General features: G+C 37.9%; 1 protein-coding gene across 3 annotated transcripts; it reads right to left on the reverse strand.

Annotated features, from left to right (window-relative positions):
- Positions 1-4960: 4960 nt before the first annotated feature.
- Positions 4961-32500, reverse strand: LOC122315003 (importin beta-like SAD2). 3 transcript variants are annotated; one of them, XR_006243926.1, is made up of 23 exons: positions 32155-32500; positions 31783-31918; positions 31613-31700; positions 31129-31278; positions 29589-29751; positions 28861-29045; positions 28590-28763; positions 27057-27202; positions 26850-26973; positions 26327-26507; positions 25828-25987; positions 25676-25717; positions 25416-25534; positions 25140-25338; positions 15354-15485; positions 13681-13784; positions 13327-13506; positions 7440-7579; positions 7136-7275; positions 6881-7041; positions 5975-6101; positions 5421-5848; positions 4961-5305 (listed from the first exon to the last, which is right to left on the reverse strand). XR_006243926.1 is itself a non-coding variant. In XM_043130693.1 (22 exons), the coding sequence occupies exons 1-22, from the start codon at positions 32242-32244 to the stop codon at positions 5688-5690; spliced, it is 3099 nt and encodes a 1032-aa protein (XP_042986627.1). In that variant the 5' UTR covers positions 32245-32500; the 3' UTR covers positions 4961-5687. The 3 variants fall into 3 exon arrangements, 2 of the variants coding, with proteins under 2 accessions (XP_042986627.1, XP_042986615.1); XM_043130693.1 differs by having other exon boundaries at positions 4961-5848; positions 6881-7038; XM_043130681.1 differs by having other exon boundaries at positions 4961-5848.
- Between the last annotated feature and the right edge of the window lie 39589 nt (positions 32501-72089).

A 72089-nucleotide genomic window follows, 5' to 3' on the forward strand; every position in this document is an offset into this window, starting at 1 on the left:
CGAGGAGTATGCACATCATAGGGCTTCATCCCATGACAGGCACGACAGGCATTATCCCATGCCATAAATACGGGGAGACCAATGGGCATACATTAAATGGCTAACTGCCCAAGATTCTCACAAATTCGCAAACGAGGCATCGGCCACTGAACCATCATCATGGGAAAACTAAAAGACATTGTAAAACGAACCAGAGAGGAAAAATACGAAGCACCTCCCCTCATCCTCATGAAAGGGAAAAACTCTGTGGCAGGAAGACAGATAGGCAGTATAAAAAGGGAAGCAAAAGTATTTGGAGATTATCAGAGCACAAAGAGAATATATTAGTACATCCAATCTACATACAAGGATAAAAAGGTGCGTGGCACCCACAATCTCTACGGGCAGAAACCAAGAGAAATATATATATATATATATATAAAAGAAAAGAAAAAGGCCACAAGACCAAGCGAAATCAAGGCCGGGAAGCTCTTTGGCCCTCCTCAAGATCAAAGGGGCCTGCCTTTGGAGAACTTGGCTCCTACCTGGAATCGGCGGGGTGGACCCTAGCCTCTTCAAAGCTCCCTGCACCTAAACCGACATCATCCTCAAGAGGGAGATCGAGAGGATCGTCATCCTCCAAAGGAAGGCATCTGGAATCATTGCCCACCCAATATCGCCGGCGTGGTTAAGGGAGACCAGGTCAGGCTCAAGGTCTTTAAATTTGATCACCTGCAAATGCGTCTCTAATGCCCCGAAACTTTCTTGGGGATTAAGGATGGCATAATCACGTATCCTCTCAAGGCCCTCCAAATACCCGTGAGACCAGGCTTTATTGTGGACGAAGAGAGCCTTCCCCAGCTGATGGCTTGACTGAGCAGTGGCCTCTCACACCTGCTACAAGTCATTCTGCAGATCCCAGATGACCTCATCCTGGTTGACTATCCTTTCGTGGGCCACTCCTAATTTGGCTAGAACCTTCTCTTCACAGATTCTGGCTGTAGACAGCAAGACCTCTCGATCCTTTAAAATGGCCGACAGGGCTGAGCGCTCCTCTTCCAACATCTTGATTTGCATGGCATCGAAGTCTTTGAGGCCCCTCAACTCTTCATTCTCTGCTTGAAGTGAGTCCTGCGACTCCTAAAGCTTACTTAGAGACTATTGAGCTGTCACGGCCCATTCTCTAGCCATGGCTAGCTCCGCCTCCATGCAGCTCCTCTCCTCCCTCTCCTAGTCGGTGTAATGGAGTGTCATCTTCACCATGGACTGGAGATCCGGGTTCTCCCTCTCTACCACCCCCCAACCACCAACTATGTGTTTGACCAACCTTCTAACCCCCTACAGACCCTAAAGTTAGAAAAAAGAAGGGAGTAAACCTCCGCTAAAGAAAAAGGGCATGGAATAGAGAAAGACTTCAAAGAAAAGTTTTTGCAGCAGCTTATACCCCTGCTCCAGAGCCTCATCCCGCCAAGTCTTACCCTCCAACTGAGGAGAAACAGGAATGGCTTCACCCGCAACCTAAATGCAATTCTACCCTCATTGACTCATCTTAGACTTCCTCGTAGGGCCCATGGGTAGAAGAGGCAAGAGTGCCCTCCTTCATCAGTAGGGCAGTGAGGGCGACAAAGGGCAACCCATCCTCGCCCCCATGGCTACGCCGGTCTCGCTCCTTGGGACTCTCCACTACCACCGTAGCCTTCCCTGGGCTCAACAGGGTAAGAGCAAAAGGATCGATCACCAAGGCCCCTCCAGGACTTGGTGAGGTGGGAACACCAAGCTCAGCCACTAATTGATCAATTTCGGTTGCACCAACGTTTGCAGTCGCCATCAGCCCAGTAGCAACAACAACAGACAAAGCGTCGCCCCTAGTGACCTCATCACAAAGGGATTTCTGAGCAGAGGTACCCTCATCAGTAGACTCCAAGCCCACTGCGAGATGGCTCGAGACTTCCTCGTACTCAGAGACATCGGCCAGGGATCTGGCTGTAGATGCCGAGGAAGGAGACATCGCCACATTAAGCCCCAGGAGCTGTTCCACCACCTGGGTTTGATGAAGCGCCCTTTCCAGAAGAGTGCCCGCGAGGGCTCCTATCCCCCTTGGATCGGGCTCCACAACTAGGTCTACAGGAGAAAGGGCGCAGCAGACACGAAGTTGAGGACTCCCCATCTCCTCGATGCTGAATTGGCATTGGCCTAGACCCGGGCCGCCCAGCACTAACGACCAAGGAGACCAGGAATGACATAACATCCCCACCAAGTTCCAAATAGACTCTCTTCCCTTTGCCTACAGGAGGAAGATCCAAGGCTCGTTTCCTTAAAGAACCCAATGACGGGCGAACGATAATACTACGAGCGGAAGGAATGATGTGACCTATCGAGGAAAGAAAAGCATCCAGGCTATCCTCCCCCAAGAGAACCTCTAAGTGGACTAAGAGGGGGTGTTGGGCAACCTAGTCCCACACGATGGTGATGCGGCATAGCTCACTGTGGCAATGGGAAGCACAGTTGTGTCGCTCGACACGACCCCCCTAGGAAGCCTTAACCAAGAACTCAACCCGGCCAATCTACCCCACGGGAAACTCCCATCCACGACCAGATAGGAAGAAGAATTTTCCTGTCCAATTTGATACCTTGCGATACCTCAGCTCCAGTACTACCAGGACGTGCATTCCCCTAAAACTACAAATCTCCCTGGCACCCATCTTCACGTCGTGAGTCAAGAGGAACTCATAGTAGGTAAGATCAACATGTTCCGGGTCATACCTCAGCAAAGCCCAATGCCACAGAATGCAATAGCAGATTAGGATCCACCAAGCATTTGGATGAAACTGAGCGAGAGCCAATCCTAAACGATGTAGTATTTCGCAAACTGGATGAGGGAAATGTAATTTTAGCCCACAAGAAAACATACTGGGGAATAGGGTGACACGGGTTGCCAAGCCATCGGCACCTACGGCCCTCTCACGCGGCACTGGGACTTCAAGAACCACCAAATCTGAAACGTGGTACGTCAAGGACAGCGACTGGAGAAAGTCAGAAGTGATCTCGGAATGCCAGGAGTAGCCAGTATATCCTGGCTTCGACAAACTGGCCTTAAGGCAGTGCTCAGAACTCGCAGGGTTGGAAGATTTCTAAGTAGTCATCTAGGCAATAAGAATCAAACCGAACAAAGGAAGCAAAAATGAATAAGAGTAAAGAGAAGGAAAGAAAATTAGAGCAACAAGAATGTGACAGAAGCTATCAGTTCTCAGCACGCTACGAGTGCAGTAGGAAGAAAGGATTTAAAGGCCCCTTGCGGCTACGCAATCGCAAAGAAGAGTGTTTGACAATCATCATTATGGAAAAGATGGAACGACGCCCACAAAGTGTCTATTACAACTCTAGGAACAACAAGGGAGAAACCAAAATCGGACACGTGGAATCATCGACCCTCTAACATTTTCACTTGGCGGCAAAAGGAACAATTGGCAATATTGAAAAGGGGCAAAAGAAATTCTCATCGGTCTAAACTAATAAGAATTGGCGGGATAATTGTTGGGGTATTTTTGTCGGAGGCTTGAGGCCAACGGGGCCCCAAGCCCAACATTAGACAGGTTTCCCATACTCCAGATAACTCGAGAAAGCCCGGCCCAAACCCGCATGAGGTTCCCAACGGCTCGGAAAAAACCCGTAACCCATGTAAATCGGATATAATTATCTAGGCCAAGATAGGACGTTACAGGGGAATCACGAGAAGCCAAGCTGGAGGAAGGAGAAGGAAGCACACAAAGAGGAAGGGACTAGACTCAAAGCAGTACTATAAAATCACGTTGCATTAAATAAGTTCACCAAAAAATCACACCGCATTAATGACTAATCCCAGAGGGTCACGCCGCATTAAAGATAATATGGTGAAGAGAGCTCCTAGAAGACTTCCATTCCCCCTTAGGCCGCAAGGTATGGTCATCTGACCCTCTGGGCTAGGTATATAAGTTCTCTCAACCTTTAGGTAAAATGATTGGTTTTCTCTCTAATAAAATCTTCCACTAAAACTCCACATTCACTCTTACCTCTTTTACTCCTTATAATCTATTACTAACTTAGATATTGGAAGTTACCAAGGCCACTCTAGGGCCACCCCTCCTAATTCCCTCTTCCTTGTTGCAGGCATGTAAGCAGAAAATCTGGATCGTTAAGAGCTTGGTCCAAAGGTGTGCAAAATACATCATTAACAATTACAGTTGTTAAAATTGGTCATTTTGTTTAGCAAATAAATGAAAGGTCTAGCATCCTCAGCAATGAAATAGACGATGCAATTGTTGAGCAAAAGATGCAAGAGTCCTACACAAAACCTACATATACACCTCTCATTCAATAAGAAAAACCCTTCGGCACTGTTTTTGTTTCTTGAAAATTATTCTAGCCATAAAGAAATCCTACAAAAGTAAATAAATGTAGTACATTAGATTGTTAAAACTATTTTTATTGTAAAATAAATATAACATATATCATATGAAACCATATTAATTTATAAGTTTACTTTTTATAGGACCTATGTGGCTAAAACAATTCCATTGTTTCTTTTGCTTTGTTTTTCTTCCTGTGTATATTCAAAACAAATATGAAGTACGAAAGAAACAAGAAAAGATATGTAAAATCAGTTAATGCATTCAATTAAACTGGTTTGTCTCCATTGTTGGAGCCAACTTGGATACAATACTTCGTTTATTGTCTACCTCCAATCTCCTCGAGAAATCTTCAAGCTTCCTTGTTTTGTTAACCGCTTGAGCAATTACATTCTCAAAGAAACTTTAATGTGACTTTTGCCTTTCCATGTGTTGAATTAATCTTTGAGGTAAATCAATCAATAAAGCTTTATACAATCTCTACATTACATTACTCTTATAAATTTGGTGCTGTAGTCTTTTCAAGAAACTCAGATTTTTAAATAAAACACCAACTATGAAAGAAAAATCATTCCGAACGAAGTATATACACAACATTGGATCAAAATGGACTGCTCCTCATTAATAATCTACATCATATAAAGAATAAAAGTAACTGTTTTACAATCGGCAGCAGGCAACCCTTGGAAGCCCCCCTGCAATCAACTCAAAACTCCCAAACCCAAATAAACCAATATCCCTAGACTGTATATATACCTAATAAAAGGGGAGGGGAAAATTTTGTTGGTGACGACCCAGCAGCAAAAATTATCAGCCATGAACCAGCCGTATGAAACGAAAACAAATGCTACAAGACCTGTATGCGTGAAACCCCAACTGCTATCAAGCCAAGAAAGCAGGTCCTAGGGTTTCCAAATCAATAAATCCTGGAAAGCGGAATGCTACACCCAGAGAAACCGTGGACTAATGAACATAAAAAGAAAGTAGGAAAAGAGGAAAAGACAGCGCGGACAGTTCAAAACAGGCTTACTCCTACCATAGAATAGCCATACTCACCAGAAAACGACCATAACTCTGAACGCCAGAATAGAAGAAAGAACTAGCTCCAGGGTTCACTAATCCCACTGTATATCAGTGGGGACTTGGACAAGCAAAGCTTCCAAGAACTTTGAACACGAGAAATCGTTGGGGCTCACTGACCCATGATCATTAAAACAACCAAATGCTCTGACGTGGTGACTGGCAACAATGCTGTATGCAAACCATTACGGATCAGATGCAATATGCGAAGCAAAATTTTAGCCGCAGCATGTCATCAATAGTTTAAGCAGCAGCAGTAGCTGTTGCCTTTTCCATTCTTTCCTTTTCAATCTCTGCCCTCCTCTGTTCAGCATGCTGGGCAACACCATTGGCGAGGGCTTGATAATGGAAGTCAAGTGTCTGTGTAAGGTTCTGGAATCTCAATGGATCTGATGCTTGCAAGACTGGATTTCAAAGAAAGTGGGGCAAAGCCAAAAAAAAAAAAAAAAGTGAGGCCGCTACCAATCAGAATAGTAACATTATTAGAAGAGTTCAAGCAAAACAGGATTGAAGAGAGAGCTCCCACTTACCTTTGACTGTATCCACAAAGAAAACAAAAGGGTCAACCTCATCAATTGGTGATTGCAACTCTTCATCATCACTATAGTCATCGTCTGAGTCATCATCTGAGTCATCATTTGGGCGAAAAGCCTTAGCCTGCTCATTACAGAATGTCAAGTTATGATAATTCAATGTATTAAAAAAAAGCAACAAATTGAGAACAAATAAAACCACCATGAAAAACATTTCTTATGACGTGGGATCTCACCAAGATGGGGGGGGCCCTCCAAACCCACCCTTGGGGAGTGAATCCCAAATACGCAACCCCCCACCTCCACACCCACCAGAACCGTTGTATCTGGTAATCCAGGGGTACTCCAATGTGGAATCGAACCCAGGATATCTAATCTTACAGCTCATCCAAGTCCGCCCTTTGACCGGTAGGTTGTAACCCAATGGGTGGGACATAGCATGACAAACTAATAATATGTTCCGACACAAACATGACTCATACATCTCCGGCATTGAACCAATAAACTCACCCTGCAGCCCTTGTTTATGGGGTGAGTGTCATTTGGTCCAAGCATCATTGTAAAAAACCAACAGAACAATAACATGATGTCATACTGCTTTAGCACAAATGGAACTTCTTCCCCACTTTTAAGGAGAGGAGCGTGAGATCATGGATTCAAAACTTACTACGTGCATGTCATGTAACTTGCAATACAATGTCAACAGCCCAAAAAAATTGTGCGCATTTTTTGCCAATTAGTGTCTCTTCTGAATGCACTACAGATAATTAGGCATGCCTCATAGGACACTTCTAAATCAATGTGAAAAAACTGGGGGTTCTTTTCAAATTACCTGTACCCATCATGCCATTATTTCAAAAAGTGCTCAAACAATTCATTTTAACAGCTGATTAAAATCCACACCTGTTCAGCCAACTTTTGAAGTCTAATGCTGTCAGCTTCATCCCCATCTTCAGTATCAACTCCCATTTCCTTGTCAGATACATCGCCATCATCTTCTTCTTCATCAGTTTGAAATCCATCCATATCATCATCGTCTTCAGCTTCTTCTTCCTTTGCAGCTTCTGCCCATTAAGCACACAAGTTTAGAATTATCAATACAAATATGTTAAAAGGAGAGAGAGAGAGAGAGAGAGAGAGAGAGAGAGAGAGAGAGACCAGCGACTTGATCCTTGTAAGCAACTAGGAGATCAAGGGTTGCCCTGAAAACACGTCCCAAAGCTTCACCTGGCAACTGATCAGCAGGGAGTGATAGGAGTGATGTCAATCCCAAGCAGCATACTTTCTTATCATGTTCCCTGTAACATAAAATTTATGACATGCCAAACCTTCTCAAAGGGCCAAGCAGCAAGTATCAAACAAAGGCTGTGGTGGTAAAAGAGGGGTTTTTTTTTTCTCATTTTCCGGGGAAGGAGAAGAGAGAGGAGGATGCTAAGAATGGGAAACAAGATTGACTGTTCACCTTTTAAAATTAACACGTACACCACTCTTTCTAACTTGTTGCAGCATCTGGAACCAAAGGTTAAAGATTTCGGTTGCAACACCAAGCTTTTGCAAAATGCCGAGTGTCATAGCTGCATTGTAGTAAAGAGCATCTGCTATCTGCAATGATTTTCTTTTTTAAGAACAATTTCACCTCAAAAGAAGCTTCGGTATAAGTAATTTGAAGCACATACCTTTTAACAAAAAATTCATTTTATGCAAGCCAGAGAGGAAATATAACGGTGATATTCTAGATTCAACATACCAGTTATTAGTTTAGAGAGACATGGCATAAAATCCATCCTTTGTGGTTCTCTGAATGTTCTTATCAATTAGCAAGGCTCTGATGGTTTCCTTAATTAGCTTAAGTAAAATAAATACCACCATTAACAAGGACATGGTGGTCTATTTAATCGTTCATGTCTAATACAACCTCTAAGGGATTATTGAATCCATCGGTCTTAAGTATCTTAACAAGTAAATAACAAAGGGCAATCAGGTAAAATTAAAAAAATTAATAATAATAAACAGACCCAGTCAGAGATAAAGTAGTTTTAGCCCGTGACAAGTGACAATGTCACACCCACGATTTTATTGAAGGGTCTAAAATAGAAATATGTAATTGTGTTTCTTTGTTGTTGTTGTTGTTCTAATTACTATTATCATAATAACTTCCATAGATCTATTTCATAGGCTTTAAAGAAGTATTGGAAAAGTTGTTTAGTGCCTAGATTAGAGATGTAATGTAACACCCAGACCCAAATTTTATAGGCTTGGATAAAGATTTTATAAGCTTGGACCCCAGTTTTGCTAAGGCTAGAAGGAAGATTACTTTATTGGGCCCATTAACTCTACCTAGTATTTGAGGATCTAGTATTGAGGAGATAGGATTGGATTTAAACTTATGGACCCAAATTCCAAATGGTAGGTTCAGCCAATTAGGCCCAATAAGAGGCCCGGCCCATTAAGCCCATATATGGATGGACAAGCCCAAGTATTTTCAAACCAAAGACCGTTTGGTTTTTGGCCGTTAAATTCGTGATAATTGGAAACCAACCCTTTAGGATAAGTTAGAACCTGACTGCATGCCAAGAAACTTTCTAGATGAAGGCTATCCACAATAAAGTTGTTTTAGAAGAATTCTTGCACAACAGGAGTCCGTTACAGCCTGCTTTAGGACTCTTTTGAGATAGGATTTGAGCTGTTCCAGATTTTGGAAAGTAGAAATCAGACCCACTTATGACTCCTTAATGGATCCAAAGGATAGAAGCATATTTTCCCTATAACTCCTAGACATTAAGATTCTTAGAACCCTTTTCTAAACAAATTGTGAGTTAATTTCGTACAGCCCCATTATTAGATTTTTCATGCTCACAAGGACTATCTGTCCTGAAAACCAGAAAAATAAAGGCTGCCATGAGTCTAGAAAGTTTTTATAGCAATCCAATGTGATGTTATTCAAGCAAACCAATCCCTAACCCTAGATAAACTGCTGCCAATACCAAGGAAGATGTCGGACTTGTTTTCTTGAGGTCCTTGCTTTATTTTTTTTAATGAAAGCTCTAGAAAATTTGCTGCAATTTCCGGAGATTGAAAAACCAGCATTGGCCCATAAAGTCCAACCCTTTTTCAGCAACTTCAAGTATGTGAGTATGGTAAAGGATGTTTTATAGTATTATGTATGTACAGCCCTTTATTGAAAGCCCCTTTTTACGTAACAAGTTATGATGAAAGTGATTTTTGAATGTCATGTTATATATGTCTTGCATGAATCATGATATGTTTTCATTTATGATTATGAGCAGTTGTGTTATTATGTGTTTTACATGCATCAATAATGAAGATAAAAGAAAAGTTATGAAAGAAGCTTTAAAAATGACCATATGAGATGCATGGTATCAATGCAAAAGTGTGGATGTGCAAGCCATGTACCTAAGTGTGGTTCACCATGTTATGTTATTAATAAGTTTAGCAGTTCCATTTGGGGCCACAAACAGTGGAATCGGTGCACAACCATGCACATGGGGTTAATGTGTATTGGCCCAATAAGGAAAGCAAAAGAAAAGTTCAATAAGTCATGCATGGTGCATGTAGAATGTTATGTTATATAAGTATGAACCACACAAGTTTCATATTTTATAAGTATGCACATTTTCAAGAAAACAATATATCTATTATGTTTACTGTATGATGAACTACTTATTGAGTATTCAATTCTGTTTGGTTGTTTGTTTGTAAAATCTCTAAGTAAAGAAGATAGTGTTGACAAGCAGACAGCCATGCATAGATCATGTTTGAAGGGACTTTCACACTTAGTGTTTTTACACAAACAGACCAGTTTTCCATTTTCTTGCTATAAGACTATTTTTTTATGTTATGTTTTGGGGAATTTATTTTGGATAAATGAGTTATTTTTAACATGTTGGGTCTCTTTACCGGGCACAATTACAAAATTACATAGCATTCCTAGCCTACAAGTGTTGTGGAGGACTGGAGCGTGGGGTCATATCTAGATTCTCAGTTTTTTTTTTTTTTTGGGGGGGGGGGGGGGGGGGGGGGGGGGGGGGGGGGGGGGGGGGGGGGGGTGGGGGGGCAACTTCGAGCTGGATTCTCGAGAGTGGGTGTTCATACCCTAATCTTTTGTGGGCCTAGTCATGACCAACTTCGAGCTTTGAGGGCTCTCCTTTTATGCTTTGAAGCAGCATCGGGGTTGAAGTGAACTTGGCTATATCAGTAGTAGTTTCGATGGGGGATGTTCCTAATACAAAGAGCATGGCTTCCATTGTGGGATGAAAGATATCTCAACTGCCTATAAAATATCTTGGCCTCCCGTTGGGTGCTCCATTCAGATCGAAATCAATTTGAGATGATGTTCTATAAAAAATGGGGCGGAAATTGGCTGGTTGGAAGATGTACTTATCCAAAGGGGGTAAGGTAACCTCAATCAAAACTAATCTTTCCAAATTGCCAACCTACTTCCTATGTATGGTGTGGTGATACGGCACTCAAGGAAACTTACCCACAAGTTCATGGTATAGCAAGAATTAAAGAAACTTCGATAGTGGACCTCTTAATCCTAACCAATGGAACGTAACATTCCTCATAGATGCATAAGATTGGGAAATTGACGCTTTTTCGAAGTTCTATGACCTAGTGTACCCCACCCGTTTGATGGGGGAGTCGAAAATAAAAAGTTCTTAAGATCGAGAGCTGTCAATGAATGAGCTTAGAAGTTTCTTTTTCAATACTTTACTCCATTGGTCAATTGTAATTGATTTTCGTGGCATGACTTCCCATGAATTCCTTGTATCACTAAATTAGCACGCTTAGGCATTACTCTTGAATATGTCCCACATACTTGGGCTCTTGCCCATTCCTATTATCAATAAAATTTTGTTTACCAAACAAAAAAAGTTATGTTGGGACCCTTTATAGGGCACAACTACGAAAGTCTTACTTATATAAAAATAAATTAAAAAAAGCTGCAAAAGTATGTAACATTCCTAGCCTACAGGAAGGAGGTGTTAAATGTAACAAGGGAAATCCATGTTCTAACACAAATAGTCAATAGAATCCAAGATGAGTTGGGAGCTGTTTAAAAGTTTATCATATGGAAAATATTTCCTACGAGGAGGAATGCCATTCAGTTGCCAACCTTATTTTTTTAGGGATAAATCCAAGATTCAGAGGTTGTTTGGATAGTGAGATGAGATGAGATAGTTTTAGATGAAAGTTGAACAAAATATTGTTAGAATGTTATTTATTAATATTATTATTGTTTTGGGATTTGAAAAAGTTGATTTGGGATTTGAAGAAGTTAAATTGTTTATTATATTTTGTGGGAATTTGGCAAAGTCGTAATGATGAGATGAGATGGATTAAGAGTGTTTCTCAATCCCAACAACCTCTTAAGACTCTTTTTCTTTTAAAACTTGCTGCCAAATGTCTTCAGATTGGCTGTTAATCAGCAGGCTTCCATTTCTGAGATGATGAGTTTTTCTAATGAAGAGGAGCATTGGAATGTCTGTTTTTTCAGATCTGTTCAGGACTGGGAAATTGAGGAGGTTACTGATTTTTTCAAGTTGCTGTATTCCGTGGCTATTAGAAGACATGAAAGGGATCATATTCTCTTGAAAAGTACAGAGACCAATAAGTTTTCTGTTAGATCTTTTTATAGGGTAATGAATGGTCAGCAAAAATTTTCATTCCTTGGAAGAATATTTGGAAGGTTTGTGTTCCGTCAAAAGTTGCTTTCTTTCTTTGGACCGCAGCAATTGGAAACATTCAGACTATTGACAATTTGAGAAAGCATGGAATGATGGTTATGGAGTGGTGTTTCATGTGTAAGAAAGCTGGAGAATCAGTGGGTCATCTTCTTATTCACTGTGATGCGGCAAAAGGGTTATGGGAAGGGGAGAAGAATTGGACTGTCCTGGGTTATGCCAAAACCAGTGACAGAAATACTTGCATGCTGGCCTAGAATTCCTTATTGCTCTCAAGTTGCAGCAGCGTGGAAAATGATTCCTTTGTGTATTATGTGGTGCATCTGGTTGGAAAGGAATGATAGGTGTTTTAATGATAGGGAACATTCTGTAGATGATCTCTGGAAATTTTTTATGTTTTCCCGGTTTTCTTGGTTTTCAGCCATTGTTCTTAATGGTGGGGGAGTCCATGAGGTTTTGTTTTAGCTGTTTTAGTAATTGAATGTTTTACTTCTTAGGTATTTCTTTTGTATACTTCCTGTGTACATGGGTTTCACCTATTTCATTCGTTGAATAAAATTTTTTACTTATCAAACAAAACAAAAAAAATTGCTGCCAAACTCTTAAGAGCTTATACAAAATATTTTTCTAAGAAACCAAGTCTTGTAAGGAGTTTAAAAAAAAAAAAAAAAAAAAAAAAAAAACTTTTTCGTGAGCCTTGATATGGCCCAAGAAAACCCTAACTTTTTTCTTACGAAAAGGACAATAAATCTTATTACTTCAACCAAGCAACAATTCCCCCTTCTTGTTGCCCCTTTTCAGCCCCCAAAACTTGGAGGGTTTCCTAAAATTGCAGCCCTTCTCATCCTGTAGCAAAAATTCTATATATGGGCCTCCCTTTGATCATTTAGGTGAGTTGTCACCCAAGTTTTTTCAATTCTTTTCATCAAGATTCAAGTTTAGATTTACCTATATAAAAAAATAAAGTCTAGATATCCAATAAGCTTCTAATAGATTTCTATATCTTTCTCTATGTTTTACATGAATATTAGTGCAAGATTCAATTTGTCATACTAAGGGGAGGTTTGGATAGTGTGTTGATTTGAGATAGATGAGATGAGAGTTGAAAGTTGAATAAAATATTGTTAGAATATAGTTTTTTAATATTATTTTTGTTTTGGGATTTGAAAAGGTTAAATTATTTATTATATTTTGTTTAGAAGTTTGGGAAAGGTGTAATGATGAGAGGAGTTGAGATGAACTCATTATCCAAACAAGGCCCAAATTCATCAAGACTCAATTCAGTTTGGCCTAGGTCATGCCATGCCTAGAGGAATAGTAGACCTTTTTGACACATGAAGAGTGTTGGTAGCCCACAAATTGCAGCAGTGTGAAAAATGGAAAGCTTTTATAGACAGTAATGGGCTTAATTTCCATAATTTTCTTGTATCCATGTTCCTAGATAGGTGTCCTTGTACATTCTGTGCACTTGAACTAGCATCCATTGCACTTAGAAATTTTATTACTTATCAGAAAAAAACTCTGGCCCGGGGGGCGGGGTGTTTGTGGGGTTGTACACGGGAGGTATTTCCGAAGCAAAGCAGAGACTTATCTTAATGGATAATGGAAAGCATTTATAAAAAGAAATTTATACATGGTCCCTACCACTTGCATGAGAAGACATTTCAAGTATGACTTCTCAGCCCGACGCAATCGCTCAACTGTGATCCTGAGATACGGCTCGACCCATTGATCAACCTGCCCCTTGCAGTTCTGAAATACAACTTGAATGAGCTTAGGAGCTGGCTCAATATCATTGTCCTCCATATTTTTATCTGCCATGATCTGCAAAATCAAAGAAAAACACAACCTTATCAGCTGAAGGGGATGAAAGGAAAGAAAATTAAACGAAAAAAATTAATGTATCAAAACAATATTGCCTTTTCTCATTCTCAATCCAATGCTTTAGATGGACAGCTAGGCACCAAAAGAAATTTATTAAGCAAAAAAAAAACTCACAGATGAAATCATATTCCAAAGGCTTTGCTGGTAGTCTGGTTCTTTACAAGTAAGGAAACGTGCTGTTCCCCTGGATATGTAGTTGTCCAAAGGAACCAATATATCTGCATGACAGCAGCACTTCTTAGAATTAAAATATGGAAAATGAATATGATAAACTGTTCTAAGAAAAGATTCAGCCTGGAATGCTTCAATTCATCATCTGTCTATATATGCCACTTACTGATCAAAAAAGTATTGTCTACATTTTACTGATAAATGATCAGTATTGTCTAAATATGACACACATAACACATTGCTACCACTTATTGAATAAAAACTTGTTCAGTTTTACATGGACCTTTGACAATGCTCCGTTCTGTTCAGTCCTAACATTGGCATTTTTTATATAATAAATATCTCCAGGTTACTTGATGAACCAAATCAATCGGGTGCCATGCTTTGCAGTTGTTATTATTGGGGAAGGGTGGGAGGAGAAGAAGAGGGGAAGGATTAGAAACAAAATTTTATTGATCAAAGATTCAGAAGAGTAGGCAAGAGCCCACGTATATGGGACATATACAAGAGCAATGCCTAAGCATGCTAGTTTAGTGATACAAGGAATTCATGAAAAGTCATGCCATGAAAATAAATTACAATCGACCAATGGAGTAAATTGAGTGAGGACAAAAAAAAAAAAAAAAAAAATAGAATAAACACGAAGTGCCATGGGATTAGAATTTGCACCACAAAAAAGAATGGCGGAACTTGTTTATTCTGGACATCAAATACATGACCTTGATAATTGATATCCACAAAATAGGTACATCATAATTAATTATTGGAGGTTGTCCACCAACAATGCTTACTATGTGGACAAACTGACTTTCATAGCCAAGTTTAAGCCATACGGTAAAAAGTAGTTACAATGTTTATCTGATAAATAAGTTGCCAAGATGTTACATTAATACTCCCTCCATCGTACAAAAGCTAATACCTTCTCCTATATTTTAAAATGTCCCAAAATGGATGTCCCGTTTTATTAGTGCAATGAGGGAAAATTTAGAAATATTCTACAATAACAACAATGCTCAATAAGTTTTCAACTTCTTATCAGTTTAACTGAAGAGGCTAATAGAGTTGGATCCCCAAAAAGGGCTGACAAAGTGTGAGAGAACTAACAGATAAGGATAATTGTTTTTATAAGTAACGGAGAAGGATATTTTTGTTTTTGATAAGTAGATTATTTTTTTATGACGGGAACCACCCCACAGCAGAGCCCTTAGGAGTCCACCCATGGAACCTAAACCCCAGGGGGAGACTAGCACATCAACCCACTGCCATTGCCTCCCATTTAAATCGCAGTTTGATCCCAGAGGGAATCAAACCTGTGACATGGGGCTTGATAAGTATAGATTATTACACAAATAAGAATGTAGTCAACAACCAAAAGGTGAAACCAGAAATTTGTGTCACTACTTAATGGCGCCACCGACACACCTATTACATCACAACACTATAATAAATATGTTTCATTCTAGTTTTTTGTCATGTGGTAGACAAATTATTGATTATACAAACCATAGATGCATAAATAGAACCAATTACCCTAAAAAAGATAATAAATGCAATAGTACAAATGAAATTGCCCTTGTATATCCAGCCAAGTATACAAAGGTCAGAAAGAATCATACTTGGAAAGTAGTCAATAGCGAAATCTGCTAACGCTTCCATCATCAAGGGCCAAAGACTCCACATATCCATCGATATCGTTGGAGAGAAGAAAGTCATGTACGAAACAATTTCCAAAACTTCTTCAAAAACCTCTGCACAGGTAACAGGGAAAAAAAATGGTGCTTGAGTGTGAAAAGAATACCAAACTATAGAAGAAAAAGAGCAGCTAAAGCTGTAGTAGTCTGCAAATTCATACAAATATGTTAAAACTCCAGTGGCTAATTGAAACAATGAAAGCTTTAAACAAGAAAATTTTATATCCTTTTTGAATTTCAATGAGTACAAAAGCTTCAAAATTGAAAAACCGCATGTGCTGCTTAGAGCCTCAGAAGAGATATACATGTGCTGCTGTCATGGGACTCCACAATAAGCAGTCTTAAGTGACTAAAAAGGCAGAAAATATTATATACTTTTTTGCAAGTCCATCTTCCGAAAGGATTAGTGCAGCCACGGAAGAAGAGATCTAGCTGCTATTTTTATGTGTATTTCATAATTCATAAAACAAAAAAAGTTTCTATTGCCTAGGTCCTTGTTCACTTGAAATGGAAAAGAGATCAAAATGCCAGGCACTCACGTCCCAAGACTCCAACTAAAGAAGAAATCCTGGCAAATTGTCCAGTAAATGTTCCAACAACTCGAGAGTAACAAAAACTCAAATAAGCAGTTCTACTAACTGGAAACTTCAGCTTCAAGGCTTCCACGACCAAAACTATGCTAACAATGTACTAACTTAAATGGATTATATTGTAGAACAATAAACATTACCATGGAATTATTAGAAACTAGATTCTTCCATACTGAGAGGGAACTTAAGACACCGACTTTCAACTTTCAGTCATGAAAAAAGATATCCCTTTAAATGCATTGCACAGCAATTTATATGTCCATTACATAACAGCCACTGGACATTTTTTTTTTTTTTGATAAATAATTTTCTCAACTGGACATTTACCAGACATCAAGGCTGGCCACACATACATCATATAAATTAGTTTGTCACAATGAATTCACAATGAATAGTGCAGGCTGACCATTCTTCTTAGATTTATCCACTATTGCTAGACGACTGGATCATCAACCTTAGCAGAACATATCATCTTCCCTTTCAGAGCTCATTGCTGTCAACTCATTGGGAAATTGTATGTTCATTGTTTGAAAGTTTGAGGATGTTTTGACTTTCTTTTGATAAGCGAGGGTGTTTCAACTTTCAACTAACAGTCTTGTAAAAGTTGAAACCAACAATGTTGATTGACATGGGAGCCTACTATACATGCCCAAATGCCGATGTTCATGCCAAAGGATTGAACAATAGATGATAATAATAATAATAATAATAATAACAACAACAACAACATTAATAATCATAATTTGAAATGTCGAGGGGTAGAAATAAGTACATGTTTTTACTTGAGGCAAAGCCAAATTTTGAGGGGGTGGAAACTATAAAACAATTCTCAGGATGAGCAGATCTAAGCTCAAGGCTCTAAGAATGTGTTTACTTTTATAGCTAATAGATATCCAAGTATAAGTCTGATTTGAGGATTATTTATCTAAAGGTGCCAGGGGTGAGCAAGATAGAGCTATACTTAATTCTGTAACACGTTTTCATCTAGTTTGCTGAAAGCACTAGGTGCACTTACATGCAAGCACCATCTAGAGCCTAGGTGCAAGGTGTAAGCCCACGCTTGAATTAAGTAAAGCGCAAATTTTCTAATATAATGTAAATAACAAAAAACCCATAAAGTACAATAGAAAAAAATTATTATAAAATCTTTTTTTTATCGACACTAGGCATCCGAGAACAAAGTCTCGACTAACCCCAAGGGCACACAAGCCCTCGCTAAGGAGTTCCCCACAAGTGCAACTCAAGTAATTCAAGGGGAAGTTTCCCAATCTGATGCCCCCTAAAAATAGTTTGCACCCAAGAGGATTCAAACCTTAAACTTGAAGGGAGCATACCACCAAGACCAAGGCCTTTACCACTTGACAATATGACAATCGAGATGACAATATGTTTAGTCTATTCATTCTACTTATTAGAGATAAAGCTAACAATCAAGTAATCAAGCTAAGGGGAGGAAGGGAGGACAGATTACTCTGGACCAGCACAGCGAACAAGAAATTTTCAGTTTGTTCTTATCACAAAGCTTTGTCGACCTACTCCTTCAATGACTTCCCTTGGAAGAGCATTTGGAGGAGCAATGTTCCCCTCAAAGTTGCTTTCTTTGGCTGGGTAGCTTTTCACAGTAAAATCTTAACAATTGACCAGTTAAGAAAGCGTGGACTCTACATAATGGATTGGTGCTATATGTGTAAACGCAATGGCGAATCAGCAGATCACCTTCTTCTTCATTGTAAAGTAGTTAAGGTATTGTGGGATGCAATCTTCTTGAGGCTTGGTATTGCATGGGTCATGCCTAAAAGGGTGAGAGATCTATTGTCTTGTTGGCAAGGGATTCGGGGCAATTGCCAGATCGCTGCTGTATGGAAGATGGTACCCTTATGTTTAATGTGGTGCACATGGACTGAAAGAAATGACCGATTCTTTGAGGATAGGGAACGCTCTCCGGACAGCTTTAGGGACTTTTTCTTTCATACTTTGTTGCTTTGGGCTTCTTCTATCATATGAAATGGAACGAGTCTTAATGTTTTGTACGCTACTATCAGTAGCACGTAGTTTAGTAACTAGGCTCTTTTATGTATACTTCTTGTGTACTCGGGCTTTGCCTATTTACGTCGATCAATAAAATTTTACCTATCAAAAAAAAAAAAAGTAATCATCTAATTACATAAAATTTAAGCATAGCATTTTCTATAATTCTCTCATGCTTTACAAAATATATGATAGCCATAATCAAATTAAAGTAGATGGTTGAATCAATATATACCAAAAAGGCTATGCCCAAAAAAGCTCACGAATTGTAGGTGTTGACTTTTAAGCTAACATATGCAATTAAATACCAATCCATCTAGAAAGCCAACTTGGACTATTATATTTGGTTCAAAGCATATACACCACATACGAAATCATGTGGCACCATGACATGTAAATAATCTTCAATATCAACTAAATACTTGGGAAAATTTTCTTTACATCGTTTTGGGACTTCAACCGATATTAGATGTTTAAAAAAAAAAAAATACAAAAACGTGCTTTTTGGAGCTTTAAGCTTTTTTGTGCTTTAAGCCCACTAAAAAGGTCCAAAAAGCACGCTTTTGTAGATTCACTTCGCTTTTGGTAAGGAAAGCACTTCAGCCTTTGCGCTTAAGCGTGCTTTTACCAACACTCCCATCGTCTAAGCTCGTAAACAAGGCTTGTAGCCAATATCTGAAATAATCATATAGGCATTCAAAAAAGCATCATTATGCAAAGAGATGTTGCCAAAGAAAAAGTATCTCCAAGTGTTGTGTGCACACTTCTCATTTTTTTTTGGATAAGTTTTTTTTTTTTGATAAGTAAGAGATTTTATTGATCCACGTAAAAAGGCAAAGCCCGAGTACACAGGATGTATACAAAAGAGAGCCTAGTTACAAACTAAGTGCTACGAATAGTAGCATAAAAGTCATGAAGACTTGTTCCGTTCAATGCAATAGAGGACGCCCAAAGTAATAGGGTGTGAAAGAAGAAAGCCCTGAGACCGTCGAGGGAGCGTTCCTTGTTCTCAAAACAGCGTCTATTCCTTTCGATCCATGTGCACCACATTAAGCATAAAGGTACCATCTTCCAGACAGTAGCTATCTGACGATTGCCCCTCATCCCTTGCCAACAAGACAATAAATCAATCACCCTCCTAGGCATAGCCCATGCAATACCAAGCCTGGATAGGATTTCATCCCATAAGGTCTTAACTACTTCGCAGTGAAGAAGGAGGTGGTCCACAGATTCACTGTCATGTTTGCACATGAAGCACCAATCCAATAAGTAGAGTCCACGTTTTCTTAACTTGTCTATAGTCAAAATTTTACCATGAGAAGCCACCCATCCGAAGAAAGCTACCTTAAGGGGAACATTGCACCTCCAGATGTTCTTCCACGGGAAGACATTGCCGGGGTGATTTGTCAAGGCCTTGTAATAAGAACGGACTGAGAATTTCTTATTTCCTGTGCGTATCCAAAGTAAGCAATCCTCCCTTCCAGCCCTTAGCTTCATTTCATACAAAGCGCTATAGAAATCCGTGATGACTCCCACCTCCCAATCCTGGGCAGCTCTAGAGAATCTCACAGACCACTGGATAGAGTCATCAGCACTACACATATTATCGGCTACCGAGGAACCCTGATCAAAAGCGATCCTGAAAAGAGAGGGGAAAGCATTTTTCAGGGCGACATCCCCACACCAAATGTCATGCCAAAAGCGGATGCGTGTGCCTCTTCCCACCGCAAATTTGCAGTTACCGAGAAAGTTATTCCATCCATTCTGAATAAATTTCCAGACTCCCACGCCGTATGTCCCTCTTGCTTCTTTAGTGCACCATCCCCCCCAAATGCTCCCATATTTGGCATCTAAGGTATGCCTCCAAAGAGCATCTCCTTCAAGATGATACCGCCATAACCATTTCCCCAGGAGTGCCTTGTTGAAGGTTCGCAAATTTCTTAGGCCCAAACCACCACAAGACAACGGAGTGCATACTTTATCCCATTTGATCAAGTGACATTTCTTTTCATCCTCTAAACCACCCCATAAGAAATCGCGGAAAGTCTTCTCTAGTCTGGTCACTACCCCTGCAGGCACGGGGAATAAAGAGAGGAAATATGTTGGGAGGTTAGAGAGCGTGCTCTTAATAAGCGTGATTCTTCCCCCCTTGGACAAGTAAATTCTCTTCCACCCTGCCAGTTTGCTTTCAATTTTCTCAATCATCCCTTCCCATATTGCTTTGGATTTATGAGGGGCTCCCAAGGGAAGTCCAAGGTATTTCATAGGCAAGGAAGAGACCTTGCAGCCCAAGATGGCAGCCACCTCGCTTAAGTTGATAACCGAGCCAACGGGAACTACCTCCGATTTTGCTAAGTTCACTTTGAGGCCAGAAACAGCTTCAAAGCAAAGAAGAAGAGCACGAAGGGATCTAAGTTGGGCTAGATCCGGATGGCAGAAAATCAAGGTGTCGTCAGCGAAGAGGAGGTGGGAGATTGTCAAGCTTCCATGAGGAGAACCACCTACCGAGAAGCCCGAGACGAAGCCGCCTTCCACTACCCCTTCCAGCATTCTGCTCAAGACATCCATTACAAGAATGAAAAGAAGTGGGGAGAGAGGATCCCCTTGTCGCAGACCTCGAGAGCTGTTGAAGAAGCCTTCCGGAGTACCATTGATCAAAACCGAGAATCTGACTGTTGAGATACAATGCTTTATCCACTGGCACCACATTTCCCCAAAACCATACCTACCAAGGATATACAATAAGAAGTCCCAGTTCACATGATCGAAAGCCTTTGCCATATCCAATTTGCACAAGATACCTGGAGTGCCGGATCTGATTTTGCTTTCCAAGCATTCATTGGCAATGAGGACCGAGTCTAGAATTTGCCTTCCTTTCACGAAAGCATTTTGGGACTTCGATATGATCTTCCCCATGACACCACTCAGCCGCTTCGCCAAAACTTTGGAGATGATCTTATAAACCCCACTGATCAAGCTGATGGGGCGGAAATCGTTCACTTCCACCGATCTTGCCCTTTTGGGAATAAGGGCAATGAAGGAGACATTTAGGCTCTTCTCAAATTTCATATAGGAGTGAAATTCGATAAAAACCTTCATGAGATCCTCCCTAATGATATCCCAGCAGGCTTGGAAGAAAGCCATGGGAAAGCCATCTGGACCTGGGGCTTTGTCTTTGTTCATACCTTTTAGCACATGAAGCACTTCATCTTCGTCAAAAGGCCTCTCCAACCAAGCCGCACTTGTGTGATCAATGGAATCAAGAGCTAGACCGTCTACCTTGGGTCTCCAAAAATATTGTTCTGTCAAAAGCTTATCATAGAAGTGAACAATATGGTCCTTTATCGCCTCTCTACCTGTTATGACCCTGCCCTCCTCGTGGAGGACCTCTATGGCGTTGTTCCTACGGTGAGAGTTGGCAACTCTGTGGAAGAACTTTGTGCTTCTATCCCCTTCCTTCAACCAAAGTGCCCGTGACTTTTGCCTCCACGAAATCTCTTCCATAAGGGTAAGTTTCTCCAGCTCCGCAACCACAGTTAATCTTCTTACCCCATCATCGACCGACAAAGTCCCTGTTGCATGTTTTGCGTCAAGCTGCTGCAACTCTAGGAATAGGCTGTTGCGTTGGTCATTAATGTTTCCGAAGACTTCGAAGTTCCATTTCCTTAGATCCTGCTTCAAAGCTTTTAGTTTCCCTGCGAGAACAAAACTAGGAGTACCCGTGAGTTGATAAGATGACCACCACGCTCTAACTTTCTCTAGAAATCCATCAACTTTCAACCACATGTTTTCGAACTTAAAATACCTCCTTCCCTCATGGAGACCCCCACAATCTAACATGATGGGAAAGTGATCTGAGCAAAGCCGGGGAAGTCGCTTTTGACATAGGGTGGGAAAGTGAGCCTCCCAAGAAGAGGAGACGACGAACCTGTCCAACCTCGACCAGGCCCTTCCATTTGACCAAGTAAAATCTCCCCCTGCCAAAGGGAGGTCCACCAAGTCTAGGTCAAAAAGGAGTGAGGAGAAATCAATCATGGCCGAACCTGTGTTAGAAACCCCAGACCGCTCACTCGGAAACCGGGTGATATTAAAATCGCCCCCAATACACCACGGGATGTCCCACCAACTGCATAGACCAGCCAACTCATCCCAGAGAAGTTTTCTACTACCGTCATCATTTGGCCCGTAAACACCTGCAAAGCCCCAACAAAAACCATCGTCCACATTGGAGAAAGAACAAGCGACAGAAAAATCACCAATGCAATCCTCAATACAATTAACTATTCTCTTATCCCACATTACCAAAATACCCCCTGAGGCGCCCTTAGAAGCGAGGGTGGTCCATCCTGCATAAGGACAATTCCACAAACTTCTAATGATATGCCTATCAATAAGCTGTAATTTAGTTTCCTGAAAGCAAATGACATCAGCCTTCCATGCCCGTAAAAGATTCTTGATGGACAGGCGTTTGTTCGGGTCATTCAAGCCACGAACATTCCATGCTAGAATTTTGGGCTTCATGGATCACCAAGATTCACCCTATCTTTGTGTCTCCCTCTACCCACGCTGCCCTCCCGAGCGTCATAGTTTATCGAACAGGTCAATCTCTTGAGTTCCCTATCTTTCTTGCCTTCAGATCTAGCAAGAGAAGGCTGGCCAGCTTGGATTGCTAAGAGGAGAGCTTGCATCTGGTCCTCGAAGCCTTCACAGGACATGCCCAAGCAATGACGCATATCATTGACCTTCTGAAGAACCCACTCCGGGTGTGTATCAGTCCCTGTATCAGATGGTGGCAGTGAACAAAGAGGGCTGAGTAGGTCCTCGGGTTCACTTGGATGAGCTGACAAATTCTCAGTCCCTAATTCCTTGCAAAAAAGCTGTAAATCTGACCCATAAATAGACCCTTCCTCCGAGGACCCGCCCTCCACAGAAGAGGCATCAACCTCTCCCATATCTGTACATAAAACCTTGGATAAAGTTTCAGAAAGACCTAAGGAGAGGATCGGATCTTCAGAGACTACCCCCACAGTCGGACCGAGTGTACACAGTGCCCCCGATCCCTTAGAACTACAGTCGGTGGGTGTCTTTGTCTTCAAAAAACATTCCCCAGGTTCGCCGGAGTCGATCGGCCCGTTCTGTGTCGACGACAAGACGTCGGTGGCCTGGGATGCTCCGGGTTGATCCATCGCAGCCAAGGGGGGTTTCTCGGCTCGTGAAAAGGCCTTCGGGTGCTCCGTCACTCTTTTGGGTGGCTCGCCGGCGACCGGCGTGATGTTCTGTGTCGTCGGAAGGGGGGCCCTGTTCATCGCCGGCGGGGAGGACAGGTGCTCGCCGGAGGTCGAAGGCTCGATAGCCTGTTGAGACAGGCCTAACACGCTGTCTGAAGGGCCCGTGGCCCGTGACACGTGAGTGGGCCCGTGGCTAGAGAGTGGGCCCGTGACCCGTGAGTGCGGCTTGGGGCTTGGGGCCTGTAACTGAGGGGCTTGGGGCTTTTTCCCCACTGCCCGGTCTTGCAAGGGCCTAGGGTGTGTGCTTAAGACAGGGCCCAGCCCGTTAAACCCATTAGTCCCAATTACCCCCCCTTCCCCTCCCTTTACCGTAGGCTGTTCAGCAACCAGGGAAAAAGCAGAAACCGTAGACTGTTTTCTCCCACCCACTACGTTGTCCAGTCCCATCACCATGTTCAGACCCAAATCAACCCTTTTCATAACAGAGGAAACTTCTTGCAGTAATCCAGAAAGCTGAGCTCTGACAGCCCAGAGGACACCCTCGACATCCCCCATATTTTTATAGCCATCAGAAGATCCTCCTAATACTACTGGGCAAGAATCAGGTATGATGGGACCACTGGGTGAAATGTGTTCTGGCAAAGAACCAGCCAAAGCAGCTGCGTAAGAGATTGTTCCTGCCTCCACGACGGTTCCATCTTGTTTCACAGACTCCATGTGAGGCACTACCTGCTCAGCCACCTTCCTAAGGTGATAAGAGAACCCCTCCCAGCCGCTGCCCTTTGCTCCTTCTGGGATGATCAACGAACCCCTTCTCCTGCCATTAATGAATTCCTCCAGAAGGAGGTAACGTCCCCTAGAATTTCTAAGCAGTTGCAAAGTGAACAGCCCATTTCCCATTCTTAGTTTCTTAAAAAAACCTTCACGCAGAGGAGCATCAATGGCTTCCATGACCATTCTCACAACCCAAGAGGCTGTTGCACCATTAATGAGTATGAATAAAACCATGCGTCTGTTCTTCTCAGTAATACGAAAACTGTTAGCTCCTACCTTCGAGAAAAAGAAAGATTTTGACTCCACCATAAAACGCCTAACTTCATCCATCGGAACTAACTGTAAAGGGTCCTTAACAGAAAAGGAAAGGAAGAAAAGAAGCAAAAAGGGAAGAATGTCAACTCCGGCGAGAAGCGCCGGAGAGGGGGGTGTGTGCATGCATGCAGGTTGTACGGAAAAAAAACTCCAGACTCACTGTTATTAACCAGTAGAAATTTTTTTTTTTTTTTTTTTTTTTTTTTTTGGATAAGTAAACGGTAGTATTAATAATAATAGGCATAGCCCCAATACACAAGACGGTATACAAGAGATAAAACCTATCTGTGTGCACACTTCTCATATATCAATTAAATTTTACCCGCATGCACACTTATCAATTCAATTCTACATGTGCACACCGATTAGATTTTTTTGTCTTACCAAAAATAAAAATTACATGTGCTCACTTCTCGAAAACAATTTACATGTGCCGGCATAAAGACAAGATACTCAACCCCTTTACGCACCCCTATAGATGGCATGGATACTAATCGTCTAAACAAGTCAAACGAAAAATTTTGGAAAGATAAAGAATCCAATCTCGAAATGATGCCCACTATAAGTTTCCATAAAACTGATTGACCAGCTGTAGTAGAAAATGTAATAGATAATCGAACAAGATACCGTTGAGAGCCTAAAAATTAGTGTCTATAAAACCTACTAAATAATATAAGCAACATAAAAATTTACATGAAATGAGAATTTTTGGAAAATTAAAAAGAAAAAAGAAAATCATCGTCAATGGAAGCCAAATCAGAGTATCAAATGCACACCTTGGCCATCACTTGTCAACATTCTACGCATTATAGGAAGCAAAGTTGGCTCGACTTGCACAAAAAGGTGAGGAAGCCTGCTCACTGATTCAAGAATTGTGCTAATGGCACGTAAACAACCAACTGCAGCTAAAGCACCAGGATCATCAGCTTCATCATCAGCTTCAGCTGTGTTCATACACCTCCAAAATGCAGCCGCCTGACAAAAAGAGACTGTCAAGCATTGAAGACACTTGCCAAAAAAATAAAAAGAGAGGATGTAATAGCAAATATTACCAAATTCTGGCATAACCCAAGAGCATATGGTGCCATCTCCTCCCCAAACTTGTCCACTATAGTCTCCAAAGTAAAAACAAGGTCCTCGTTCTCAACTTCATTCATAAGTTTAAAGAACTCTGCATGAGAGAAAATTACATATGTTAAATCTTTCATTCAATAGGCTGATACATAAGACTATTGACTTTTTGTTTACTAATAAGAAAAATTCAATAAGTCACATCGTTAACAGCCTTTGCAAAGTTTCATAAACTGCATACCGTCTAGGAGTTGAGGAAGAATTGGGCGGATTTCATTCAAATCTGCATGGTTAACAAGGTGCTAATTCCATCAAGCAGACAACATCCAAACCAATGGAAAAATAAATATAAGATACACAACAACACACATAAACCCCATTGTAAATATATACCTCTGCAAGACTCAACAAAAGAGCGCAGTGCAAAAACAGAATCAACACGAACGGGAAGTTCTGGATCACGCATCCCAGACACAACGCTGTGTAAAGCTTTACGAAAATTGTTCTGATCTGAGAAATTTATATGTGCATACTGTCCTGCAACCCATGCAGCCTAACATCCAGAACAATATTCACAATAATAAGTTATTTTCTGAATGCGGTACATTAACAATGTACTTAAATAAATTCCAGTTAAACGGAACACTAAAGAAAACATAATGAAAATATATATTTCTCAACCTTATGAAATGGGATAAAAAATAAATCACTTGAAAATAAAATTTCACTGATAATTTGGCATGCAACACATTAGTTCTAAAATTGGTGTTTGAAGAAGACAAGCCAACAGCAGAGTATTGTCAACTATCACAACAAACTGCAACATGCAAACTAATAACTACCCAAATGTTACAATAGTAACTGAACAGAATAGAGTTTTAGACTCAAAAACCTTAGCTCTAAGATGCCCAAACGGACTACTGAACTCGGGGAAAACATGTTGCACTAACATACGCTCGAGTTGGGACTTGTAAGGTTCGGTTTGCTTCAATTTATCACAGAGAGCTCCAATAGCAAGAAGAGCACCATCTTTCTGTCTGTAGGGTTTGTACTCTACCGGAGCTTCATCATAACTAGTATAGGAAAAAAATACAAGAAACAATTAAGACACTTAATTTTTTTATTGCATTTTTTTTTTTTTATGTCGGGGAACCTCTCCAAGGTAGGGCCCTTCGGACCCACCCTTGCAGAGTAAACCCCGGTCGCGTGCACTGCCACCCCAGAAGTTTCCCTACACAGAACTGATTAAGCTGGCTTTTCACCAGGGGACGTGGCCCCAAATGATTGTTTGCACCCATAAAGTGTTGAACCTTGGACCTTGAAGGGAGAGATACCCCAAGACCAAGACCTTCGCCATTTGGGCCAACCCCTTGGGGTTATACATGGCAACAATTAAATGAAATTAAAATACATACCTCTTAAAAATCTCCACAATGAATTGAATAAACTTGTGCAGATTTTCTTTTCCACGTTTTCTAACCAACTCACTGACAAAATCCATGGCAGCAGTCCTTGGACTGTATAAATCTTCAATTATATCTGCAGCCAACCAGAAGAAGTCCTGAATCAACTACTGCAATCCAAGGTATTTAAAGCAATAAATTAATGTCATGGGGCCATACCATAACCCTTCCTCACATACTCATGAGGGTCTTCATCCCAAAGCTTTTGATCATTGTCATTGAAGCACATAAGTGGAAAAACTATCTCAAAAAGAAGAGTATCAAGTCGAGATTGGAGCAGATTATACATACTGTTCTTCGAGATACTGCATATACATGGTACAAAAGAGGAGGGTTAAATAGATTCTTTCGACATATATTGATATATAACGTGGCAACCGAGCAGCAGTAAGTGAAGCAATGCACCAAGATATTGAAGGTCTTGAGATAAACTAGATGGACAGCATAGCATGACATTAATTCTACTTTCACATGGCATGGAGCTATGTTACAATAAAGACAGACAGTGTCAGTGGAATCCAGAACTTCAAGAACATGCATCATAACTCAATGCAATAAAATTGATGAAAATCAAATAAATTATTATGGTTCTTCTCCTACCATCCAAGTCTCCCAGTTCCCTCCACCCAAAAGATTCCAAAGTAATAATCCTGGAAAAATATGATGCTTCTCACAATGACATGTAAGCATTCATATCCCCAACAACCAGAGTCATTTATGATACTTCTTTCCAAAACAAACCCTTTAAAACACACATCATCCATGACTTCAAGAACACATTGGCAAAAAAGACGCTCTCCTCTACCCTTTTGTATGAGTTAAAACTTATTAATGAGTAGAAAAGGTGTTGCCTGAGATCCAAGCCAAAAACCTAATAAGATGGTAAAAAAAGAGCTAAAAAATCCTGATCTTTTAAGCACAAATACAATAAAAAGGGATTTTAAAATGACAGTCCTTAATATCAGCCAACATCATTTCCTTATCTTCAAAGCTCTGCTCATTCCATTCTCTCCAAATACACAACAAGCAACATGGGATCATCTTCCACATCGCTTTACTCTACCTTCAACAGTGCTTCACTCTGGTCTTCTCTAACCATAAAACCCATCCTCAAATGAAAAATAATTAAGTAAAATCTAAAAGAAGGGGGAAAGTGGGGAGGAAGGTACCAGACAAGGAGAATATGGTTTAAAACTCTTTCATTTGAATTCCACATGATAATCAGTTTTTTTATCCTAACTATGTTAATAAAGCAAACTCTTTGTAGTTGATATAAAGAATAAGTGAGTTGGGTTCAGTTGTGCAAAAACTTGTATGAGCCTAAGTGCAACATGAACTGGTCTTCTAGGATTATTAAAACCTATGATGATATCATAGAAAAATGAAAATCACTAAGGTGAGGTTTGGATAGTGAGTTAAGATGAAAGTTAAAAGTTGAATAAAATATTGTTAGAATATTATTTTTTTTAATATTATTATTGTTTTGGGATTTGCAAAGGTTGAATTGTTTATTATATTTTGCGTAAAAATTTGAAAAAGTTGTAATAATGAGATGAGATGAAACACTTTCTAGTATCCAAATGGATTATGCAACTGATAAGAAGATTAAATGAATCAGAAAATTCATAAAAGAGGAAGATACAACGGATTTAATATATGAAAGTTAAGCTTAAAAAAAATGCCAAAAAAAACCTGTTACTCAAGTATTGAAGGATCAGATTGATGACTCTTTCGGGTAAATAGCCACCAACACGAATCACATTCAGCAAGTTCAAGTGAGACTCCAAAATCTTGCCAGCATAATTCTTCTGAAACATTTGAGCAAAAGCTTTGTTTTCTGGGTTTTGAAGTTTCAAATCACCAAACCTGTGAATAATAGTTTAAGTGCCGATGGCAAGTCAGAATGCCTCTTGCCTCAAAGCTCATTCTCATTTTTTGGCATGTTTCAAATCTAATAACTTACCGAGTGTATAGCCTGTTTAAAATGTGAATTGTCCATTTCTTGACCTTCCACCACCCCCATGATTTCCGAAGCTCGGGGTCAGCAGGCTGCCCTTCCAAGGGGACAGGCCTCTCTAATACATTTAGAAAAAGAATCATCCAAGCATTGAACACGTTCGGGTCAAAGAGCTGTTTTGGAATCTCCAACTAAAAAGAACAAACATAAACCAAAATTTAATAATTAGTCATGGAGAGGTAAAAGAACAAGAAAGGGCAGGGTAAGAAGATAGTTAAAAGATTTTCTACCACAAGACTTTTCCAAGTCTTTAAACTGAAAAATTAAAATTTTATGGAAACCAACTTTATTTGAAAAATTGCATTAGCCCCAAGGCAGTATTGTTTACAAACCAGAAAGCTGCCCACATGCTAGAAAAAGAAAAAGTTAAAGGCAATGCATATCCAATATGATTATCCTAGTAGGTTAAAGCGTTGAAAGAGAAATCAAAGAAAACAGCTTGAAGCACATGGAAGGCCATTTGAAGCCATCCAAAAGACTTGTACTCACAACTAATTAGATCGGAGACAGAGAGAGGGAGAGAGAAGGGTTTCAATGGATATTCTTATAAAACAACTTTAATGCAACGTCTATAAACATGCACCAAATAAAATTGAAACCCAAACTGAAGCACCAAGTAGAATGAAATTCATGGATAGAAGGTAGACTTTCATACTTTCCAACTACTAACTTACATATATGGATGACCAAAATATTTTACAAATAAGCTTGATCAAATCTGCTACATCCAGCGACGGGTTGACAATCTGGACAAGCTTGTTATATATATCGAGCAAATGAGGAAATGTCTCATCAACAATGTGACAAACCGGCGTTCTCTCCTCGTCAGACTTGAACCTAATTATCAAAAAAGAATAAAATAACTTTCAGTAAGCAAGATTGACATGAACACAAGTGCATCTTGTAAACATGGAAATGAAAGAGGCTTCAACATGGCAAATTTATTTTGGGATAGAGTTCCTCAACAATCAGAAATGTATCAATAAGTAGAGCATTGCTCAAGACAACAGCATACATAAAAAAACAATATGATGGACACTTCTGAAAGTTAAGCCATGATTTTTTTTTTTGATAACCTTGAGTGTCCGGGCCAGCTTACGCGCACCTCGACTAATCCCAAGGGGCCCTGAAGTTAACGACCAGGTAAATCCTCCAGTGGCCCTGAGGGGACTCGAACTAGTGACCATTGGGGAGCAAACCCAAGGCCTGACCAATTGAGCTACCCCTCGGGGTTAAGTTAAGCCATGATTCTTTCCTAAAATACTGAAATTTGAGTGTACTCTATTAATCACTAACAATACTCAAATGCTGGGACTGTATTCACTGTAATGTCCATTAACACAAGTAGATGCCTCTCCACGAGAACATATCAAGGATTCTTAATAATGAATGAACAGAAATAACTTTTTTTGATAAGTAAAAGAAATTTTATTTAAACAAAAATAGGCATAGCCCAAGGACACAGATGAATGAACATAAATGACTACAAGGATGTGAACCTTAAAACTCAATATATGTGTGAGAGAGAGAGAGAGAGAGAGAGAGAGAGAGAGAGAGAGAGAGAGATAATGACACCGAAGGCTTAAACTGACAATATATTGCTCCTGGTTGGTTAAATCAACAGACAGACTCTAAAGGACTGAAATCATGAAGGTGAAACTGAGACAAATGCAGGCCCTCGTAGCCTTTCACGCAAAGCAGGTTTTTCTTCATTTTTTTGTTATAGGTAAAAAGAAGTTTAATTGATCCATGTAAATAGGTAAAAGCCAAAGTACACAGTAAGTATACAAGAAAGAGCCTAATTACAAATTACGTGCTATTGATAGAGCCAGGTTTTTCTTCATTAAGATAGCCAACTCTTAAGAAATGTAAATGCAGCAGATTATTTTTTCCATAAAGTAAAATAAAATAAGGAAAACGAATTCATTGGAAGAAACAGTAATTCATCCTTTTAATTTACATAAGAGCATTAATTATCTAGAAAGATAAATAACTAAAAAGCAAGCATTAGCTTATGCATGCATGTACAAAATAGATGACGTCAGTTCTCTTGACCTTCCCATCTGGGTTAAAAAAGGGACCAAAGAACAGTTCTAAACTGGATAAATGTATAAAAAAGGACACAACCCATTGCATAATTTTAAAGGAACATGACTTTGTTTTATTATCTCTTACTTTCAGCTCTAAAAACTAGGATGAAAGACATAAACTTACTCATATTTTCTAGCAAGTATCCGCAATACATATAAAGCTCCATGCACTTGTTGATCTTGTAAATTATGCTTCACCCAGTCCAAAAGGTGTGGCCATTGTTCAGGGTAATCAGCATGGATAATTGTCTTGAGGCACTCACCTAGCTGTACCCTGCACAACGTAGCATTTCAATTTACTTAAAGTGCTAGAATATGATTTATCAAAGATATAGGAATGAGTTTTTATATCAGATTGGACAAATAGCAATAGGCTTTGTCAAAGAATCACGAAAAGTCACAATTAACAAATTAAAACTTGGAAAGCATGCGATGCGAAGAATGGACACATGCAGAAGTGGTCGTTAGAAACATGTATATACTTTTTTTATTTGATAGGTAAGTTTTTTTTTTGATAAGTTCTTTGATAGGTAAGTTAGGAACATGTATATACTACAACTAACAAAAATGAAAGCAAAACCAAATCTACCGCAGTTAGAAAATTTTACCTTAACAGAGGAGGAAGTTGCGGTACAAACACTAGAATATGATCCCTCACCATTTCTTTATCACTTTGCAAGATCTTCTGCTGCTCATCTACATCAAACCAAAAACAAACAAAATTATAAATCGAAATTTAGCAAACAATTAAGACAACAAAGCACACGGCGTACCGTACCAGGCTCATGAGGCGACCAGTTCTTGGCGATGAAATTCTTGAAATGAATGCTAGCAACTTGGCGGACAGCCATGTCGCAGTTGTTATCCACGATGATTTGCAATAGCCTCACCAAATGTTGAGGCGTGTACTGAAACTGCCATACGGAAATTACAGCACCAACCAAAATAAAACAAACATGCATTGATCTACCAGCCTCTCTTAATTACGAAAAACAAAGCAATTTTTCTGAATTCTTGAGAATCGATCTTTTCACATGGAAGTAGAGATTATACATAATCGAGCTGAAACGAACAATAATCAAGAAGCATAATTCCGATACAAATCGTTCCCTGAGACATAAATTAAAGATGGAACAGTGAAATGAGGAACCTGGTTGAGGCTTTGCTCCGCCGCCTTACGTTCATCGGGGTTGGGGCTGAGAGCACCTTGGAGGACGACGACGAGGCTTGGAAGGTCCATAGCGGGAGTATGTAGGATCCGAAACGAATTCGGATCAAGAAAATCGGCGATCAAAAATGATCTGAATCTAAACCCCCCCTCCTTTTTCCGGCGTCTCTATAGGGTTTTAAGACGCACAAAGACTAGAGAGCAAGAGAGGATACAGCCGAGAGTGTGTTGTGTATGTTCAGTAAGGATGCGGAAGGGGGACAATCGATCCTGGCGGTGTTTATAAAGCTCTAGGGTTTACGCTTGTCTAAACTTCAATTTCATATCATATACTCTCTGGTGGATTTAGAAAATTTTATAATTTTATAATTTACCCTCACAACTCCGACCGATAATAAATACAAGAGAAATTATACTAATTGTTAGTAGAATCATTTTTATAAAAAATAAATAAATATAAGATTTATATTAAAAAAAATTAATTTTTTAATAATAAATTATATTTTTTTTAAAAACGATTACATACTTATATATTCTACGACTATATGTAATATTACTCTAAATATAATCGGTGAATTTTTAATATGAAAAAATTAAATATTAAATTAAGATGAAACGAGATAAAAGTTAATTTAAACTATATCATTATTATTTACAAAATTTTAAAATATTCCAAATGTTCATAAAAAAGGCCCTATATTTTATTTGTGAATCAATCCAACGCTAAATATAACAAAATTCATGTATTGTATTTATATGTCTTTAATTTTTAAAACAAGTCAGCAAATTTGAAAAAACATGTCGATCCACCACATTGAGTCATTGATTACTAATCCTCGTACTTAGGTCTTATTTGAATTTATAAAATATTTGAATTTATCTTATTTCATATAATTATTATAATTTTTTTAATTTCTAAACAAAATATAATATACACTTTAACTTTTTAAATTTTAAAACAAAAACAATAGATAATGCTCGTTCGGTTACACAATTCAGATAAAATAAGATGAGATGTTTTGTTAAAAGTGTAATAAAATCTTATTATAATTCAAATTTTCAATATTAATTTTATTTTGAGATTTGAAAAAATTAGATTGTTTATTATATTTTATGTAAAAATTTAAAAAGTTGTAATAATTATATTAGATACGATGAGATGAGATAATTTTAGTTTTGTGTAACCAAATCAGCTACCAATATGTTATTTAATTTTTAAATTTATCTCATCTTATCTCATATTAATTCGTTGTTTAAATTTATCTTTACTTAAAACGAGACGAGCCGACACGATTTTAGAAGCCTTCATCAAATTGTAAATTAATAAATATTATTCTTTATTCTAAATGTTGTTATCCCAATCGGACATATTAACGTTGAGCATTTTAACTTCTTGTTTATTTAAGTGAAAAGTTACATAATATTACCCAAAAGTTAAAATAGAATGTACCACATCAACAACTGTGGTTACAGATAACAAAATCTAAAACATAGAGTATCAGTACTCTCACTAAAAACTTTCTCAATTTTGTGTTTCTTTCTTTTTAAATTTACATAATAGATCATATTTATTTTTTGTTCGTTTTGATTAGATCTTTATAAAAAGTAAAGAGTAATCCTATTAATAGTCGTGAAATGTGTAAGTTCTTTATAATTATTTTTAAAAAAAAATCTATTATTAAAAAATTAATTTTTTTATATAAATTTTTTATTTACTCACTTGTTTAAAAAAATTACGTAGCACTTATGCAATCAACGACTGTAAATATCATTTATCAAAAGTAAAATGTATAAAAATATTTTAAATTCAGGATTAACCATTGAGTGATAAATTTTAAAACTTGATAATAAATTTATTAGATGAATTAGAGTTGAAGATGACAAAATGTAATTTTTCGAAAAGATAATTATTAGACAAGATTACTTGGACAAAATAACATGAATAAAATATGAGAAATTATTTGTACAATTTTGAATAGACAAGTCTTGTGTAGATCTTTATAAAAATGTAAATCCCACCATAAAAAATATAAAAATAATTTTTTTTTGGTTTTAGTAGAATCCACATTTTTACATGAAGGGACGTCCTGCGCCCATTGCTGGGAGCTCCTGCTGGGAGCTCTAACTAGGCAATTTCTATTTTTTTTATTTATTTTGGTTTTCATTTTACATTGTTTTTTTAAATATTTTTAAAAATAAAATAAAAATTATAATATAATTAAATAATATTTTCTTATTCACTAATAAAAAATTTAAAAAAAGAAACGAAAAGCTCCGGCAAGATCTCTAGCACTTTCCTTACATAAAATTTATCTTTTTAAAATTTATTGCTATCATTACTCATAAAATAAAATATATAAAGGATGAAAAGTATGGAAGGAGGATTGAATCTTAAGGAACTACTCGACCACGTTTGGGCAATTAAGAAGGTACGGTTATTGTTTTGAAGTTAGTGGGGGCTGGGAATTTTTGCACGTTCCTTTTTGTCCAGACTGTCTATTTTGGGAAATTGCCCAAATCCATGTATCATGCTTATTCGGCATCCACCAAACAAACCTGACTGCCTGGATTTGCATTTACTACTTGCCACATCCACCATCTATGTTAGGGGTGAAAATCGACTCATTCGGCACAATTTTTGGACAGAATTGCCGCCGATAGATAAGAGGGAAAACGGTAGACGGACTGACCGTAACCGGTCGACGGGGAGGAAGACAACTGGCCGTATCGACTCTGACGGTTCTCTAGCAGTTTACGGTCGGTTCTCAGTTCCCCTCTGACGGCGCCGTTCGTCTGAGAGAGTAGAGAGAGAGTTGCAGAGGAGAGAGAGAGAGAGAGAGAGAGAGAGAGAGAGAGGGTTACTGAAACGCAGAAACGGGGAAGAAGGCGAAGACGACGACTATGTAATTTCGAAACGGCGCCGTTTGGTTTAATACCAGACGATGCCGCTCTAATTTTTTTCTCACTTTATAGACAAAACGACGCTGTTTAGTTTAATAACAAACGACGTCATTTAATCTGTGTGAAAAACAAAAACCTAAGGTAAAACAACGCCGTTCCACTTAAACTTAAGTGGAATGGAGTCGTTTCATATTGAGAAAAAAAAAAGTATTATTACATCGGCCAGTTCAACGGTTTGAGCCGGCCTCAAACCGCGACCGAACCGACGATAGGCAGTTTTGCTAAATTGTTGCCGCACGCCGACCAGTTCCTTGGCGGTTTCGGCCGGTCTGAGTCAGTCACGGGCGGTTCCATGGTTGCTTGTACACCCCTAATCCATGTATTTTTAATTAAAAATAGAAAATTTTAAACACCATACTATAATTCTACTTATACCTCATTAGGATATAAACACAATTCAACTTAAGCTTTTAGAATCGATTGGACCCCTTCTCTTTTTAGGATTTAAACCTCTCCCTTCTTTCTAAACACCCACCATAGTTCTCGGCTAGAGGGGATGGGAGCTTCGGCTTCCTTCCCCCTCCCTCCATCTCCCCGCCTCCCTCCCCCTCCCCCATTCTTTGGTTTATATTTTTGTATTTTTTCTGTGTTTTTTGGGTTTTTCAGGTCAAATAAGGGAGAATCGCAGATATGGAAGAATCCGGCAACCACCGACCAACACGCGCCCCTCCATGGAGTTGCCTAGCCACTGATCTTCAAAACCACCGAATACAACGCCAAACGGAGTGACGAATGGCCCGCACGTGCGGGCTGAAAGTTTCCGGAGTTCCGGCGCGTGGGTTTCACGCACCACCGAGAAGCCCTATGCAGACGCCACAAGCGGTGTTTCTGGTTCTTGTGAGTCAGGACTTCCAAGATTGGTTGTCGGTTCCCTCCCAACGTGGCGCGTGTTATGTACGCGCTGCAGTACTTAGTGGTTACACTGGTTTTTTGTGTATAGTGTTTCCATTGTAATTTATTTTATGTCTTGTCTTTTCTTTTCAAAAAATAAAAATCCAAAAAATAGTACCTTCGAACTTTAGTACGAATGGAATGGTTCCCCCCTCTGCTTAGCGGTGCTTATGGTGGGATTTGGTGTTCCATATTCCATTTAGTTGGGTATGGAAATTTGGTAACTCTATCATTGATAGAGTTGTGCTGTCTCTTAAACTTAGATCTTTAGAGGTTGGTCGTCTGAACTAAACCATGTCAACTCTCTTAAACTTAGGTTTTTAGAGGTTGGCCGTCTGGACTAGACCATGTCAACCACAGTAGTGTGTTGAGAAGCTTTGTTTGTAATTGACTTGTTGTTTTAAGTTAAAGTTGTATGTCCTTTTTAATGAATGGAAAGTGATCTGTTATTAAAAAAAAAAGTAAGATATAACACATTTACCACCATTCAATAATCATTTACACTATATTTATTTATCATCAAATGGTGATAAATACGCCGTATCATATATAGTGAGATGCAAGTGGGATGGTGGTGTGGTATATAGTGTTACTCATTAAGAAAATTTTATACATTATACTATCATCTTATTTTCATCCTACTAAGTATAATGTAATATATTTATCACCATTAAATGATCATTTATTACATATTTTCTTTCATCCAATAGTAATAAATGAACTACATCTTATTTAATAATATGAAAATAAGATGAGAGTGTGGTGTATAGCATTACTCTTTTAATTATGGCCTGGTTTCAGTCTCCCAACCATTCTCATTTCATCTCATTTATTTTTGTCAATAAAATAAATTAAGATAAAAATTAAGAATTGAATAAAATATTTTTAGAATATATTTTTTTAATATTATTTTTATTTTAAAATTTGAAAAAATTAAATTATTTATTTTATTTTGTATCAAAATTTAGAAAATTTATAATAATTAGATAAGATATGATGATATGAGAATGGTTGTGAAAACAAACGAATTCTTTTTGAAAAAAATTCTCTCCATGGGATTTCAGTTTTGTGGAAGGTTTTTATTCTATTTCCTCTAAAAGATTGAATAGTGAGATAAGATAAGATGATTTGTGAATAATAATGAAATAGTTTTAGCAAAAGAGAAAAAAAAGTTAAAGATTATAAAATTAAAATATTGTTAAAATATAATTTTTTAATATTATTTTTATTTAGAAATTTAAAAAAATTAAATTATTTTTTATGTGTTATTTGGAAGTTTAAAAAAGTTGTAATAATTATGTAATAATTAAATGAAAATATTAAATATTTGAAATTGAAAAGTATTTATATTTGTGTTTGTGGGTATTTTGATGTTAAGATAAAATGAGATGAGATGAGAAGTTTTTACTATCCAAACCAAAAGGCATTTTGTCCGTTTGGTGTAAATTCATTTTCTGAAATGGAGATGGAGAAAGTAATAAAAGAAATAGAGATAAAAAGTTATATTAAAAATAGGTGTACAACCATACAAAAAAATTTACAAAACTAAATTTACAAACTAATATATTTTCATACGATATGTTAGATTTATTTTATATAAAAGTAGATTTACAGTCTAATATCTCATATCAAGTTATATCAGCCTGTGAGTTTATTTTAGTACAATCTCTTTATAATTAAAACATTTCTCTTTCTTGAAATTGAGTTTCCTCTAACCCATCTATAAATACGACAAGTGTTCATTTAAAAGTCTTAAAAGTTTGACGCGAGTCTTGTCATATTTTAAAGTAACGCATACCAATTTTTTTAATTCCTAACATATTTTTCTCCAACCCAATTTAGAATAAGAGTTTTATTATGTATAGTTACTTTTGTATATTTTTTATGCACTTCACTAGTGTAATTGGCTAAAATAAGTATTTTATATTAAAAAAGTGACGTAAGTTATCACATCAGTAAAATACATAAATAATACACAAAAATAACTGTACATAAAACTTTTATTATAATAAACTCTATGAGTAAAAAATAGATGTTATTCTTTTCTTTTCTTTTTTTAAAAAACCTCAGTATTTCATATATAATTTCATTGCATACATCTTCTATCATTTTTTAGACTATGTACAATGCAATCTGGAACCTTTTCTGCCCAAACGTTTTCCTCAAATAAACTTAAGGCAGCCTTTGCAAATTATGTGCCACTATATTCTTTGTAAAAACCAATCCTTCCTATTTTTCAATACATTCTTAATGTCATCAATTTAAGGACCCAAAAAGGACATTTTCTCTTCTTCACAACTTCTTCACTTTTCAAAGCCACTATAATTGCCTTGGCATCTCCTTCGAAAATTACTTTATGCATATTAAGATCACTGCACACCTGCATTGCCTTCCAAAAGGTTTGACATTCTGCTACCTTTACTGTCTGTACATTCAACCTATTGTCACATACTGCAAGCAAAGCCTCTCAATTCTCATCTCTCATCTCTCATAATCATCCACAACGCTATTTTCCTCATCTTCATATCTAAAGAGGCATACCAATTCACCTTTACAAAATCTGCTGATTGTCAGACCCAAGCTGCCTTATTAACTATACTTGCATTATGCTGAGTTTCTGATCTCTACCTTTTGTTTGCCTGTTTAAAGTTCTCAAGAGTCTATACAACTGATAATAACAATATTTTTGGACATGTAAGCCTATTCTTGAAAACAAAAGTGTTCCTTCTCAACCATACTTTTCTGAACTGGACAACCACTTCTTCTAATTTTTCTTTATCAAGGCCTCCCATCAACTTTTCCCATAGCAACAGAAAATCTCCTCTATCACTTTTCCATTTTTGTACCCCACTCAAACTATTTGCCCTGACATCATTAGTTGCAGGGCACTCCTAAAGCACATGCATCAGTGATTCTTCCTTTCTATGGCAGATTGGATAGGAAGGATCCTCCACTATCTTTTTCTGAGACATATTTTTTCTACTAGGAAGTAACTCATTTGTTGCCTTCCACAAGAAAACCTTCACCAGGTTTGGCACTTCTAGTCCCCATATTCTCTTCCATCTATTATTAACCTGTTTCTCCATAAATGATTCACCTTTGCCCATTCTTCTTCTATCAATTTGAAGGAAATAAGCACTCCTCACAATAAAAACCCCCTTCTTTGATGGTCTTCATATTGCCTTATCTTCAATCCTGTCTTTACTAAGTGCTATACTCAGTATCTACCTTGCTTCTTCTTTCTCAAAAATAGTATTTACCCTTTTTTCCACTCCCCTTAGTTCTCTCCCAATAAATCTTCTACTTTTGAATATGCTATAAGCACTGAGATTGGTGACTAAACTAAGAATGATGTAGAAGTGTTCAACCATTTATGACCCCAGATTTGTATCTTCTTTCCATCTCCCACCCTCCACCTCATACCTCCTTTATTAAGTTTGTTGCACTCCATATGCTTCTCCATATTATAAAAGGTTTGGTACCCAGCTTAACGTCCAGAAATTTGAATGTTTAAAATATTTTTCTCTAAAAACCACTGATGCCAAAGAATTAGGAGACTGAATGAGCCTTAAACCTTGCTTAGCTAGTAAAGCTAAATTGAAACAACCAAAGTCTCTAAATCCCAAACCACCATTCCTTTTCTGTCCAGCCATCTTTTCCCATTTTCTCTAATGAATTCCCGCTCCTTCTAATGCTTCCCCCACCATAACTTCGAAAACATATTGTTGATGTCATTGCATAGTTTGATAGGCAGCTTGAATACACTCATAGTTAATAAAATAGATGTTATTCTAAATCTTATGCTAAAGCCTTAAACGTTGAAGGTGCCTTTTGGTAAGTTGATGTTTAGAAATAAAATAGTTCTCATAATTCTCAAACAAAAACATTTGATTATCAAAACATCTTACTTCAACTTCCATAACAAACAATTTTCACAATATTACAAAAAACAACCCACAAAAATATTGTCCTCTTCATATTTTGAAGGGTCCTATTATTTTTCAGAAATAGCATAAAATTTATTTTTTAAACCATTTTATAAACTTTTTTTTGGTCAAAACAACCTAAGCTACTTTAAAAAAAAAAAAGAAAACACTTTAAAAGGAAAGTGTCAAACAAAATACAAAAATCTCTATTGTGGCCAGCCAAAAGAGTCATGGCAGGTTTGGATAATGTAACACCCCAACGAAAGGCCCAAACCATATGACCTATACTTTAAAAGAACTAGTCAATGATATAATTGGAGTCTCATTAAAACCTGATAAAGAGCATGAACTTTTCATTTCCAAACAATGCATGGTCTCATACAGCTTAGTAAGTAGAATTGATTAAGCCGGATGTAACATATGAGCCTAAAAAAAAAAAAAACTGTTAAAGCAAAATAATTGATAACTAACATCATGGTAACATCGTAAAATAAGGTTCTTATATTATATAAATGTACTTCCAAAAATGTCTTCATTGGGAAACTACCCCTTTCAAGGGTAGATATCCTTCCCATAATCCTCTCTTCATTTGAGATCTACACCTTAAATATCATTCCGTATAGTTTCCATTCTCATTTCCTCTTTCCATTTAGGGTCTACACCTTATTGTCCTTCAGTGTAGTTATCATCCCCATACATTCCTCATTAAGCGGATCTACACCTTCTCAAAGTCCTTCAATTTAGATATCCTCTCAAACAAAAATTAGTATTTTTTTTTAAGAAAGAGACGGGGTCATATGTCCAAAAGTGACCCCTTCACAATTTTATTAAAGAAAACCCTCACTTATGGCGAATGAATACCTTAGTAGAACAAAGAAACATGAGCAATACATATAAAACCAAGGAGATCAGCCCAAAAACCCAACAAATAAAAAGTGAAACCAAATACACCCAAATGCTAGCTTGCCTTAAAATCGAAAAGAAGGAAAGCCATTTCTGTCCAGTCTAACCATTCCTTGTGCGACCCGTGGTAACCTCTCACTCTCGCCATATCTTTTATTAATTCCCTCCTCACCATCCCTTGCCAAAAAATCCGCAACTTGGTTGCCCTCACGCAAAATATGAGAGATAGTGAATATCATACCTTCAAGGCCTTCAATTAACTGCTCCCAATAGTCCCACAAATACCACACGTTACATGCCTTTGTAGTCACCCAATGCACTAATAAAGCAAAATCACATTCAAGTTCCACCTGATAGAAACCATTCTCTTTACACATCATAACAACTCTTGAAAAAGCTCTCAATTTTGCAGCATTATTTGTACCAAAACCAAAATATTCTCAGAAAGCCGTTTTGACATTTCCTTGATGGTCTCTAATTACTCCACCACCACCACAAGTCCCCAAGTTTCCCCTACAACTCCCATCCACATTTAGCTTTACCCATCCTGGTTTTGGTTTCAACAATGTCACCACCCGTATGTTTCGATTAACTATTTGCTTGATAGGCACATTAAGAGTTGCTAATAAAGCATGATTCGTTGATGACATCCTGCTGCATTTAGTAATATTTTTCGAAATTTGGCTCAACCAAAATTTCACCGCAATCCAAGTGGCCTCAGCTGATTCATATGTAGACTCCATTCTTACTTTGCACCTACGAAGCCACAGGTGCCAAGTAATAAGGCTCGAAATTAAGCCTACCAGAATATCATGTTGAGAGGCCCTCTTTGCACAGCTGAACCATGCAGATACTCGAGCACGCCAATTCGAGAAACCCATGCACCGAACGCCCAGCGTAGCAGCTGCTTTCTCCCAGACTTCCTTAGCCACATCCCCTGTACTAAAACGTGATCTAGAGTTTCCAAACATCATGTAGCACAGCAATCACATCTAGACACAAGAGCTACTCCCATATTAGTAATTCACATATCAACAGGTAAACAACGAAACCAAGCCTTCCAAACACAGACCACCACTTTTCTAGGAAGCAGTTTATGCCAAAACCATCCCTTCCAAGGAAGTTCTTCTCTTCTTACTCTGATAGTGTTCCAAGCTGATGCAGTTTTGAAAATACCACTCTTATTTGGCTCTCATATATATACATCAGACCCTTCTTTCCCAGCCATGACCGCTTGCATAATCCCATATGCTCTGTTTTCACCAACCAATTCTATAAGTGCATTTTCATCCCACACGTTGCCAACCCATAGATCCTTTACTCGAACCATCAAATTAACTATATCTTGGACCTGAACACTTAGGAGTCCGCTCGATAACCACTTAACATGCCAAAATGACACATTTCCTTCCTTGATCCGCACCCTAGTATTTTCATGTACCTCTGGAAATACCTGCATCATAGCCTTCCATAACCGTGGACCATTTTTCCTTGAAGCTGCCATTACAAGATTCTCGTCTCTCACATACTTCACACAAAAAAACTGCGCCTAAAGATTGTCCATCGTGATGGGACGCCATACTAGCTTCATGTGCATTGCTCTCTGTATTTCCTTAAAGTCTCGTATCCCTAAGCCCCCTTCATTTATTTGTTTACATATGGAAAACCAGGAGACCCATTTCCTCTTCAGCTTGCCATTATGTGTCCCCCAAAAGAATGTTGACAAAATCGAATTAAGCTTTGATAAGAGAACCTGAGGAACATTTAGAACTGCCAATGAGTGAGTTGCCATACACGACAACACATGTTTGATCAACATTAGCCGACCTGCTTGAGATAAAGTTTTTACTTTCCAACCCGCACCTTATTGTGTATTTTATTAACCAATGGCTCCAAGTGTCTACCTGTAAGACGGCCTGTCAACAGAGGCACTCCTAAGTACATTGAGAGGAGGAGATCCAGTTTTCATCCACGTGATATGCTACGAAAGACACGATTTGGGCTTATTGTTATTGAAGGCCTTGGACTTATTTATTTCAATAAAAGAGCTTATTTTATTAGTTTAGAATAAGTGAGCTTGAGGATGTCAGCCCACACATATATGTCTTATTTCTACTGAACTAGGGTTTTTGGGAAGGCCTTGTATTTTGGCCAAGGGCATATTTGGAAAGTTATTATTTAAAGTGAACTAGAGTTTTAGAAGAACTGTAGCCTGTGCACTGTTCACGCTACAGTACCCGGGACTTACTTAGGGTTTTGGGGATTGTTATTTAAACCACTTGTAGCCTCATTTAAGAAGATAAGACATTTTTTATTAAATTTTCACTGTGAGTGAGTTTTCTCTTCTTGTTCTAAATTGAACCATTGAACTTATCAAAGGTAAATCACAACCTTTGTGGCGTTCCTCCTTGTAATCCGGGTTCTTGAGACTGGTTTTTCAACGGGTCTAGATTTTAATATAATTTAGGTTCTTGAAGCGAGATCTCATCGGGTTTAGATTCCTCCATCCATAGACTTGAATCTGGCTTTCTTGAGTTTGTTTTCCAATATTGTTGTTGGATCTCAAAGCAAGTCGATTGGCATTCACATCATTTGGTATCAGAGCCAGGTTTCCAATTAGGTCTGATTCTATCTTTTTATTTATTGTATCGTTAATTCTAGGGTTTCAATGTTCTAGGATTGCCAAAAAAAAAAACACAAAAATTTATTTTTCCTAGGGCTGCCAAAATTTGCACTATCTAGGGTTTGAAATTTCTAGGGTTTCATTGATTCCCTTATATTTCCTTGTCAATTTGTATGTGTTTGAATTTAATTGTTTGATTATCACAATTGAATATTCCTGTTTGTGGTTGAATTGTTGAGAAAAGAAAAAAAAAAGAAAAAAAAAAGAAAAGAAAAGAAAAGAAAAGAAAAGAAAGGAAAATGAAAGAAAAGAAAAGAAAGGAAAAACAAAATTCGAAAAAAAAAGGAAAAAAATTCGAAAAAAAAAAAGAAGAGAAAGAAAAGGATTTTGGGTATAGGTTGTTTGGAATACTTTGTCATATGAAATTGGCATTGATTGAGCGTTACCTTTAAAGGGCATGAATAAATCTATCTAGTTGGTATCTTGTCTTATAGTTACTCTTCCATTCCAATAATTTCTTTAATTCTCTTGTCGTTTTATTCTTTCCGTATTTCTCTTGTTCTTGTTTTTAAGACCTAATTATTAGTTAGGTAAAATAAGGTTGTATTGTCTTGATTTAGTTCAATTAGTTTTGAAAGAATTTAAGTGGGAAAACTCTTGAGGTAAAAGGCAAGAGAGTGTGAGATCATTATCGGGAAAAAGTCAATTAAGAGTGAAACACGAGTGGAGTGCCATTATTTGAGTGTAAACACGTGAGGAAGAGCGTGTGAGGTCTTTTTCCACTAATATTCTTTTTTGTACAGCACATATGATGTCTCATTAAAGTGACTCATAACCAAAAGAGATGTCAGACAATTCATTCTTTTTGTTACAGTCTATGCAACAAAAATTTGAAAGGTTAAATTTGAAGTTAGGGGAAGTGAAGGATAAGATGGAACAATAAGGTGCATTGATTAGAATTTACAGAGTGGGAGAGATAGGAGGAGACGTGAGCTTAGTATTGAGAATATATACAATAAGAATGAAGAGTATGACGAGTCTCTTGTTGTTAGGCATGCTCCCAATACAGAATTTAAGATGGATGGTATAGAGCAGCAAATAGAGAACATTTTTTGTACTAGATGCCACATCAACAATAAGGTATGTAGTATGATTATTGATTGAGGGAGTTGTACTAATGTTGCTAGCACTACTTTAGTTGATAAATTGAATTTACCTACTTTGAAACACCCTAGACCATACAAGTTGCAGTGGTTGAATGATTGTGGGGAAGTTAGGATAAATAAGCAAGTGCTAGTTTCTTTTTCAATTGAGAAGTACAAGGATGAGGTACTTTGTGATGTTGTGCCTATATATGCTGACCATATTTTGTTGGGGAGGCCGTGGCAGTGTGATAGGAGAGTGATCTATGATGGGTTTAGAAACATGTACAGTTTTGAAAATGATAAAAAAAGAATCAAACTTGCTCCTTTAACTCCAACACAGGTCCATGAGGACCAACTGAAGTTGAAAAGTGAGGTTGATTAAAAAAGAAAGAGAGAAAGTGAGATTGATAAAAAAAAAAAAAAAGAGTAAAAGTGAGATTGAGAAAAAAAGAAATAGTAAGGCCAAAACCTTAAGAGAATGAGAGAGTGAAAAGAATAAAGAGAGTGAAGAAAAAATAGAGAGTGAAAAGAATAAAGAGACTGAAGAAAAGAGAGAGTGAAAAGAAAAAAGAGAGTGAAAAGGAAAAAGAGAGTGAAAGAAAAAAAGAGAGTGAAAAGAAAAATGAGATTGAACAGAAAATCAAGAGTGAAGAAAGTAAGAGAAAAACAAAGAGAGAAGTGAGTTTTTACGCTAAGGCGAATTTTAATACTAACGGATTTAACAAATTTTTGCCTAGTGTTATCTCTTTGTTGCAGGGATATGAGGTCATGATTCCTAGCAGTATGTTTAGTGGATTACCACCTATTAGAGAGATAGAGCAATATATTGATCTTGTGCCAGGTGCGACAATCCCTACCCCACATTTCTTTGAAGAACATAATTCCTTGACACACTTGAAGGGACAAGATAAGTTGAATAGAATTCATGCCAAGTGGGTTCAATTCATTGAGACCTTTCCTCATATAATTCAGTACATATATGGTAAGAAAAATTTTGTATTTGATGCTTTAACAAGAAGGTATGTCCTTGTCATCATTTTAAATACAAAATTATTGAGACTTGAATATGATAAGAAATTGTATGTTATTGATGATGGCTTGGCTAGTGCGTATAGAGTATGTGAGAAAACATCGTTTGGTAAGTTCTATAGACTAGATTGGTACTTGTTTAGAGAGAAAAGACTTTGTGTGCCTACTAGTCTTATGCGTGAGTTGCTTTTGCATGGATGTGGTCTGTTGGGAAATTTTGATATAAAAAGGACTTTAGACGTGTTGCATGACCATTAGTGGGAGTACTTCTTGCCATTCATTAAGTTTGCATATAGTTGGAGTGGTCACTTTGGTATAAAGAATATTTTAGGCATATTGCATGAACATTGGTGGGAGTATTGTTTCCCATTCATTGAGTTTGCATATGGTTGGAGTGGTCACTTTGGTGTAAAGAAGAGTTTAGCCGTACTGCATAAACACTTTTGGGAGTACGGTTTACCATTCATTGAGGTCGTATATAATTTGAGTGATCATTTTGGTGTAAGGAAGACTTTAGATTTGTTTCATGAACGTTTGTGCGAGTATCATTTTCCATTTATTGAATTGTTGCATGAACGTTTGAGAGAGTATTATTTGTCATTATTAGAGTTCCCATATAATAAGACCATGCATACTACTATTTCTCATTCATCTTTTGAAGTTGTTTTTGGCTTTAATCCACTTATTCCTTTTGATTTAATGCATTTACCTGTTGATGACAGAAGTAGCTTGGATGGACACTTTCAAATTCTTGATAAAATTAATGATACTTCATCTCTAGTGGATCTTCCAGGTAAGTATCATGTGTTTGCTATTTTCAATGTAACTGATCTTTTTCCCTTTGATCCAGGTGGAGATTCGAGGATGAATCCTTTTGAGGAGAGGGGGAATGATGGGCCCCAAGGTGGACCAAGTCGTAAAGATCCTTTGCAAGTTTCAGATGGGTTAATTACAAGATCAAGAGCTAGAAAGATCAAGGAAGCTATGCATGGATGGGGGTGCAATCCACTTGAGACGTGTTTAGCAAGAGCCCAACATTCAAGATTGGCTTGAGAGGAGGAGATCGAGTTTTCATCCACGTGATATGCTACGAAAGACACGACGTGGGCTTATTGTTATTAAAGGCCTTGGACTTATTTATTTCAATAAAAGAGCTTATTTTATTAGTTTAGAATAAGTGGGCTTGAGGATGTCAGCCCACACATATATGTCTTATTTCTACTGAACTAGAGTTTTTGGGAAGGTCTTGTATTTTGGCCAATGGCATATTTGGAAAGTTATTATTTAAAGTGAACTAGGGTTTTAGAAGAACTGTAGCTCGGACACTGTTCACGCTACAGTACCGCGGCTTACTTAGGGTTTTGGGGATTGTTATTTAAACCACTTGTAGCCTCATTTGAGAAGGTAAGACATTTTTTATTGAATTTTCACTGTGAGTGAGTTTTCTCCTCTTGTTCTTAATTGAACTCTTGAACTTATCAAAAGTAAATCACAACCTTTGTGGCATTCCTCATTGTAATCCGGGTTCTTGAGACGGGTTCTTCAATGGGTCTAGATTTTAATATAATCTAGGTTCTTGAAGCGAGATCTCATCGGGTCTAGATTCCTCCATCCATAGACTTGAATCTGGCTTTTTTGGGTTTGTTTTCCAATATTGTTGTTGAGTCTCAAAGCGAGTCGATTGAGGTTCACATCAATGATCCCCTTGGCGCAACCCTCGTGAAGGTTTAAAAACCTTTATAAGTTCCATTCATCATGATCGAAAACCAAGGGGAGTTCACGCAATTCTCTACCAAACCACAAGCTCGATTCGCCAAGCCAAAACCTTTTAGAACCAAGCTCAAGAAAGACCAATCCACTCTATCATATGCTTTCGCCATATCTATTTTCAACATTACATTCCCTCCCTTAGTCTTATGATGGAGAGCATGTACCATTTCTTGAGTGAGGGTGATATTTTCAAAAATACTACGAACCGGAACAAAAGCACCTTGCTCCCAAGAAATCATTCGAGGAAGCAAAATCGCCAACCGATTCACAAGAATTTTAGAAAAAATTTTATAAGCAGCGTTGCACAAACTAATCGGCCTGAACTTATCAAAACTTTGAGGATTCTGCACTTTGGGAATGAGAACTTTGTATGAAGTTGAATAAAATATAGATAATGGGCAGCTTCTAAAACATCCCATTCAACAATAGACCAACACTGCATATAAAATTCAGAACCAAAACCATCTGGCTTGGGGCTGCTTTGTTTAGGAATAGAGGACAATGCCTTCCAAACCTCCTCCTCCGTAGGCTCTTTAACAAGCTCTTGGTTTTCCTCCTCATTCACCACCGTTGTTAATAAACCACTCAAATCTGGCAATCCCATAGGCCCCTCCCCTATAAGAAAATTCTGAAAGTGAACCATTGTTGCGTTATGAATTTCCTCCCGAGAATCCAAAACAACCCCATTTGGAAGAGTCATTTTTGAGACTATGGAAGCCTTTCTACGTTGATTTACCACAGCATGATAAAATTTTGAGTTGCGATCTCCTTCCGTAAGCCGTTTCTTTTTTGCCTGTTGAGACAAACGGATTTCTTCCCTGTTTTCCCACATCTCTAACTCTGCTTTTGTGCGAATATACTCTTGCTCTAATTCTGGGAAATGACCCTCTTGCATCCGAGCCTCCAGAACATCCACATGTGTCTCTAACTCCTTAATCAACTGATCTACTTGGCCAAAGATCTCCTTATTCCACTTCCTAAGAACTGGTTTTAGTTTTTTCAATTTTGTAGCCAAACAAACTAAACCCATCCCAGATACCGTTTCTCTCCAAACCTCCTCCACACACTGTAAAAACTTTTTATGAGTGCACCACATACTTTGGAAACGAAAAGGAGCAGGGTCATATTTCTGAAACTCCATCTCAAGTCTAATTAACATAGGACAATGGTCCGAAGTCTAGCACTTTAAATACTCCATGCACCCGTTTGGGAACCTCTGAGTGAAAGCCAGATTTAGAAGAGCTCTATCAAGACGTGCCCAACTCCTCGAAGGACTGCTATGCCCATTGCACCATGACATTCTAGCTCCATTAAATGTCATCTCCACAAGACCACAGTTATGTATACAAGAATTAAAATTCGACATAGCCGTTAGTGGCCTCAGATTACCTCCAATACGCTCTCAATCTTCTCGGATTGTATTAAAATCCCCTACTACTATCGAAGGAATGCCATCCTCTCGCATAGCCTCCATATCTTGCCAAAGCAACCTTCTTTCCACTAGATTACATTTTGCATATACAAACGCCACACTTATGCAATCCTCTCCCTTGCTAAAGTATCTTGAAATCATTTGGTCTGACATACCGTGCACTTCAAATGACAATTCCTCAATCCAGAATACCTATATCTTCCCTCCCATAGCTTCATTAGCACAATATAATGGATAACCAAAAAAATTCGCCCAATACACCATTGCCTCCTCATCAGCAAAAGGTTCAGCGAGTACTAATACTGACGGTTTGTATTGCCTTATCAATTTTCTAAGTCGCCTTTTTGACGTGCCCAAACCTCGCACGTTCCATACCATCATTTTATCAATCATAAATTCAGTCTTTCAGGCCTGGAAATAGCCCAACGATTTTGTCACACAGTTTGTCTTGTAGTTCTTTTCATAGGTGGACCTGTGTTATTCAAGTCCAATTCTGACCCGTATCCTTTCGATGCTGCCAACTCACCTATGGGTTCCTCCATCTCCTGATCTAAACCATATTTGTCCTTCTACAGAGCCACTGTTTTCATATTTTCCATTTCCAGCAATTCATAAACCACATCCTGCTATCCCTTAATAAGCTGCCGATCCCACGTAAAAATCTCCTACATGGCCACGACCTCCGTACAGGTCTTACTCTGTTCCACTTTATTTATTATCTCATCATATACCCCATGTTGATCTTCCTGATATGTGTCTGGCGTCACCTCCCTTTCCATCTCACACGAAGCCTCTTCAACGTCAGGATTCTGCTGCTCCGTAGCCATGCTAATTGCCATTTCATTGTGAACATCCTCTACTTGATTAATTGGATTCTCCCCACAAGGTACATCCAAACTAGAATCTTTTTGCTGCTCTTCCTCAACCATCATATTAACACCACCAGTCCTCCCCATTCACATTATGGTCATTTGCCTTCGTCATTTCATTTTGCTGCTCTTTCATTTCCTCATTCAAACCTTTTTCTTTAACTCGCCATTCCTCAGCCTTCTTATTGTTTTTATTGATTCGATTGATCTGAATCGGTTTTTTTATCCCTACCCTGCATACATTTTCCAAGTGCCCCTGCCGACATCATTGTTTACAATAAAATCCTTGCTTCTCATACCTTACCTCTTGCCAAATAGTCTTATGCGCCGATACAACAATTGGGAAACCTTGAACTTGTTTCTCCAACAGATCAATCTCCACACATAACCTAGCACCCGAAGCCCTAGTCTGGTTAATTGTAGCATTATCAGTGCCTAAAAAATGTCCAAATCATGTCGCCAAGATCTGCAAGCAATCAATCCGATACATATGCAATGGAAGCCCTGGCAAGAACACCCATTGTGGTGCCAAAGAGGGTTCTTTCTTCAAATCAAAATCTTTGGTCCATCGAAATAATCGAAACGCATATCCCTCTATAACCTTCCCTTCTCTCGCTCATGCATGAATAAAATCCCGTTCAGACTGTAAATTTATGTACACATGATGAGCATCCATGAAACTAATTGTAGGTATCTCTAGCATACCCCATGTTTTAATCACTGCAAGTCTCATGTTATCACTAGACGGACGAGATTGCAGGAACTTCAACACCAATGCATGCCGGAACTCCTCCGCAACCCTTGTCATCTCAACCTCAGAGAACACAAAACCCTGTTTGCCATCAACCTCCACAGGGTATCACATCGGCAATTTGAAGCTAGGCGCTGGTGAAGGTTTAGAAACTGTGTGGGCATAAGACAAAGGCAGATCAGGGAACCCCGCCGGTGTAGAGGACACCAGAGGGGCGCCTGCTGCCGCCATGCAGCAACCCTACTCACGTAAAGCGATAGATCGTCAAAAACAGAAGGTCCGATATATGCGGAGCTCAAAACAGCGTGTCTCTATAAATTCCTATACAAAAATTAGTAACAATATCATATTATCATGTAATCTATATAACATTTCACATAACTATAATGTACATAAAAGTTTTTAAAAATATCATAACTTCTTTCATAAAAGTTTAGGCTCATTCAAATTGAAGAAATTATGCTGAGAAGTCTCCTAAGAAAAAATCAAACTAACCATTTAAAACTAAAATAACTAAGTAAAAAATTTTAACCAATCAATCAAAAATCAACAGTCTCTTACTCTACCCAATATCAAAATCTAATAAAAATCCTAAAGTCTACAGAACTTATAAAACCTAGCTCTAATATCAATTGTAACGCTTTAATAGAAGGCCCAAACTGCATGACTTATATTCCAAAATACTAGTCAATGATACAATTGGAACCATATTGGAATCTTATAAAAATTAAGAACTTTTCCTTCCCAAGCAATGTGAGATCTCATACACCAACTACCCTTATCTTTATCATATGAGGTATCACAATCTACCCCTCTTAAATTCCCGACGTCCTCGTTGAGCTTGTCTATTGTAGGTGGCAAGGCTCAAGTTCCACATTTTTTGTTGTGATAGACTCTAATACCATTTGTAATGCCCTAATAGAAGAATGGGATATCATGGATAGCGAGATGAGAATTTTTTGTTTTAGATGAAAGTTTAAAATATTATTTTTTTAATATTATTATTGTTTTAGAATTTGAAAAAATTAAATTAAGATTTGAAAAAGTTGAATTGTTTATTATATTTTAGGTGAAAATTTGAAAAAGTTGTAATGATGAGATAATATGAGATGAGAGTTGGGTGTCTCATCCCACTTGCCAAACCTGTCCTTAAAGTTTTCTTGATATGGGTGATACTTTGATGTTTATTAAAGGTATGTTTGGACATTTGAACTATCTCATAATTTTGAAAATAGTAGTATTATAATTTGAGTGAAAATGTTTGATTGGGTTTTAGAAAATGAGAGAGAAAAAGTTGAATAAAAATATTATAAAGTTAACAAATTGTTTTAATATAATTATTAATATTATTTTTGTTTTAAAGTTTATAAAAGTTATATTGATTTTTGTATTTGAGAAATTATTAGGTAATTATTAGATAAAGATGTTAAAAATTTAAAATTGAAAACTGTCCTGTGTTTAAATAATGTTTAGGAATGAAATTATAAGAAGTTTTAAAGATTTAGAGAATTCTAAAAGTTCTCTGACCATTCACAAATGGTCAATTTTTTTGTTTTAAATAATCTCAATGGTGACATTTTTTTAAATTTCAACTATAACAAATATGAGCATGAGAGAAAATGTAGATGATTCGAAGAAGAAATTGTTTTATGGGTTAGAATAAAATATTTGTAAAACATGATTTAGGGATAAATAGTTGCTCCCCATATTTAGGAAGCCGCTATTTAAATCCTAAACCATTCCCTTAAAATAAGCAACCAGATGGAGAGGGGTTTTTGCCCAAAGTTAAAATTTTTTACTAAAATTTAGGGAATTTGATGGTGTTGGCATTGGATGTGGATGCTCTCGTGGCACCTAATCCAAACATGTCCCAAAGTTTAAAACTTAGTTGGACAAAGGGTGGTGTAGCAAAACAACTCCTGGGCATTTATAAACCTTTAGGAGTTTTTTGGATTTAGAAAACATCTCAATTTATCTTATTTTATCTAATCATTACAATTTTTTTTTAAATTTATAATTAAAATAAAATACATAATTCACATTTTTTCAAATCTCAAAATAAAAATAATATTCTAACAATATTTTATTCAATTTAATTTCCATCAAATCTCATCTCATCTTAACTCACTATCCAAACCTACCCGTCGTATTACTAGATTTTGAAGGAGATTTGCTATTGTCCAGCATTTATTTGCCAAGGCGTTCCTTTGCGGTTTCAATTCTATGTATGGATTGACGAAATTTCCCAAGAAAGAAATGATTTGTTCATTTTAAGGCTTAACAACTATCGATGAGATGATTTATTAGGTACAAAATTTAATCACCCTCTCAAATAAAGCAAAGGATATTAGAGAATCAATTGTCAATAAATTTATGGTAATAGATGGTAAAAGCCAAAATGCTATTTGTTACTGAAGTCCCAATAAGTTACATAAAAAAAAAAAAAAAAAAAAAGAAAAGAAAGATAAAAAGGCATAAGATTTGCTTGAAAGAGTGGTCCCGAGGAAAAACCTCGATGTACCATATGACTTATCACTACTCATAGATAATATCGAAGCATTACAACAAATAGACGAGATATAAAGCCTTGTCTCTTCTCCACCATTTGATGACGTTTTTTACTGTAAAAATTATGTGTTGGCATATACGCGTGACGACACTTTGTTTATGCGAATTGTAATTTTTTAGAGTTAAGTCCCATGATGGATTACTAAAAGGAAACTTAAAGAAGAGGCCAGTTAGGGACACTCACTCAAGCGAAAGCTACACAGAAAGGTTGCTTGACTCTTGGCTCATCGGTGGCTCAAGCAAAATTTAACTAGAGAGTTAGTTCAATATGCGTTCAACTATTTGCTCGAGCGAACATACGGCAAGGAGTTCACTCGATGAATCACACTACACTTATGTGATATCCGCTCCTTTCTTCTTCTTCTTTATGAGCCTTGATCCACGTGTCAAACTTCAGTGTATGTGCTGAGCCTCGTTCTACATGTCGAGAGTCAGTCTATTTGATGAGTCTTGATCTACATGTTGAACCTTATCCTACGTGCTGTATCTCGATGGCATGTTCCAAAAGTTATCCACCAGATTTCAAAGTAAGATAGATATTTTAATGCTTACGGATATTTTAAGTATTATGAAAATATCTATTGAAGATATTTTCAGTATTATTAGATAAGCTTATTTTTAATGTAGCACAATTATAATATTTTAATGAGCTCTAAAAATATTATAATTGTGGATAATTACTTATATTAAACATTTTAGTTGTTTTAAAATATTAAGAGGTTTAAATTTATGTTGAAAACTCTTATTTAATGTAAATGGTTTTATCCTCTTTGAGTAATTAACGATACTTTATCATTTTAAATAATGATGAAGAAATATTATTTTATAAACTTTAGTTATAAAATAATATTATATCTTAATTCCTCTCAGTGTTTTATCTAAGTGTTTTATTTTAAATAAAACACTTACGTGTTTTCAAATCAGTATTTAAACTCATCGTTAGATCGTTTTGAGGATCCCGAAGTGAGAGACTGAGATTAAATACCCAGGCCCCTCTCTTTTCCTCCTCACTTTTTCTCTTTTCCTTTTCCTCTTCTCTATCCTCTCTTTCTTCTCCATGCTCGACGTTCATTACGTCTTCTACACCTTGCAAATTGCACCTCCAGCCCAGCCACCTCCGACCACCGATGGTCTCACCTCCGGCCACCGATCACTTCCCACATGCCGGCCACCACTCCCTCCCGTCGTCTAGCTCGCGTGTTACCACTCTCTCCTCCCATGGCTTCACCAGCCGAAATGGGTAACAAGCCATTCTCCACCTCCACGCCGCCATACACGGCAACTATGGTCTTACCTCCGGTCAATAAATGACCACCACCCTCTGACCATCATTCCCTCCTACCGGCAAGCCACCATGTGCCCTCCTCCTCCCTCCATGGCACCACCCTCAAAATGGGTTTTACACACATTTTCTCCTGCTTGATCCACCATACATGGTCAAAACAGCCACCAAGCACTACCAATGGATCCACCACGTTATGGGCTTCCTTCTCATGTCTTTCTTTTCCTCCAACTCTCCCTTTTTCTACGATGGGTCTCCATAGCTAGAGTTTCGGTTCCACCACCGTGCACGGCTACCCATGGTGCTTCACCACCACCACCTTGTTTCTCTCATCACCACGACCTTCCCCAAGAAATTTCATGGCCAACAAAGCTATACATAGCTCTCACTCTCCCTCACTCTCCAAGGCCGATACTAGCTTCAAGTGGCCGATCCACCGCCGTGAGCCACCGTAAGGCCACTACCTCGCCACCATAGCTCCACCACATCTTCCTCTACCTTTCCCTAGCTTTCCATGAAGTTCCATGGCCTTCATCCACCCCAAGCAAACTCCTAGCATTTTGGATTTACTGTTCACGGTGTGATGCCGCCGTGCTCCTCCACCTTTGACCACCATGAGCCTTTCCAAGGCCACTCCTAGCTATCCTCAAGCCCAAACTGCCACTTTACATGGTGGACAGCCACCGTACGCGGTGTTACCGCCACGTACACTCCTCCGCCGTTTGATTGTGACAGGCAACAAGTGACGCACGGGTTATCCCGTCGATGGTATAACCCTCTATCTTTAGTTATTTACGTTTATATTAGCTGATTGGTTGGACTGTAGATTGGGTAATTAGTATTTGTGGAGTTCGCTACGTAGTTGTGAAGTGAAGTGTGGTTGTAAAGTATTGGGCTTGATTGTGTAGTATTGTGGACTGTGCTGTGAAGCGGGCGTGAGATGGACGCCGTAGTGGTGATACGACGTGAAGTGTGAAGAGAGTACGCATGGAATGTACTCTATGTAGTGCAGCGACGCGTCGTGTGACGTGCGCTGTAGTGATGTATGGCGTAGAATGTAAGGGGTGCGCGTGGAGCGTACTCCATGCTGTATGGCGATGCACCGTGTGGTGTGCATCGTGATAACAATTGTTGTAGCGAAAGGAGTACATGTGTCGCATACTCCATGTCACGTAGCAATGCACCATGAAACGTGTATCGTAATGATGTTTGTTGTAGTGTGGATGGAAGAGAGTTCACATGAGTGTACTCTGTGCTAGGTCGTGATACATCGGATGACGTGTCACGAAGGGTCGGATGGCATAGCAGAGAAGCGTGGAGTGTATGGTGTAGCGTCGGGAAACTATGTAACAGTGTCCCGAAGCAATGATGATGTGGTTGTAGTCCAAGGTAACAGGTGTTGCCTTGAGACTGACTTGTGGCTGAAAGTAAGTGTGAAGTGGTAAAAAGGTATCAGAGAGAGCAGCGGAAGCATGATGGGCTTCGTGCTGTTATTGGGAATATTTCTCGAGCTACATAATTTGACAGAGGCACATTTGTGAATGCAGTCCTCTTGTTAAGTGGTGGGAACTGTGTAACAGTGTCCCGAAGTAATGGTGACATGGCATGTAGTCCGGGGTGACGAGTGTCACCTTGTGGTTGACTATGGCTAAGAGTATAAGGAAGTGGTGGAAAAGTATCAGAGCGTGAAACTGACGCATGAAGGTATCGTGACGTCACTCAGGATTAGTCTCGAACTACGTGACGTGACAGAGGTGCATTTGTGGATGCAGTCCTCTCCTATCAAGTGTTGGGATGAACCTGTACAAAGCCGGGAAGTAGGAACAGTCCTATCGACCGGGTCTGAACAAGTTGGTATTGGAGTCTAGAGCTTGTTTATACAAGCAGGCGTTTATTGGAACTATAAGTTACTCAAAAGGGGATGAGATACATGTGTCTCGGGCGAGACACGTATACCAGACAGGTTTATCATATGTAATGGGTAAGCTGTCCTGATCATGGTTACATGATATTTTAGCCCCAGAGTTGGCTTGAATTCATGTAGCCTAAGTGGATGGGAATGAAGATGTAGTATGAGCTAGGATATGTGAAAGTAGTGACGAGTATATAGTTTAAGGTTGGGACGCATGACTCTATCGATCAGAATCATGCGTCGGATTGTATAAATAGAAGAATGAGACAGAGGTCTTAGTGTCTTAACCCTAAGGTAAATCATAGAGGTTCACTTTAAGGAATAAGACCCCGAAGGTTTTAGCATAGTAAATGGCATGTAAGAGCCAAGGGATGGATGGAGAGTGTTTCAAGCGAGGCATAGTTCTATTTTCTAGAATAGTTCCTTATGTATTAGATAGATGATGACGTAAGGTTATGTGTATGCATGTAGGTTTCCATATGACACGCACGTGAATGAACTGCATGGATCGAGTATGTCATGAAGTCCAGGTAAGTATTACGTTCATACCGTTCTAAGGTTTTCTTTATAGAAACGAAGAAGAAAATGAAAGCTTTTCTTTAAAAGGAAAATGAAACTTAAGTTTTCAAGTATAAATACGTAGCAGCCTTCCTTGGCAACCCCTTGTTACGCACCCAAAATATGTACGTGTATGCATGTGAATGGATGTTATAAGTAGTACGTATTGTACGTATGTTCATGAAAGGAAACGAAATGAATCATTAAAGACGTAAGAAGTGTTAAGGACTGTAAGGACTGAAAAAGAAAGATAAATATCTTTTCTAAAGTCTCTTAAAGCAACTTTTATGAGAAAGAAAGAAAACCATGCTTTAAACGATGCGAAGAAAGTGTTTTAAAATGTCCCTTTGAATGTGAGGCTTCGGCCCTATGTTTAAAATGTCCCTATGAAAAACGATGTTTTAAATGATGCTATGAAAGATGACTTTTTCTAAAATGACTTTATAAACTGATGAACTGAAGAACTGTAATAACTGTAAGGGACTGAAGAACTGTAAAGAAAAGGAAAGGACTGTAAAGGAATGAACGGACTGAATGCATAATGTATGAAAATACATAAGGGCCACATGGACTGGAATGGAAATGGTACCAAAAGAATGGACGGTATGGGACAGATTGCAATGCCGGGTAAGTAGTACTGGTAGTGTACCCAGTGCTGCCCCCTGACGGAATGGATTCCCAACCCGTGGTCACGGGCGGGATCAAGTCTAAAAGACCGCTAACCCTAGCACACGGGGCGTAACAGTGTGCAATGGCCAATGAAAGTGAAAAGAAAGAATGGATGCATGTTAAGAAAGAATGCATGTATGTATGGATGGACTGTATGTATGACTGTACGTAAGTAAGAAAAGAGGAATGCATGTATGTATGTATGTAGGTATGTATATATGTATGTATGTATGTATGCATGCATGAACGTATGTAAAAGAACAAATGCATGAAAAGACTATTTAAGAAATGAAGGCAGCGATGCGTGGAGAACTGTTTTAAAGAAGAAAGCATGTTTTAAAGAAAAACCCCACCTCCCAACATTTTCAAATGAAAAGAAAGATGTATGCATGCTGTGTAAGATATGTATGTCTGGAATGATAACTGCATGACTGAAAATCTATGTTATCATATTTTGACGGTATGAAGTAATGCTTACGAGTCATCGACTATTTTAGTTTTTATGTGTGCCCTCCCAGGCACAAGATGAGCATGACAAGTCAGGACAGACATAGCCCAAAGGGAAGAGTACGAAGGCCTAGGTAAAATGTTTTATATTGGAAACTTTAATTATGAAATGTAATGTTTTCCGCTGAAAGCTTTAATTAAGAAAAATGAATTTTATTTATGACATAGAGTCTTTTGTATCCTAGCATGAATGGAAAAGAAATTTAAAAGGAATCGTAATTTTCGTCAGTTTTTATCAAAATCGATATGAAAAGGACCCACCATAAGAACAGGTGTTACAACTTATTGAGCGAGAATTACATAGATTGTTTGCTCAATATGCAAGCAACAATTGCTCCAATGAAATAAACGAGAAATAATTTTTGTACTAGTTTTTGACTCTAAGTGGTCTACACAAACCCTAGGTATATATAGAATAATGTGCATGACTTTTAAGGTGTGGAGATGGAGACTAGAGTTGTTGTATTTATTTTATTGTTGAGAAAAAATCCTAAGGAGATTCATTGGGCTTTCAAGATCAGTTCTCTCATGATAAAAGACAACCATCATATTGTGCTTGTATTCGAGTGTTGTTAAGTTAATTGGTTTGGACGTGTTATTTGGCTTAAAGGAATTTCAAAGCTACCTGGGTGTAGAGATTGAGTTAGTGCTCGTGTTGTAATGCCCGTCCTTATAGTGGGACTTTAGAAAATTTTTAAAAATGAGACAGGAATTATTGAACTTTTTAAAACTTTTTTATTTCCTTCTCAAGATGTAAAAGATTCTACAGTTAAAATTTGAAACTTGTATTTACAAATCTAAGAGAGAGTTTTGCAATGGAGATCTTTAAACTAAAATACAAGTCCTTTTTACAAAAATAGGATTTCATATATTACACAAAAAGGCCTAGGCTTCTATCGCATTTTCCTTGGACCGTGTCTGTCCTAATATTTTGTCCTCATTTCATTCCTGAGTGGGGCACAAATAAAAATAAAATGAGTCGAATACCCAGTAAGCATTATTTCATACCTTAAAAATAGAATAATATAAGTTTTATTCATGCATTTCTCACGCATACATATACTTTACATAAAACGTTTTTTTTTCTTTAAAAGCATTACAAGGTAAGGTTTTTCTTTTAAATAGATTTTCATTCAAAGGGGGAGGAGTAGACGAGAAGGTTCAAGTCTCATCCACAAGTGCAAAGTCAACAAGAGGAAAAGGTAGCTGAGTCGTCGATAAGTTCAAACCAAAAGGGAAGGGCAAAGGATCAACCACATCCATCCCCTGTGAATGCACAACCTTGTCCCATGTCCCAGGTCAAACCTAGGAGTCAGGCTCAAAGCTAGGACTAGTTCCACGCTTGGTCATTTGTCTGTGCCTCTGCCCCTCTCTCAGGTGCTGATGTTTCATGGTTCTACTTTTCTTCATAAAACTAAAACATTTCATACATACAATTAATTTTATCGCTTTTTCTCTGACCGGTACACAGTTATGCTCCGAGTGTTAGGGTTAGTGGTCTTTTGGATCTGATTCCACCTATGCCCATGGGTTGGGAATCCCTCAACCAGGGGGTAGCACTAGGCACAGTACCAATATTATTTACTTGGCATTGCAATCTACTCAGTCCATTGGTACCATCATTCGTTCATTCAGTCACGGCCGTTACGTAGTTTCATACATTAAAACATTCATTTCTTTTAACTTATTTCCTTTCCTTTTATTCATTCATTTAATTCATCAGTTCATTTCATTTCAAAAAATATCTTTTCATAACATAAAACATAAAATCTCATCATTTTATTTCACGGAACATAAATACAATAAATACTACATATATCATCCATTCATATGTATACAACTATTTTTGGGGTGCATAAAAATAAGCTGCCAAAGAAGGCCATTACATACATATACTTAAACATTAATACCTTAGCATGAATTCATAAAGTATTTTAATTTTAAGAAAATATTTCTTTTCTTTTCTTTTCATAAAAGAACATTTTTCTCATAAAAGCATTCTATTTCCTTTTCATAAATAAGAAAACTTTAGAAAAGTATGAACGTAATACTTACCTGAACTTCTGCTATTCACATTTCATCTAGTCCACTCATGTGTGTGTTAGATAACAACCTATATGCATTCACAACCTTTCGTCATTTCCTTTTCATTTATATAAGAACTTTACACTTAAAACTTACATAATAAAACTATTCTTAACTCTTAGTCCATTATCTCCCACGTGGCTTTAACCTCTAATTAGTTATTTACTTAGACTTCCTCCACTTAGACTAGTCATCGTCCAATTAATCTCCTTCAAATACTTACTCACCTGCTCCTTCATGGCATCCCTATGTGTACAAACTTACACCTCTAGGTATTTATAACATCCATTCATTGAACTTATACAAGTATCATTAATTCCTTGAAGTATAACCCTTCCCATAAATCTTAAGCGTACACTACGAGTCTAGAAACCCAACTTTATTTTTCAACTAATAAAGTGAGCTCATATGCTTCACTTTAAACTCCAAAACCATTACTCTACAAGCTTTAAAAATTTGTCCCAATCCACCATACAACCTAACTACAGTCACAATACCATTCCTCAAACAATACCCTTCCTCCATAAGTAATCTAATCTAACAGCAACTCAAGTTCCTATTCTCACTTCCTCACTTACAAACATACTATACACTCTTAACCCAAACATATGTATACAATCCACCGACACACACACGTGTCATACCCCTTTATTACCTAAGGTCAACATATAATCCATTTAAGTATCCACTTGTTCTTACAAATGCCTTCCATACATACTACATTCAAGGTATACAAATCTATTCAACACATGCACCCAATCAATTCACACATGTATCCTACCCTCTCTATCCAAACTTCATAATTTATAGGTGGCAAATCATGTCAACAAGTTGTGTTTGTGTCGTGTCAAGGCATGTACATTACACTTAATGGGTCAACACGAACATGACCCATTAAGGGTTTTGTGTCAAAATCTTGAATCCTAATACGACCCATTAAGATAACAGGTTGATACGACATGACCCGTTAGTAAATACAAAATAAATTGACATGATACGACATGACAATACACGACACAATATGACCCGTTTCAACCTATTTATGTTAATGGGTTGAACAGATCCATTAGTGACCTGTTTGACTTTGACCTGATTGATTAATTTTATATAAATATTAAAATATAAATAATAGCTATAAAAAATAAAAAACTAACTACAAATCTAAAAATACAATCCAAACAATAAAAATAACAACATTATTATCCCAACAGGAGTACAGTACCAAATATGATCCACACATTGTAAAATATTAAAATTACATCCCAAATATAATAAACAACAACACACATTGTAAACATATTAATGTTACAATTCCAAATATGACAAACACACATCTAAACAAATTTAAAACTTGAAGAAGGAAGTAGAGCATTGTCCTTGCCCTTGTTCATCTCTAACTCCATTACATCTTCAGTTAACTCATCCAATTTAACTTCTTCTTGTGTTTCTATTAAAAAAAGGTATCAGTAAAGTTTTGTATAAAATAATATTATTGTATTTAAAAATTACAATCATTTAAACTGATCAATAATATTACCTTGCTCATCGTCATATAACCAATCTCTTGTGCAAACTAATGCTTCAACAATTTCACCATATAACCAATCTCTTGGGAAGAGGTGGCTTCCATTCTTTCTTCCATGGATAAGTTAGACAGCTCAAGAATAAGACACTATCGTTTGATTCATTCGGTAAAAATTTGTGCAACTTTTAAAATTGAAAGGGATGCAAAAAATGTAGTAGGTTATTCAAATTTAAGGAATAAAATACAAATCATTTCATACTTTCATTGCCATATGATAAACACATATTCTTGTCTGACCCAGAACTCCCATCTATGCAGGCAAGATAGAACAACATCAGAAGTCTATTCTCCAAGTTGATTCAACTTCACCCACTCATCGACAATGTCCTTCCACTTCCTGAACAAAACAAAAGAAAACCAAAGCAATAAATGTTGAACAACCTTCTTCAACACTTAACACTACCATGTTCAAAAAGATTAAGACGATTAGAAATAAAATATAAAACATTCGGTTCTTTACCTATAAAAAAAAAGAAGAAAAAACATTTTGGTCCTTCAAAACCTGACTAGTAGCTTCACCAATCTCCAGATATCATTCGATGAATGCTTTTGCAATCGATTCACATGCCTTCCTATATCAGTCTCCTACAATTAACAATTACAACATAAAAACAAAAACTATAATTATATCCATGTCTGCTAGAGTTTAAGGTAGTTCAACCAAATAATCCTTAGACTGACACATAAAAACAAAAAACCCAAAGAGAAAAATCATACACCTAGAAAGTCCAAAGAGAAAAATCATACCCAGAAAGTCCAAAATGGAAATGGAGCTGCTAGTGCTGCTACTAGCGATACTAGGTACAATGTGTCTACTAAGTGGTACTCAAATGGCAATGTGGGCATGTCTGAGCGTGAGAATGGGAGCTTGGTGACCCTTCTTTCCCTTCCTGGCCGTTGCTATTTTTCCCTCTTGGATGAAAACAGAGGATGAGAACCAAGGTTTACAAGAAAACACTGTATGCTCGATTTTTTCTTTGAACTAGTGAAAGGATTAAACACCCCCCCCCCCCCCCCCCCCCCCCCAACACAAAAAAAACCCTAAAAAAACCAATAGAAGAGAGAACCAGAGATAAAAAATAAAAAAAATAAAAGAGAAGGAACAATCTTTAAAGGCCTGAATGATGTGACTCAAAATGATCCCAATATCTCTTCTGACTATGATCTCCTGAGCTTCTCTTCCATTCAAGCATCCGTAATGATCCTCTTCTTGATTTTCTTCTTAACATTCTTGTACATGTTGTGGGCGATCAGAGAGGGCTGAGCGGTGATGCTGTGACATGTGAGGGAGGTTGGTGGCTCAGGTGGGTACTGTACTATCATGCGTCACTGGGTTACGGTTTTTTTGATCTGAGAATCGAAAAACCCTGCCAATTCACTCCTTTACACCACTATAATTTCAAGCATAACCATGAAATTATACACCACTTCCATGCTCAAACATCAACATCAACAAAGCCAAAGATTAAACATTTAAATCTGTCTATATGCATACCATCCACTCCCTTACAATTCAAACCAACACATCCAATGCATGAATTTATACACCTATACCACACATTCACAAATATTACAAGCTTCATACACCTACCACACATTCAATACAAGCTTCTTTAGTCAACCCCAAATACATCACTCTTTATAATTTATCATATTCCATACATTAAATATACAAAATATGTCCAATTAAAACAAACAACATTATCCTGCTTTTCAAAATTCACTACAACTCTATTTAAACCCAACACTTCAAGACAATTTGAGATACCCAACTCCATACATTCATAGCCAACATCTCCATACAATCAATTAGATAGCATTTTCCAAAAACAAGCATAATCATTTAATTACAACCCACTTCTATACTCAATCATCAATTACAAATGAAATTAAAGATTAAACATTAAAATCTGTCTAATTCCTCAACCTCACGATCCTCATGCAATCCAAATCCATAAACCATTGCATTCAAGTAAAATCAAGCTAGCACTTCAACTAAATTAATATACACATCACTTAAACCCAATATCTTGTTAAGCCTAATAAATAACAAGCACAATCACATGGCTCCCCACTATCCCAACCTTTACAAACACCATTCTTAGTGAATAAGCCTATTAACAATGAATACAACACACATTCAATCCATCATCCATTTAAACTCAGTATACAACAAACCCAAATAATCAATAAGTCACTATTGTGCTTGCCATGAGAAGGGTCTGAGAGGGGGAGTAGAGGGGTCAGAAAAGGGAGAAACTAAGCAAGGGGGAAGCTGCACGATTTTTTTGGGGGGGGGGGGGGGGAGGAGAAAGAGAAGAGAGATCAGGTTTTTTGGGCAAGTGATCCTAGCCCTATAACTTAGGGTTTCTAACTTTAATCTTAGGGTGGAGATCACTTCTAGAAAAATAAAAGGAACAAAGAGAAAGAAAGAGGGACATAAAATAGGATGATAAGCAAATAAGTGCAAAGTAAATCAAACTTTGTTTTCTTCATCCAAAACAATATTCTTCATCATAAAATAGAATGATGAGCTAATGAGCTTTAATAAATATTTCTTAGGAGAAATAAAAGCATCTAAATAAATAGAGTTTTTAACATAAAATAAAATAATGAATATTACATAATACTCTTAAAGAACTAAAATCATTTAAATAAGAATGATTTTCTAAAAATATATTATTTCTGGGGCTCCAAAATATAAAGAGGCTTACTTGAAAATTAGGCTTGGTTCAACAATATTAGAAATTATCCCATTTAAAACAATTTTGGACATTTAAAATATTTCAAGGATTTTAAAATACTCGGCTCACTCTAAAAATCATATGCTAACTTTAAAACACAAATTCGAGATTCAAAATGTAAAGGCAAGACCCATGACCAATCAAGAGAAAAATGAGCGGTTGGTCACACTTGCTGAAACAATAGATAGGCCGGGTGTCTGGAGTTGCCAGGGTGCAGCAATCAAGAGGGAGACTTGTGATATTACAAGTCATATTTAGTTACTTCAAGGATTTTGTTAAGTATTTCTACATTGGTTGTAACAAACTAAAATTTTATAGTGGATTTTAGGTGGTGACTCAGTCTCATTGTGGTTTTAGGTTTTAAAGACATCATTCAAATAATTTTTCACTTCATTACCAAAATTGATGTGTTGATAATTTCTTGTGATCTTATTTATTGATTGATTGATTGATTCAGTGTTAATTTAAAAACTACAATTAACTTGGAAAACACATATTTACCCCTCTCTAGGTGTATTTGGACATGAACCATTGATTTTTTAGTTGGTATCAGAACTGGATTCTCTATGCTAGGATTCAATACTTGAGTGTGATCATTCATCATGTGGATGAATAGATTCCAATCTCTTTCATGACATTCTTACCGTGATGCTAATTATGCATATTGAAAAGTTTGAATGAGAGATTTTCTAAAGTCTATTTATGAACGAATGTGGTTAAATATTGCAAAAAGATGGAAACTGTCTGTCATAAGTGTTGATGGGGTTAAGGTTCCAAAGAATGTTGAAAACTGGACACGAGATGAAGTAAATAAATGCAATTAGAATAGTAAATAAGGTTATCACTGGGAATGAAATTGAGGATGAGAATGACCTGAAAGAAGTATATGAAAAGCTTTATGAGGAGCATCTAAAAATAAAAATAAAACCAATAAAACTAAACTTGAGAAGCTAAAAGTCTATAAAAATGAAAAGGAATGCCTTTGTGTCAAACTATATGAAATCATGATTCGTGATTCTAGTAGATCAACTCCATAATAGAAATATGTCTATTAAGGAAGGAATCAAAATTCTAGAAGGTGACTTAATCTTGTCAAACACTAAGCTTCGAAAATTCTCAAATGGGGCACAAAAGATAGGCAAACTCCTAAGTCTAAGTAAGTCATTCAATAACAAGAGTGGCCTAAGTTATATTGATAAAGAATCTCATGCTTCTTCTACTTCTCAAGCCCCTGCAGTTAATATGGGAAAAACAACGTTTGTTCCTACCTATTCTGAAGGCAAGGAAGTGGAAGGCAAGGTTGCTCACAATCCTGATAAAGATAAAAAAAAAACTCATGTCTTCATTTAAGTTAACTTCACCTCCCAAGAGACAAATAGCACTCAAGTTGCTCCTTACACGTCACCGTTGTAGCAATATTGATCACATTTGACCAAATTTTTTTGAACTTAGGGTCCACCCTAGGAAAACTCTAAAATTCTTCCTAAGAAATGGACAATAGAATCTAATTAGTCAATTCATGACCTTAACTGAGTGAACTGAGATTATCAATGAGAAATTAGACCAATTGCCTGCAAATAAGGCAACTAATAAGTTGAGATATTCTAACTCCAAAAGGGTTGGTTGAAAAATGTTGAGAATCACACTTGCCATTTGGCTCACATTGCTTTAAAGATTAGGGACACTTCTTTGTAGTATTTTGATAGTGGTTGCTTTAGATGCATATCTAGTGATAAATCTTTGTTCAAAACTTTAAAGGACAATAGTTGTGGAACTATGACTTTTGGAGATGGTGGTCGAGCACATATGCTTTGTAAAGGTGTAAAATTGAAACTTTTGGTTTGCCTATCTTGCATGATATCTTGTTTGTTTATGGTCTGAAATCTAATCTATTCAGTATTAGAAGATGCTGAAGTGCTTTTTTCAAAACAAATGTGTTCTGTATTTAATATCAATAGTGGCTGTGTGATGAAAGAAGTCAATACTTTCGATAATTGTTATGGTAATGTTCCTAACTCATATTATAGTTGCATAAGTGCTAAAGTTGATATTGTATCAAAGATTTGGACATATAAACCACAAAGACATGCCTAAGATTTTCAAGAAAGAACATGTAGTGGGATTACCTCATGTTATAAAACCTATGTTTTATAGTTATAAAATTGCCAAGTTTTTATTAATAATGAAATCCACTGTTTTAACAATTATATATAAGTTTCGTTTCTGAAAAAAAACAACAAATAATATCTTTCTGTTTCTTGACTCAAAATAGAATGCTCAAGATTCACAACAGTCACAATATATATCAGCTATGTTCACAAAACCAGCAGTATACCAACACAGATCCAAATATCAATATACAGCACTACACAGAATAAATATTATGCATGAATCAACAAGATAGACCAAGAACAGATATACTAGAAAATTACAAGAAACAAGTATGAACAATAAAAATAGGAAAGCAAGGAAAGAACACATCGAGATACGTGGTTCGACCCTAATGGTCTACATCCACGGCAGGAATGGCCTCAGAGATCTTTATTGATAAATCAATGAATCACAGAGAAGCCTCAGTTCATAGTGTTACAAAATCCTCTCATTTCTCACACAGAAATCGCACGGATTTCTCCTCTCAAGAGCAAACCCTAGAAAACCCTAGAGAATCGCCCTTTCCTCTCCTCTCTACCTCTGATTTAAGCCGATACACAAATGAGTTCTGTCATTAGGGTTACAACACATAAGTGAGTATATATACAGTACAACAGATCTGCAACACGTGTATTACATCCAGCGACTCAGCACATCTCTTCAGATTCACGGCACATGCTCCTCACGTGCCTGTTAATGCTGATTTAAAGCTTCAGGGAACCAGATCGAGCCATGAGATCTTCAAACACTTAATCACATAGTAAAATCATTAGTAATTACAAGGCAATGAAGGAAATGTATTGACATACATATTACACCTCAACTAGGTAAAGTCAAGTCATTAGCATGTGGTCTGTGTCAATTAGAAAAAACAAGTTAGAGTTAGCCACAAGAATACAAAAGTTATCTTAACCAAAATAATTACAGTTGTTACACCTTGATCTTATGGGACCATCTAGAACTGAGAGCCTAGGAGAAAAAATGTACATATTGGTTATGGTAGATGACTTTATTAGATACTTCTAGGTAGACTTTCTGAGAGAGAAGAGTGAAGCTTTTGACTTAGTTAAAGCCTTGTGTAAGAGACTCCAAAATGAATACGAAAATCCCATAGCTAGGGTAGGAGTGACCATGGCCGGGAGTTTGAGAATTATAGTTTTGGGAGTCTTTATAATGAAGAGGGCATCCATAAAGAATTCTTTGCACTTATCACTTTTAAAAAAAATGGAGTGGTTGATAGGAAGAATAGAGTCATTCAAGAAATGACTCAAGTTATTATTCACAATAAGAGTCTACCTACTCATTTTTTGGGCATGTCACATAGTGAATAGAGTCTATATTAGGCCAGACACATCTAAAACACCATATGAGCTGTGGAAAGGAAAGAAGCCCACAGTCAAGTACTTCCAACTCTTTGGGAGTAAATGCTACATATTGAGATAGAGGAAAAACTTGGCTAAGTTTGACCCAAAAAGTGATGAAGGCATCTTTTTAGGTTACTTTAGAAATAGTACTAGTTGTGCCTATAGGATCTACAACCTATATACCCAAACTATCATGAAGTCCATAAATGTAGTTGTAGATGATGCATCTAGAGAGTTACCAAGTGAAAAAGAGGGGGGGGGGGGGGGGAGGGGGGAGTAGGTGCAATAGATAAAGCTAGCAACATAGATTCTAATAGAGTAGCTGAAAATCCCACAACATCCTCTAGCTAAGAAACCTGCAGCCCAAGAATAAAAACATTGGTTGAACCTTGTCCATGGCCTCTAGGAGTGGCACCTAAAGAACCCTCATCTAGGATCAACTTATCATCCCCAAGACAACATTATAGATGATTTAAACGAAGGGATAAGACTGAGAAGGAAAGCAACAAACTAATTAGCTCACTCAAGTTACATTTCCCAAATTGAACCAAAAAAGGTAGAAAGGGCCCCAAGTGATAAGAGTTGGATAAATGCTATGCACAAAGAATTAAATCAATTTGTTAGAAATGTTGTGAGGTATTTAGTTCCTAGACCTGAGGATTACAATATGATTCATAACAAGTGAATATCTAAGAAAAAATCTAATGATAATGGTACTTGTTGACTGCGTGTTTCGTACGCCTAAGGGCCGGGTTCTGAGCAGTCCGAGTCTTTGGTTTCTTGGACCTGTGATGAGAGAGAGAGAGAGAGAGAGAGAGAGAGTGTGTGTGTGTGTGTGTGTGTGTGGAAAGGTAGGCCCTGTGATGGCCCAGGAACCATTCGATGCCTAAGTTAGCGATAATCCTTGGTATTTCAGGAAGTAAGGGATTTAGTAAGTAAGAATGCTCCATAGGGAGAATTGGATTAGAGAGAAGAGTTGATCCCTTTATCTGAGGGTTGGGGGACCTTGTATGCCCAGCCCCAGGGGCCAGGGGGCCATACCTTGCGTCTTTTGGGGGGGGGGGGGGGAAGGGAAGTTCCCTTGGAGCTCATTCCACCATACCGCTTTTAATGCGGCGTGCTCTTCCTGTGCTGCTTTGGAGTCTCGTCCCCTCTTTTTAGCATGCTTCATTCCCTTTTCCCTGGTTTGGCTTCATACACTCTTTGTGTAACGTCCCATCCTGACCTGGACAGGCATGCCTGACTTCCGCAGGCGGTGGATCTCCTTCGGGTTACTGGGAGACCTTGTAAGCTTGGGCTTGATTTTTCAGGTCTTCTTGATGCCTAGTTTGGGCCAATCCTCGTAGGCCTGGGGCCTTGAGGAAAATCTCCCCAACAGTTACCCCACCAATTGTCATTGGACTAGGTTGATGGGATTTTCTTTAATATTGTCAAGTAACACCGCTTACCATTCATACCCAGCCGATTGAGCAAAAGCATATATGGTCGAATTGCTCCATGTGTCCATCTCTGGTTTTACTGTCATGATTCTCGATATGGCTCTTGGGAACGTAATCCAGACTCTCGATGACGACCACTCTGTCTTTTCCACAATGATGGCTGTCATATGTTCCCTTCCCTTCGTAAGGATTTTGACAGTTGATGAATAAAATGTTCTTTTATTTATGGGTTTAATCTTTGTCACATCTTTCCACTTTGCTTGTTCATACTCTACACATGCCTCTCACGGGTGATAATATGTTGGTGGCTTGCTAAGACTTGACATTTTCTTTTAACTTTGAAGGGTAAATAACTCTGGGCGCTATGAGGGCAACTCCAAATGTGGGGCAGTACCCTGCTGAGTATAACGGCCTTTTCACCTACCTATCTTCGTGAGGATTGAATACTTAGGCTAAATTGGGCTATCCTTAGCGTCTAGTAACGCTTGTTCTGACACCATTTAACAACTTAAGCCACGTTTGCCAGCATTCCTCAATGGGCATGGCGCAGGGAATGTTGGGTTGGGTTTGTTTATAATTCCTGATGGAGGTTGTGCGGTGTGTGTGACCGAGCATGACTCGTTGACCCTCACGCTTTGGCTAGAGGGATCTGAGTAGTATGTAAGACTAGGCTCACCCATGACTCCTTTGATAAGGTCGAGAGGCACGTAAGCCGAGCTCCCCTTGTTGAACCTTGCATTTGGTGAGAGGTGTTGAGCGGTATGTATAACGGAGCTTGCCCAAAAATCCTTTGCAGAGGTCGTACAGTATGTATGATTGGGGGTACCTCATTGATCCTCGTGCTTGGTCAGAGGGGCCGAGCGGTATATATAACCGGGCTCGCCCAGAAATCCTTTGCGGAGGTCGAGAGATGTGTAAGCCTAGCTCGCCTCATTGACCCTCGCGCTTTGCGAGATGGGCCGGGTGGTATGTATAACTCGACTCTCCCAAAAATCCTTTGTAGAGGTCACACGGTATGTATGACTGGAGCGCCTCGTTGACCCTCACACTTGGCAAAAGGGGTCGAGTGGTATGTATAATCAGGCTCGCCCAAAAATGCTTTGCAGAGGTTGAGAGGTGTGTAAGCCTAGCTCACCTTGTTGACCCTCATGCTTGGTGAGAGAGGCTGAGCGGTATGTATAATTCGGCTCACCTAAAATCTTTTGCGGAGGTTGCACGAAATGTATGACTAGGGCACCCCGTTGACCCCTTACCTCGTTAACCCTTGCGCTTGGCTAGGTTGAGTGGCATGTAAACCTAAATTCGCCTAAAAGACTTCGCATACATTCTTGTGGAGGTTGCATAGTATGTATAGGGCACATCTCATTGACCCTCGTGATTGGCGAGATGGTGTATGCCTTGCAAAATTAGAACTAAGACATAGACTCTTATTTGACAATTACCAACTTGTCTTGCCGGGTCTACTTGGGGAAGCCTGAAGTCTTTTTTTTTTCCTGATGAAGGTGGTCTCTTTTGAAGTTGTGTCAGGTAGTCTTGGGACTATCCCACACTCTGTAATCAAAATATCTTGCCTAGGCTTTCGTGCTCTTCCTTTTGGGTTGTGCTTGTCCTAACCTGTCATGCTCATCTTGTCCCTGGGAGGGCATACATAAAAAACTAAAATGAGTCGATGACTCGTAAGCATTACTTCATACAGTTAAAATATAATAACATAGGTTTTCAGTCATGCATTTATCACTCCATACATACTTATCATATTTATCATGCATGGACATGCAGTTCATTTTAAAAACCTTGCGGGGTAGGGTTTTTCTTTAAAAGCGTGCTTTCTTTTCTTAAAACAGCTCCCCACGCATCGATGCCTTCATTTCTTAAAGATTCTTTTCATGCATACATCTTTTTACAGACAATCATGCATATGTACATTCATGCATTCATCTTTTCTTACTTACATACATTCATGCATATATCTTTTCATACATACATGCATTCTTTCTTGACATGCATATGTTCTTTCTTTCTTATCACTTTCATTGGCCATTATAGCACACTGTTACGCCCCGTGTGCTGGGGTTAGCGGTCTTTTGGACTTGATTCCGCTCGTGGCCACGGGTTGGGAATCCATTCCGTCAGGGTGCATTACTAGGTGCACTACCAGTGCTTTCATTCAGTCCAGGGTGCCCAGTCTAGTCCATTCGGTACCATTTCCATTTTAGTTCATGTGGTCATTACGTATTTTCATACATTATCCATTCAGTCTTTTCATTCCTTTACAGTCATTTCCTTTCCTTTACAGTCCTTCAGTTCTTTACAGTTCTTACAATCCTTACGCTCAATTCTTATGGTTCTTCAGTTCGTTTTGTTCATAAAAGGTCATTTTAAAAGAAAATAGTCTTCTTTCCTTTCTTTTATAAAAGTCATTTTGAAAGCAGTTTTCTTTCTTTTCGTTTGAAAATGTGAGTTCTTATGTCTTGTAAAGCTTCCGTTCGTTTCCTTTAGTGAAAATACATACAATACGTACCGCGTATAGTATCCATTCACATGCATACACGTACATACTTTGGGTGCGTGAAAAGGGCTGCCAAGGAGGGCAGATACATACTTATACTTGAAAACTTGAGCTTCATTTCCTTTTTCTTTCGTAAAGCGTGTCTCGTGGAGAAAAAGTTTCGTTTTCCTTTTAGAGAAAAGCTTTCATTTTCTTCTTCGTTTATTTAGGAAAAACTCTAGAAGAGTATGAATGCAATACTTAC

Source organism: Carya illinoinensis, chromosome 1, assembly GCF_018687715.1.
Source record: "Carya illinoinensis cultivar Pawnee chromosome 1, C.illinoinensisPawnee_v1, whole genome shotgun sequence".
Lineage (NCBI taxonomy): Eukaryota > Viridiplantae > Streptophyta > Magnoliopsida > Fagales > Juglandaceae > Carya > Carya illinoinensis.

What these genes read in the sequence shown, in the direction of transcription:
- LOC122315003 (XM_043130681.1), bottom strand. Translation starts at nt 32,244, where the DNA reads ATGGACCTTCCAAGCCTCGTCGTCGTCCTCCAAGGTGCTCTCAGCCCC. An exon ending in TATTTTGGTCATCCATATAT is followed by an intron (nt 29,046 to 29,588) that starts GTAAGTTAGTAG and finishes TGTTCTTTTTAG; the next exon opens with TTGGAGATTCCAAAACAGCT. An exon ending in CGCTATTGACTACTTTCCAA is followed by an intron (nt 13,785 to 15,353) that starts GTATGATTCTTT and finishes GCTGTCATGCAG; the next exon opens with ATATATTGGTTCCTTTGGAC.